We start from the raw sequence: 72,089 nt of genomic DNA, 5'->3' as shown, positions 1-72,089 counted from the left end.
AGCTGAAGAGTAGGTTTGCTATCAGTGCATATCACCCATTTTCGTGGCTCAAGATTCTCGCAGATAAGCTTAACTGCTTCAAAGATAGCCACCGATTCTGCTGTCGTCGATGAAGATGTGCTATAATTTGTACATCTTCTTTTTCTTAATTTCGGGTATAAAGACCGCACAGTCTGACGCTTCTTCAGTGCATGATCCGTCTGTATATATCTTCATTTTTTCATTATGCATTACATGAAGCTGATGAAGTACCAACTGTGCCGCTACTAGAGGTGCCATGTCTGCTTTCTTCTCTATGCCGTCTATTTCACGGATAACGTTTAGAAGTGGCAGCGTCCAAGGTGGTTTTGAAGGTTTCCATTGTTTAAATTCTAGTACAACTGCTTGAAATGGTGATATAGTATCGTGTAGTCTCGTTGCCGTGCTTTGTGGTAGTGCACCAGATAAAAAATGACTCTCATGTTGCGGGAAAACTCTAAATAAGTTTCTAGATGTTTCTTTTGTTCGAAGTAATGCCAAAGGTGGCTCTCGAACCTCAGCATACACTAAAGCACTGAAAGTTGACCTTGGTAAACCCAGACATACCCTCAAGCTCCTTGCCAATAACAAGTGAAGTCTCTTTTTGGTGGAGGCTAGATGTCCGTGCAGCATAGGCAGTGAGTAAGTTACGATGGGGCGTATGCAGGCAACTTGTAGGGCTAATAACGACTCTGTAGTACAACCCCATCTGGCCCCGCAGAGAGGCCGGAGGATTCGAATAGCCTGATTCACTTTTTGTTCAAGGGACTGGACATGAGGCGACTAGGTTAGTCTTCGGTCTAAAATTACTCCCAAGAATTTATGAGTTTTAACCATTTGAGTAGGCTGATTTTAAAAAATCTTGAAATTTTCAGGTATTTTTAATGTAAATGGAAGTATGGCTGTTTTAGCCAGACTCAGTGCCATAACTCTTTTTTTATAAAACGGTTTACATAATCCAATCGTTCTTGTAGAGTTTGTTGTACATCCAAAAACGATGGACCATACGTCCATATACTTATATCATCAGCATATACTGAACATCTGATGTTAGGTGGAAGATTATACGGGTGCTGCGCCATGACTGCTTTAAAGAGAGTAGAGCTTAGCACGTTGCCTTTGGCACTCCTTGGTTAACGACATGTTCTGACGTTGGGCACTCCTGCGTAACTACAAAAATTTTCCGGTGATTCAGGAAGTCAGCAATCCAACGCACTATCTTGCCCTTGAATCCCTGTAACTCCAGGCCTTCCAGAACGTGAGCGTGACTCACTGTGTCGTATGCTCGGTGGACATCAAGGAATACAGCGACAGTCATGTTTCCTTGCGTTTGTTGGTTTTCAACATATGTGATCAAATCCAGAATGCAGTCCATTGTGCATATACCTCTTCTAAAGTCGGCTATGCTTTCTGGTAGTAGTTTTTTCATGTCTTGCTACCATAAATTCGTTCATTGATCATTTTTTCCATCACTTTTGAAAAACAACTTGTCAAACTAACCGGCCTAAACGGGTCCAACTGCATAGGGCTCTTCCCTGGCTTTAGCAATGGTGCTACTTTTGATATCTTCCAACTTTCCGTAACTTTTTCTTCTTGCCAACTTTTATTATAGATGTCCAACAGGCGTAATTTTACTTTTCTGCACAAATTAGCAAGAGCAGCGTATGTAACTCCATCTGTTTCTGGTTAACTTGTTCGTTTTACTGAAGACAGCACATATTCGAGCTCCTATGGTGTGAAGCTGTCATCCAGATCTTATGAACTGATCGTAGAGAACTTTGTTACAAACGCTGAAGCTGATCCTGCTAAGGAGATGGTGTATTCACCACATGACCTCAGCGAACGCTTCGTAGCAGTGTTTTGAAAACATCGCATTCAAGAGAAACGAGAACTGCGAAATAAAATATCTGTTTGCCACATATATTATCACTGAGGAGGACTGAAAGTGACATCCTATACAGGATACTTGCATTCCGAAAAAAGAAACACTAAAAATATACAGGATGCATTCAACTTTTCTAGCATCTTTAAATATATCAAAGCGTCGTAAGTACAGCACTGGGTATAAGGCGTGTGGTATCGCGCCAAAAACAAGGTGCAGCGGAAAAGTCTTGGTGTCGCTTCCATTTAACTGAACCTAATTTAGCTGCCTTGTAGAGTAAAAATTTATGGCACGCTCACGGTTTTTCATGCGTTGTGATGCTTTAAGTGTTCACAAAATATGACGTCCGAATTTTCTTTTCGTAGAAGATGTCAAGTGCCCATGCGTAAATGACAGTTCGTGGTCGATGTTTTTTGAGAACAGTTCTGCTGAAGACAAATGTTTTGTCATGTATTTATTGGCCGTTAGGTTTACGGTGCACAACGAAGATTACCTGAGCAACGAAGTGCAAAGACTGGTCAGTAAGGTACTAGTGCTTGCTTGTTCTTATTTCTCCAATCAAGAACAACCTGACAACAAACAGTCCATGCGAGATGCGTCGTCTTGCATACCGTGTATTTCAGTCTGCAGTACACACAAAATATGGTAAGGTCCAAGTGCAGTTGATTGAGTTTACAACTGACATTTGAATGAATGAAGAAGGCAGATATATCAAGCAACATTAACGAAATCACCTATTACATCACACAATGAATTGTTGCTGAGTACGAATAAGTAAAAAACGAATGCCTCTTCACTGGGACTTCCACCGACTATTCAAGGTTTTGTAATGGAACACTAGGGCAGCAATGAAACATCACCATTGAAATGCGTACAAGTTTGAGTTGTTTTGGATATGTCCGTGGGCAAAAGAGTCCACTGCTCAGAGACTAAGTGCTTCAGAGGTGCGAAAATGAATTAATAAATTATACGTTTATTATTTCGAAACAGTCTTCCGAGCTCCTGAGTTCTGGGTCACCCTGGCTGGGAGGGTCCCTCATTGCACGAATCCTATTGATGGGGTCACTTTTCTGGCGACGAGTGGTAATTCAATGCCTGTAGAGGGCTCCACCAGAAATCTTTGCCCCTGACATTTTTTTAGACGAGGCATTGTGTGTGGGCGTCACGGGATAGTGATTGCCATCTTCGTGGCGTCGTGAGCCCTCGTGTTCCAGTGCGTATCGCACGTCGTACGTCGGGCTGTTGTATGCGCGAAGAGTCGGGTAGGCTCTATGTGGCTAGATACCGTGCGTGTACGTCTTACATTAGAGTCACCGGAATGCTGAGGTTTCATCTTTAATCAGCTTGGTGTGATGTAGCGGGAATACTCTCATAGCTGGGTGATGCCTATCAGTGGAAGACAAGGGTATTACATGGTAGATGGTTGATATTTCCTGCAGCGCCACTGATTTCACACGCCGCATAGTATGCCCTAGCCGCACACACACACACACACACACACACACACACACACACACACACACACGCACACATACGAACGCACACACGCACACACATACATCATCATCATCAGCCTGACTACGTCCACTGCAGGACAAAGGCCTCTCCCATGTTCCGCCAGCTAACCCGGTCCTGTGCTTGCTGCTGCCAATTTATACCCGTAAACTTCTTAATCTCATCTGCCCACCTAACCTTCTGTCTCCCCCTAACCAGCTTCCCTTCTCTAGGAATCCAGTTAGTGACCCTTAATGACCAGCGGTTATCCTGTCTACGCGCTACATGCCCGGCCCATGTCCATTTCCTCTTCTTTATTTCAACTATGATATCCTTAACACCTGTTTGTCCCCTAATCCACTCTGCTCTCTTCTTTTCTCTTAAGGTTACACCTACCATTTTTCTTTCCATTGCTCGCTGCGTCGTCCTCAATTTAAGCTGAACCCTCTTTGTGAGTCTCCAGGTTTCTGCTCCGTAGCTAAGTACCGGCAAGATACAGCTGTTATATACCTTCCTCTTGAGGGATAGTGGCAGTCTACCTGTCATAATTTGAGAGTGCTTGCCGAATGTGCTCAACCCCATTCTTATTCTTCTAGTTACTTCAATCTCGTGGTTAGCCTCTGCGGTTATTACCTGCCCTAAGTAGACATAGTCTTTTACAACTTCAAGTGCACTATTACCTATCTCGAAGCGCTGCTCCTTTTCGAGGTTGTTGTACATTACTTTCGTTTTCTGCAGAATAATTTTAAGACCCATCTTTATGCTCTCCTTGTCTTACTACGTAATCATGAGTTGCAATTCATCCCCTGAGTTACTCATCAATGCAATGTCATCGGCGAAGCGCAGGTTACTAAATTATTCTCCATTAACTCTTATTCTTAACTGTTCTCATTCTAGGCTTCTGAAAACCTCCTGTAAGCACGCGGTAAATAGCATTGGGGAGATTGTGTCCCCCTGCCTTACACCCTTCTTGATTGGTATTCTGTTGCTTTCTTTATGAAGCACTATGGTAGCAGTTGATCCCCTGTAGATTTCTTCCAGAATGTTTTTATATACTTCATCTACTCCCTGATTCCGCAGTGTCTGCATAACGGCTGATATTTCTACTGAATCAAACGCCCTCTCGTAATCTATGAAGGCTATGTATAGTGGTTGGTTATACTCTGAGCATTTCTCTATTACCTGATTGATAGTATGAATGTGGTCAATTGTTAAGTAGCCTGTTCGAAATCCTGCTTGTTTCTTTGGTTGTTTGAATTCTAATGTTTTCTTTACTCTGTTAGCAATTACCTCTGTAAATAGCTTGTATACTACAGAGAGCAAGCTGATCGGCCTGTTATTCTTCAAGTGCTTGTCATCTCCTTTCTTATGTATTAAGATGATGTTAGCGTTCTTCCAAGACTCTGGTACCCTTCCCGTCAGGAGACACCTCGTAAACAGGGTGGCTAGTTTTTATAACACAATCTGTCCTCCATCTTTCAGCAGATGTGATGTTACCTGATCCCCACGAGCAGCTTTGCCTCTTTGCATGCTCTCCAAAGCTTTTTTGACTTCTATCATTACTGGTGGGGTGTCATCTGGGTTACTGCTACTTCTTATAGTATGAAGGTCGTGGTTGTCTCGGCTACTGTACAGACCTCTGTAAAACTCCTCCGCTATTTTAACTATCCTATCCATATTGGTAGTTATTTTGCCTTCTTTGTCCCTTAGTGCATACATCCGACTTTTGCCTATCCCAAGTTTCCTCTTCACTGCTTTGACGCTTCCTCCGTTTTTCAGAGCGTGTTTAATTCTCTCCATGTTATACCTTCTTACATCGCATACTTTACGTCTATTAATCAACTTCGAAAGCTCTGCCAGTCTATTTTGTCTGTTGTACTTGACACTTTCATTTTTTGACGCTTCTTAATTAGGTTCTTCGTTTCCTGGGAAAGCTTGCCAGTGTCCTGTCTAACTACCCTGCCTCCAACTTCCACTGCACACTCCGTAATGATACTCGTCAGACTATCATTCATTGTTTCTACGCTAAGGTTGGTTTCCTCACCAAGAGCCGAGTACCTGTTCTGCAGCGACACTCTGAATTCCTGTACTTTCCCTCTCAGTGCTAGCTCATCGATTGGCTTCTTGCGTATCAGTTTCTGTCGTTCCTTCTTCAAGCCTAGCGAATTCGAGACCGTACCATTCTATGGTCACTGCATCATACCTTACATAAACATACATACACATACATACATACATACATACATACATACATACATACATACATACATACATACATACATACATACATACATACATACATTCATACATACATACATACCTACATACATACATACATACATACATACATACATACATACATACATACTGTGTCTTCTCTCGGAATGTCGTCAGAACAAGAATATTTGCTTGGGATTGAAACAGAACACAGTATATCTATGGTGTCCTTCTGTACAACTTTTTTATTAGGATAACACGAAGACTTGTAACAACATCCCACACGCACAAAGACGCCATCATGCATCTTGCAACCCATACGGCTATGCGCCGAAGTCTCAGGTGTTTCCTGATTTAGGCACAGCAAATTCTTCAGTTTTCCGTTAAAAGTGAAGTTTAACGCTGCTTTGCTCTTACTGAGGTAGAAAACCCTAAAGCATCGATTATAACAGCTCTCCGTTTGCTTTTTTTATGCTTATGAGGTTGAAGGGTTTGTGCCTGTGAAACTGCAACACTCACAAATCTTTTGCTCAGCCCATAAATTGAACATTGTCATCACAGGTCATTATTATTCAGCTGTGAAAATCAAGCATGCAACTGCTTGCCTAATAAAAACAAATAGGCGTTGATCTTAAGCTGGCATCACTGATACGTCGCTTAAGCCTGCTTAATGAGGGATTACGCCAATATTTGGGAAAGTCGAAGCGTTCATTTGCATATACTCGTAAACCTGTGCGTTTTCTGCAGGCCTGGCTGTTTTTATAGCCAATGCCAATATTTTGTACTTTCTTCACTCTATTTCTTGTGCCTTAACGACAACATAGCTAATGAGAAGCGCCACACCTAGGCAAAGGAAAGAGGAGGGTGGGAGATGATCAACGATACCGCCACTTTATTTCATGCCGGCGTCCATGGACAACGAATGCAGAATCAATAGCATGGTCTCTTTTATATTTCCATTTTTTGCCTCAGAGTGGCTAGTAGAACACCAATCTAATATCAATGCAGCCATTACATTTTGAATCCCCATTTCGTTGCTGCCGCTCGCGAGGATATATGCTTCTTTTGCTTTTAATTGCGTGTAGCTTACCTTGAACTGGGTTGTATTGCTGTCTTTATATTTATGACATTTTTTTATTTATTTTCTCTAAGAACTGGGTTGTATTGCTGTCTTTATATTTATGACATTTTTTTATTTATTTTCTCTAAAATATGGTACTTTTTATCTCTTTTAGTTACGTAGCATTGGTATTTTGTTGAAAGGTGCTTGACGAATGTTAACATCATTACGAATTTTTGTGCAACAAAACGTCCACGTTTTTATATCTTTGCTAACTACTAAAAACACGCTACAGAAAACTTAAAACTGTTTTATAATTCGAAAGTTCGTATACACTCAAATTGTGGTTGCACTGAGGGGAGTGGGGTGGGAGGCAGGGCTAATGAAGCTGCAAGATCATGGTATAAACAAGACCCATAACAATATTATGTAGTATAATCACCTCCCAGAAACATGATATCATTGTGAAAGTTCCGTAGTGGAGGGATATGAAAATTTAGACCATCCGGTGTACTCTACTTTGCACTTCACCGCATAGTAGGTGGGCCTCTACCATTTCACCTCCATGAAAATGCGACCCTTGTGGCCAACATAGAACTCACGGCGTTCGTGTCAGCAGCCGAGCGCCGACTATTTACTATGAAGAATATTGCTGCAAAATATTTTATTGGGGCATATTTCACAATTGTACTACCACTGATATTGGTGCTTGTACGCAGCATTACATCTTTAACCAAATGAAAGAGAGCAGTTTGACTACTTTTTAATATTTGTTTTGACTATTGTCTATTTGTCATGACTGTATTGACTAGTCTATTCCTAATAAAATATAAGCAATAGAGAAAGTTTGCGCTCAAGTGTTCGCTAACACAGAAACGTTTAGCATGCCATAATGTCAGTACAACGAGATAATGGAAAGAATGATTTTGTTTTAGGTGCTTGGACACTTTTTCTGTAGTGTCTAACAACAAAGTGGGGTTTCGAGCGTGTCGGTACCCAATGATCAACTATTTGCAGCAAACATTCTTGAAAACTGACGAAAGAGTCTCGGAAGGCACCTGTTCCTGTCTGTTTCGTTAATTGTATAATAAATTTGGCGAAAGAAGTAGACTAATTGGTTTATATAGAGGGCCACACTAAAAGGAGAGACAGTAACGTATTAGATGCGAAATGTAGAGAAATGTCAAATAAAAAATAGAAAGGTTTTTAAAAAACTATATAACCTGCTTCAGGCAGGAAGAATAATACTGACGAAATTCCAACAAATGGATGAAGAGAAAGACTGTTGTTGGACCTATAGAAGCATCCTGGTGTTCTATTTTTGCACTGCTTTCTGTGCTTTAAAAGGGAAACTCAATTTTTTTATCGATGAATACTTCGGCGTCGTTTTCCAATATTTGTTTTTCGGTTCAAAGTGCTAACTACTGCGTAGGCTATCCTTGCAAAAAACGAATGATTCTCCAAATACTTACCCAGCCATAATATTTAGCCGGCTATCGTAAACACAATTTCTATAAGAAAATTTTATTCGATGAATGCTTCTTTTAAGGAGAAAAACAAAAAAATCTTCCTTTATTCGCATATAGAGCCACAAAATCGATCATGCTGCATTTATAGCTTAAATCTGGAATAAAGAAGGACATGCTTCAAATATGATATGACTAACGTTGACCAACTATAGATACTAATAATCAATATGTGCACCTCAACTCTTTCGACTGACTGTGTTTTCATAAAAAAAGATGCGATGTTGAAACATAAGCATGTACAATTGACTATATGCTTTCGAGTATACGTGTAGGCAGCTGGTAGTGATATGCTGTATTTAGAAGAAGTGTGCTCGAAATTTGTCGAACGCTTCCTCAGTTATACTGAAAAGAAAAATATACTGGATAAAGTACCGTATTGTAAATCATAATACGCACGCCTTAACAAACCAATGGCAGTCTGAAATCCAAGCGGATGGGTTCACTTTTTTTTGCAACTCCTTTGAAGCGAAGCACATGAGGCTCGATGATGGCTGTCATACTTCAACATTACCCTGTGGGCTTTGCTAGAACTAATTGAGACGGGGCGGCGTATTTGCTCTATCAAGCTGTTTGCAGCATCTGTTGCCGTTAGGCTGAGTGTCCGGAAGCTAAAGCGAGGACTGGGCAGCCGGCAGGCGTCCTTTATTCACTCCTCGTTCCCAGTGCTGAAATATAGCTGAGGAACGGGTAAACAAACGTATTTACTACCCATGCCTCGATGCTCTCTGAGACATGTAGACATTCAAGCCGACGGAGAAATTCTTATATTGGCACGTAGAAGGAATAAATCGTCACTACATTTGCCGGTTCACAGCCTGGAGAAGTCTATTTTCAACATTTTTTCGGGAGATCCCGTTTATTCTTACACTAGATTGTAGTGTTGCCATAAATTTAGATGGGGGAAAAATGCGGAACTGTATGAGGGGCCATTCTACCACTGCTTGGCCAATGTGGGCAGCGCAGTAGGGACAAAACATATTTCGAAAAGTCTGGCCATGTGATGTGTACATAGGGTAAACTGTACAGTGAGTAAAACAAGCGTAAAGTAGGCATAAAAGTATTGCCGGTTAGCAAGCCACTCGAAGAAACAGCACATAAATAAAGCCTACTAAAAACACTGTATTGAAAAGCGTACGAACTGATCCATGATTGACCTTTAATTAGAGCTTCTGGCATGAATAAACAGGAAGAAAACCTTATAGCGTGAAACAAGAAAGGTAATGTTTGAATACGCCATAATCTCTAAACGTCTACATCAATTAAAATGTCATTGAAAGAACATATTCTTGTGCATTCTTGATATGTGGGGTTTAACGTCCCGAAACCACTATATGATTTTGAGAGACGCCGTAGTGGAGGGCTCCGTAAATTTCGACCACCTGGGGTTCTTTAACGTGCACCCAAATCTGAGCACACGGGCCTACAACATTTCCGCCTCCATCGGAAATGCAGCCGCCGCAGCCGGGATTTGAACCCGCGACTTGCGGGTCAGCAGCCGAGTGCCTTAGCCATTAGACCACCGCGGCGGGGCTTGTGCATTCTTTAATAAAAATATTTTCATATTTCAGGCCTTTTGAGACGTGAAAAAAGCAGCCGTAACGTGTTGTTCTTAGTCACCTATAACATTTTGACTTGCAGCTCCTTATTTCGGTAGTTAAATGCACATTTTTTAGTTAAGGATTTGACGTTGGAGTTGTTAAGGCGTAAATTGTTCTCGCTTTTGCATCGCGTCATTTTTTTTACTTTGAGGCGTGAACAACAGTTTCTTGCTATGAATATTTAGCTAAATTTGCACCGATGGAATACAACGTCCTGGTATGTTTATTCATGTGTCGTATGTTCTATAGGCTTTCATATCCTCATTTTGCGCCGAAAATTTGAGGGATATGTTGTCATTTGTTTTCTCAAGTAAGGTTGGGGAATTTCGGCCGTGACCCTCTGAAGCTCTTTGATTGAAATTCTATGCGAGTGCGTGCAATACTAGTAGCTGTTTATGTAGTCTGCCACGTTTCGCCCTTATATGTAGGATGATAGTTGAAAAATTCATAAACAGGGTTTGTGTGTTCCTGTAGACATTTCGGCGAGTTGCCCTTTTTCTTCAAGGCTCGAGGAACATTGAGGAACACAAGCCCACTTGTCGAAACGACGGAATGAACACACAGCTTCCTGTTTAGAGATTTGCTTTATCCACTACATCAGGACATGCACGAGAAATCAGCGTGGCCTGCCTTGAGCTTTGTACATTGCAGTTAAATGCACGGCGGTCGTTGAGCTAATACAATTAACAGCTTTTTCAAGGCCGTTAGGTGAATTACCACAATATCGACATATACACATACGGCATAATTTACTTCAATTCGAACGTATATACAACAAAACCAGAACCTTGATGATGCGCTCGTGGCTGTTTTGCTAGCTCTACGTATGCCAAATTGGGTGTTACGTGACGTCAATGGTGACGAAATATATGACTTCTGCAAACATGATAATCATGACACGCATGTGATGTAAGAACATGGCATCATACTACGCTCTTTGCGTGCTCGCAGCCGTCTTGCTTGTTTGACACATACTAAACTTGCTATCACGTTACGTGAATAGATGACGAAGGTAACTGACACATCCAAACATGATATGCATGACACGGAAGTCATGTACGCCATCATTTACTTTCACCTCGTAACGTTGTGCTGATTTTATTGACATATGAACATTTCTCATTCATGCTTCGCATATCATCGATTCCCACTGCACGTGGGGTCTACCGATTTCTTTCATTGCAATAACTTTTCTGCTCTCATTAAAATGAATAGAGCCCGGGAGAATGCATAACGCAAGTAAAACACCCAAAAATTGTCTCCTTTTTTTAGTTTTCCATTGCACTGTCACTATATAGGATGCGATGGCCTTTATTGAGCAGCTTACGCAGTCGAGGTTTTGTTACAAGCAAACCATGTGCATTGTTTCCTGTTAAACCAACTATTTGCGGCCTCCTTCCTTCTCTTTTCTGGTCAAAAGAACTTCAATGTTATTTGGTTCATATCCACCTCGGTGGTCTTGTAGTTATGGTGTTCGAGAGCTGACGCGAAGGTTGCGAGATGGAAGGCCAGCAATGGCGACCACGTTTAGGTGAGAGCGGAGTGGTAGAGTTTTTTGTACTTCAATATATATGCATGGTAAAACATTCAAGATGGAGAAAATTCATGGAGTTCCTTCACTACGGTGTTTTTGATAATGACGATGTGATCATTGACTGTGAAGCTCCAACAATTATTATGGTTGTTTTGTGCACAGGAGTCGTGTACGATCACGTCGGCTCGTCTGAAGAAGAGAAACTCCTGTGGCAAATGCTCGACCGAGCCAACCTGAACGCCAGCGACGATGGAGAGAAGCTAACGTCAATGGCTGGTAACCCAGGCACCCACGAGTTAGCCGACTCTTCTAGCAGAGCACTGCACCTCAGCCTGGCCATTGAGAGACTCGATCTGGAAGACACCTTCCAATCGGCAAAGAAAGGTGACAGCCCGTAGCATCACTACGTTTACAGCATTATTAGGCTGAATAGCCTGCCACTACTTTTAACATACATTGGTGTCTAAATTTCAAAAGAGGCGTGTCGAATTAACCAAGAGCAATGAAGGAAGTGAAAGCACAGCCGCATATACTTTGTCGTCGTGCAGATACATTTCACTAAGACAGAGTAAATATTAGCTTTGCAAGCAGAGTTCATGTCTGCACGTCGATACTTGCTCGCCACGTGATGAATCGATTGTGCGCGTCCGTTTATGCACTTCTAACTGCACTCTTATGGTATGTCTTATGCAAGGAGCACCGTAAGGCTTACCATTTGAACATACAATTCATTGTGTTACTATTACTGGCATACATGTTGCTTTTAGTTAAAATTTAGACAAGAGAAGTGTATATGTTTGTTTATAATAAATCTGCGTAGTGAAAGAAAATTATACTGCAATTACCCTAAAATTCCGCATAGATAAGCACTTTTGCGAGCTTCTCGGCTGTGCTTGAAATATCATTAAAAACCCATGTTTTTAGAACTGTAGTTATGGTTATAGTGCGTAAAAGGAAGACCTGATGCAAATGATACTTCATTTGTTCTTCTAAAATTATTTAGGCAGAAATACTTTGAGTTTGATATCTCCACATACTCGCATAGAACACTCGGAACTGCGTGGCACATAATTAGTACTTTTTTATTTTATTTAGCTGGCGTCATTAGCAGTGTTGCGGGCAAATATTATTTCAATGCAATGATGAGCAAAGTTAGCATGACTAAGTCAGAAAAAAAGCGAAAAATTTAAGTGCACTTGGGAGCCGTGGGACATAGGGCGATGCATGATCAATGAAAGTAAAGAAATTTTGAAATTTATTCTTACTTCATCGCTATATACGTCCATAAAATGACGTAATATTTGGAGGGGTGTTGGTTGAAGTTGCAGGATATAAGAATTTCCATTTTAAGCAAATTAAAATATATTTAGAGTTCATGGTTGAAGGTCTCCTTAACCATCGCAAGTTCAAGGGCGAATTAGTTGTGCCTTTCTTGCCTTTACTTTTCTTCCTACAACCACTACCTTTTCTCACCACGTATTTCTTATAAAACAGGAGAAATGTATCAGCACTAATGTGTAAGGAGTTCTGATTTCACGCACTTCAACCACACGCTGCTACCTGTGCTTGCGCAGTCGCAAACGCAGAACACGAAGTGAAATCAGTTCATTGCGTGCTATGTTCATGCAATACAAGGAAGAACTAGCATGTGACTTCTTTGTAAAGCATTGGATTTGCGGGGTTTAACGTCCCAAAACCACCATGTGATTATGAGGGACGCCGTAGTGGAGGGCTCCGGAAATTTCCACCGCCTGGGGTTATTTTAACGTGCACCCAAATCTGAGTTCACGGGTCTACAACATTTCCGCCTCCACCGAAAATGCAGCCGCCACAGCCGGGATATGATCCCGCACCCTGCGGGTCAGCATGAGTACCTTAGCCACTAGACCACCGTGGCGGGGCTCTTTGTAAAGTATTGCATGCAACAATTCACAACGGATACATCTCCAATTTTGAACAATCGAGAGCTTATTTCGCCCTAACATCACGTGATCAAACTGCAAAGGTCGCGAACCGTGCCGCGAAAAAGGGCTACTTTGGAATATAATAAAAATATGGTTTATTATTTCGTCAGAGGCTGTTTAGAGGTCCTCCTAATATTCTCAGTACAAAAATAGGGGTATATCTCACTGCATATTCAAAATGTTCTCTATATTGACGCGTAAAGTTTTTTGCGTATTTATAATGGCTATATAAATGAAACAAGCGTAAGCGTTTACATTGTAGTTCACAAACTTTCCTTAGGCTTACTAACATTTGTAATCACCATCATCGTTTTCTCTTTCGCATGTGTTCGGTTTTCGGCTCACTCGCCTTTGCTGTAATTACAACAATCATTTTGTCATAGTTGACGTCGTCTCACAAGTGGTGGGGATGCTGGGATGGCAAATAGGGGCCGTAAATTCTAAATGGCGAAAAATGTCTCTGACATGAGGCGTCGCTTCAGGTTCTAGAAAGCAGCTTCACAAATGAATTATTCCTACGGTGTACGCAAATAGTTTTCTATACTAATGAAAAGGAAGCTGTTAGCCAGTCAAATCGACCTAAACATGCGTCTTGTATATAGCCATCCACTCTTTCGGGGAGCTTAAACTAAAGGGACACTAAAGGCAATGAAGTCAACGCTGATTGTTGAAATGGTGGTTCGGAAACCTCGTAGTTTTACTTTTCTGCCAAGAAAAGGCTTATCTTGAAATAAAATCTGATTTTGGAGCTCCGCATCGAGTTGGCTCATTTCAAATCACCCGCCTCAAGAAACGAAAGGCCAGACCTTCTCACGTCACTGTTGCCGTGCACAACGTCGCTTGGTTTGACTACGCTAGTAGCAGCAGATCGAAAGCAGTGGGAGCCACAGCAGCAAAATCTGCCATTCATCAATTTCCCGCCATGGACTTCAAGATTGCAGACGCTTTTTTTTTAACTGCGAACCGCTAGATGGCACCACGTGTCTCGTGTAACCACGCGAAAATTCAATTTTTGAACCACTCGCACAATTTTCCATAGTAACGTCCGGTGCTTCTTTTTTTTTCATGAATCAAACAGAAATGAAAAGCAGCATTTTATTGCGCTCTTGAATGCACAGAAAGTTCTTCATTTAGTTCAGTTAAATCGATTACTAGTGATTAATTGTAGGCGGGCCGTTTGATGTGATAAGGATAATTTTGAAAATGTCCTGCAGCGGCACTTGTGTTCTTGTGCATTTACCTAATTTCTTGGTAAGTAGGGCACTGTTGTTGATAATATTGTCGTTTGTGCTTTCACTCTGACATAAATTGTTATTTTGACTTTATTGTCCCTTTAAGCAACACCGTACTATCAGGGCCTATAGGTCGACCATGACGCAATGGGTCTTTTGTTTACACTTCTCAGGGCAGCAAAAGAACACTTCCCTGGGGTACTGTTTGGTGAGCGTTCTATGTAGAACGTGAGAGAGATCAAACAATATGACGCGAGAGAGCAAACAGCCAATAGTAGAGCTGAGAGAATGCAGAAATGCTTTCGATGCATGAAGACATATACAAATTATTCAGCTCAACATAAATATTGACAGGCATTTCTTTCAAAGTTCAAGATTAGAGAGCAGGATGGCCTTAAGAATTTATTTATTGTGTTGTTTTGAGTGCACGTTGCTGTCACAGTTTGGTGAGCCGTTCGGTGTTTTTCGACATGGGTAGCACGAGATTGGAGGAAGCCATGCGCAAAACAGGACTAAATTGATTATCTGCGTTGAAGCATTCAAGTTTCAATAGAATTTGGGTAATCCAAGAGACCGTTTATTATCCGTACTAGGGATAGAACGGGGCCTCGACCCGTTCTATGCACATTCTGTGGCTATTCGCAAGCCTTGACCGTGAGAATGGCTTCGACTAATTCCGTGTGTCTCCCTTCATCCCTCTGTTTCATACCACCCCCGGCAGCACGCTTACAAAATATCGCCCCTGCTTTGTCGACACACTTCCCCTTTCATAGGGATTACTGAGCACCGGGCTGATTCTCCGACTTCCTTTTTAGAGACTCAATTGGGTCCTCATGAAAACCGATTCAATGTTTGTAAACAGCTGTGGGCACCGTCGACATATTGAGGCATTTGTATTGACGCCTGGACGCGTAGGCTCCGCCCAGCTCGATGCTCGCCATGATCACTAGACTACTGCATGGCACAGCAGCTTCAAAGCCGCCTCTGAACTCGAATTCAGCTTTGCAGCTTTGCGACATTCTGAGGCGTTTGTAGCTTGACATTACAAGCTGCTCAGTATGTCGCCGGTGCCAAGCGCTGTTTACAAACATTATTAGGTCTCTGGAAAGAAAGGAAACAGCACAGTGAAGGACGTACACCCGAGACTGTGCGAGTGCGTATGGGCTGTTTCCGGCAGGAGTTACACGGAAGGAAAAAGATTACACCATCTGCCGCTAAATAGAACCATGTGTAGATGCGAACCAGCCGAATTACACTAGCGGCGACGTTGACGCGGGCTCTCATTGCGGCGTAGCGCCGGAGAGCAACCTATAGAGGTGCAAAACACGCAGGGATGGACCAATGTTTCCCACTGAAACATTTCAATCGCTGACAATGTGCAATGAGAGACAGAAGACTCGGATTGGACACAGAGACCCGCTGCCCGCTATTTTAAACTCGCATGCTGTGCATTTTTATTGTTCAGCAAAGCACAGGAGGAATTCATCAACATACATTGCTGGTCAAGCTGAAGTGTCTATATATACGGGGGATGCTGGAACTGCTGTGGACCACGAACATTCAGTTTTTTCAATCAAGAAACGCTAGCAGACGCTGCCTGCGTCGGCATTGCGTTGCGAGAGAGGGGTGAGCGTAGGAGAGGACATAGAGGGACAGCAAGGGGTCGTACAGGCGCAATGACGTGTAATCGCCGCGGCGAGGCATGCCAAGAAGGGAAGACAAGGCAGTGTGTCTTGGTTAGCAGAAGATCCCATGCATCGGCAATGTGAGGCGGAACATAAAGAGCAAAAACAATGGAGATGGACACACCTGCGCAAGTGGGGTGGTCACGCAGCACACCGGATTGAGCTCGACCCTAAGCTACTTCCTATCTATCCTATCTATAGTGTGTAGTGATGAAATGAAGAATATAACTCATTTCCGCTGTATCAGTGTTTATCGCTGGTGTCTTTTTGCATCGGTTTGTGAAATTATGAACACCTCTGCATCAGGATCATCGGAACAATGAGGGAAAAAAGATGTTGTCGTGGGCCGACTTGTGAAAAAAGTTTTGCTCTGGCACTTTGAGCAGAGAAGAACGAAAGACTCGTATAATGATTAAACAGGCTGCGCCACCTGAGAACGTTGTCTTTCAAAGAGTGCGTGAAGCGCAAGGTCGCATGCGGGTCGGTTTAGTCCATGTTAGTAGCGTAGCGTTTGTTCGTTCACTGGGTCTTATTGTTTCCCCTTGAAGCTAACCGACACTCAAATTAGTCTACACGAAAAGCGCAAGCATATTTTTTAATGCAGAGCGTTTTTTACTCCCATGATGTCGCACTTTTGCGTCGGTGGTGCTATCTGCACCACCACTGCGCATGCTCTGATCTCGGAGCACTTAAGAAATTCCGAGAAGAGGAGCACCCTTGAAGTTCCGACCTAGTTGCCATTGTGCGCGTGGCGTTACAGTTTGTTGCAATTATTCTGTCGCCTTTTTGCTGAAAAAATACGTAAAAATGCTCAACCACCTTTGTGAAAACGAGACCAACGATTGCTCTAAGGTCGCCACGTCGTGGTTGCTTAGCGAATTGAAATATATTGCAGTTCCCCGATCGGAAAAGTGCCGTACGGAAACGATGCATTGATTCGCCGCGTTGCATGAGCTAGGAAGCTCCAGCCATGATGAACTAGTTCACGTTATCGCTTCTAGAGGTCGACAACACCTTTTGACTAAGAGTGGTGATGATTGATGGATTGATATGCGAGGTTAACGTCCCAAAGCCACCATATGATTATGGCAAACAGCATAGCGAATGGCTTCGGAAATTTCGACCACCTTGGGTTATTTAACACGCACCCAAATCTGAACACACGGGTCTACAGCAATTTTGCCTCCACAGAAATTGCAGCCGCCGCAGCTGGGATTTAATCCCGCAAACTGCAGGTCAGCATAGGGCCTTAGCCACTACTAGACCATCACGGTGAGCCCGCAACCAAGAGCAATCCGAGAGAAAGCAGTGAAACACAAAATACAGGTTTGCGACCACGGTCCAGTGTATAGCGTGCCTACGACTTTTAGCCTACGACTTTTAGCATTTCTTGCCGTTTGGATAATAAGATCTTAACCAAAATTGGTATACCATAACATGACGAAACTAAGTGCATAAGTGACTAGTCATGACATGGAAGTCAGTACATGTTTCTCGGGAATGCCATGATTCACATGTCATGGTCTTGCTGCTCCTGAGGTGCTTCCATTCGCAAGACATATTGCAAAGTGGTATAGCATGACATGACTGCATGGCCAACACAAGTGGCAGGCCTTCAAACTAAAATCATGACATGCGGATCATGTGAGAACAAGACTACATGCCACGCTGACGATGGGCTCGTGGTCCTTTCGCTGACTTCAAATACACCAAGTTTGGTATGGCGGGAAGTGAATGAATGGCGAAGGTAGAAAACTGGTGCAAGCATGATAATCATGACTTGTGTGTCAATAAAGTACATGACCAGATATCAAGCTCATGATGCGAAAGTGGCCGTTTTCATAGCTTCACATACAATAACTTTGGTATTACGTGACAGGAATGATTGATGAAGAAATATGACTGGGGCAAAAATGATATACATCACATGCATGTCATGTAAGAACATGACTACAGGCCACGCTCATGATGCGCTCGCGGTAGTTTCGCTGTCTTAACATGCACCAAATTTGATATTACGTCCCGTAAATGAATGATAAAGTAATATCACTGATGCTAACATGATAATCCTGACATGCGTGTAATGTAAGAACATGACTACATGCCACGCTCATGATACGCTGGTGGTCCCTTCCCTAGCTCCACGTACGCTAAATTTGGTATTGCGAGAAGTGAATGGATGTGGAAGGCATAAAAATGTTGCAAAGATAGAAATCATGGCATGCGTGTCAATAAAAAGCATGACTACATACCACGCTCATGATGCGCTCGCGGCCGTTTGGCTACCTTCACATGTAGTAAATTTAGTATTACGTGACCTGAATAGACGATGAAAATACATGACATACACAAACAAGATAACCATGACATGCGTATCATGTTTGGCTACATGTTACACTCTTAGCACGCTCGCGGTCATTTCGCTAGCTTCACGTATGCCAAACATGGCATTACGTTACGTGAAATGGATGACGAAAAAAATGCCAGGTGCAAAGATGATAATCATGGCATGCAAGTCATGAATGGCATAATTCACGTCCACCCCGTAACGTTGTGCTGACTTTAAAGTGACATATCAACCTTACCCATTTGTCCTTCGCATATAATTGATTCCCACTGTATGTGGGATCTGCCAATTTTTTTTTCATAGGATAATGTGTCTAGTTTCCTGCCTAGTTTCCATGACAAGAATATGTCACCGGGGTGTTGGTGGACCCTGGCAAAGACTTCAAAATGTGTGGATTGCTGCAACTTGTGAAAATCCTTTACATCAGCTTTAATAAATGTGCTGATCTTGCAGTACCTGTCATATTTGCGCCACCATCGCAATAAAAGCAATCACTGCTTCTCTTGCGTCGCACGTTCTACGGTGTACACAGCTGGTCCCAGGGCTGTGGTGTGCACCAGACATGGTTGAATTGAAGAGAATATAAAAAAAGCAATGCCTAGGGGAAGAAAATTGCACTTTAACGACCAATGCTGACGTCGGCGTTCGCAAATGCAATACGAGTGAGCTAGGCCCAGTAATTGAGACCTGATCCACGACAGCACGTCTGAACTTCAGTTTCTCCCAGTTTCTCCTCGTAAGTTTTGAGAAACAGGAGGCCGTATAATCCTATTATTGGTTTTGCTGTCATTTCCGGTATTTCGCGGTCACCTTCTCAAGATTTACGATATGGTTTACTGCAGCATCATAAAGCAGCTTTATTATGGCCACGCTATTCGTGACGGTGCTGAGATATTTTGTTTAGATGGCTATCGTTACTACAATTGCGCTTCTGCGAAGTTCACCAGAGCGAACGATGGGATGAACGAACAAGTGCATCGAGTCGCATTGCTCTTGTGTTTTCGTACCGTCTATCGAGCAGATGAAATTTCCAAATCTTGCAGCAACTTATCGAGGCAAAAATATTTTTAAGCAACTACAAGTTGCACACCTTGCAGCCACTTGCGCCCCTATTAAAGTACATTTACACTTCGAAAGAATATTTTTTGGCTTCATGAAAGACGGTCAAAATGTGGTCATAATTTCAGTGGTGAAAAACAGTTTTTTTTTCTGAAAATTTGGTTCCCTCATAGTTCGCCACTTGAATTAGTGATTCCAGAAATACACACATGGACACATACAATGTGGTGATCTGTTCTTTCTTGCGTTCGAATGAATTTCGAACATTGTCATGTTCAAACTTTTGACACTGCAATACACAGCAAAATAGAAGGTAAATGTTACTGGTGGAGTAGCTTCCAAAGAAGACCATACAAATGGCGGCTCATGAGCTGCTGATGTAGCTTAGCATCGTATGTTTGAGGAGCGAACCCTTTCGGTGCGTGAAGAAATACAGTGGATGTGACGCTATATCTGGTAAAGAATTAACGTAGTTTTGTTGGCACTAGCGCGAAGTTTGATGTAGAATAGTTTTGGTGGGTCCCCTAATGGCGAACAACTCACAATGAGGCAATTTCTTCAAGACTGCGCTTTAGGTGTACGCAAGCTAAACTGGAATTCCTTTGAAGCTTGATCACATTGAGCCGTCTTATTCCAGCTCAGTGTGGTTAGGGGAACGATCTCGTAAGACTACTCTCGTCAACTTCTCTATAGTCCAGTGTACGACATGTTAACCTGAGTTTAGGAATGTCTGATACAACAATTGCATGCTGCCAGTTATGTTTATTTCGTTGTCTCGGGGCAGTGTGCAGGCTCCTGGAGAAAGGCGTTGTAGCAGTGCTGGGAACACGGAAGCCAGAAGCGGCGTCGCTGGTCGGCAGCGCTTGCGCTGGACAGCATGTGCCACACATCTTCTTGTCTCAGGAGTTTCAGCCCAATTCCGGCGTCGACGTGGCGTCGGTGTCTGTTAGCATGGCACCTCCTCAGAGTGAGTTGGACAAGGCACTACAAGATTTGGTGAAAGCTCAACGTTGGAAGAGTTTCACGATTGTCTACGAAAAGCCAGAGGGTGAGTGCAGAGTCGCATAGTTCTTAGAGGTGAAGCGCCTTATAGCGGCACTCGTTCGTCCCTCATAGCCGTTGTAGTGTGTAACAAGCATAACATTTTGACTTCCAAGATGGTGCCACTGAGAGATTTCTTCTGTGCGTTGTTGAGCAATAAAAGATAGTGCTCAATGTACATGTCAATGGCTGCTAAGGGAAAATGAGTGACCGGAGCGTTCAGCTTTTAGTTAACGCGCACGCTGCGATCCCCGTTAGCAGCCATTGGCATGTACATTGAGCACTATCTGACAAGAAAGGGTTGCTACGTTATACTCGCTGGGTGTAACCTCCTTAGTTTTAGAAAGGTTTAGCGAGCGTTGAGCTGCAGTGCCATGAATACAATGAACTAGTATATACCATAAACTTGAGGTGGTTAAAAGTGGAAAGTAGACCGGAAGCGCAGGCCGTAAGAAAGTGTGGGTGCCACCTCTCGTTCAGTCCTTGAAATGTGCGCTGGATGGCGGTGCTTCTACATGGGGAATATATGATGAAAAGATGCGAGATTGTGTTACTTGGAGTGTTGAATAGATGGACGAACGGACACAAAGACAGATGCATGAACGGACGCATGAACGGATGCACCGACGAACGCAGGGACGGACGCACGAACAGACGCACGCACAGACGGGCGGATGGACTCATAGATGGTCACACACACGGACGCATGAACGGACGGAAGCAATACGAATGGACGAACGAATGCTTCGCCACACTCTCCACCATTCACTCTGTGGATACGCTGTCATGTTTTCGTTTTCTTTTTGTTGGCTAATACTCATTGGCAGCCTGCCCACGTTCTCTAGTGAAATCTCAGTTTTTCACAACACTTCCACATCACCGTGAGCAAATATGCTAACATATATGCATACCAATACAATGCCCACAATAAAGGGCGTCATTCTTTTAAATGAAAGAAGCTAATATATACTTGCAATCTGGGTACTCGATTTTCTTGGTTATAGTTCGCCGGTCTTTCATCGGGAAAACGCAGTTCTGTATTTCACTATATTTATCTGCTCGCTCGTGCATTCGCCTCATATTGCCCTTATGTAACCGGTTAATGACTGTCAACATGTGCGACGAGACACTGCCGGTCACAAAAGTAGGTATTACACTCCGTCTGAGCAACTGAATTGCTTATCTATGAAGGCTCACTTTCAGTCACTGTTGCTAATGAATACAACGAAGGGTTCAAACATGTCGCTTTCACACCGACTTCCGAAAGAAGAAAAACGTTTCTTGCGCAGAACGTTTCAGAAGTCAGGTACACTTTTAGTCGAATTCTGGTAAGATAATAATTGTTGTGGTTTAACATCCCCAAGCCATCATATCCTTATGAGAGACGCCGTATAGTGGAGAACGCCAAAAATTTAGACCACCAGGGGTTCCTTACGTGTGCTTAAAACCAAGCACATGGGCCTAGAGCATTTTTGCCTCGATCGGAAATGCGGCTATGGTGGCTGGGATTCGATCCCGTGAAGATCGGCAGCCGATTCCCTTAGCCCATGAATCACCGTAGCGGGTCGATATACTGGCTTGAATACACGCCAGCAAGCAATAAAGCCAGTCAAATTATGGCCGTTTCAAGTCATTTTGTTGTCCAGAGGAAGCAGACCTAATCTAAATGGCCTTCGAAATAGACGTGACGGCACTTGGTCGGGATTTTAAGTCAAATAACAAACAAATATAGGTTAAGGATACCATATATAGAATTAAAACCAATAAGCAGAAATGGGCATGAGGCGGGCGCGTATAGCACGTAGACAGGATAACCACTGGTAACTTGTTCAACTCCACGGTCCCCCAGTGCAGACTTCTCAGTGCAGACCATCCACCCGTTACAAGCGCCATGAGCTTGCATTTGCTGTGCTTTTTATACGTGTGATTTCTTTTGAGCAGCAGCAGCGAATTGAAACTTGAAAGCTGCGTAAGCCGTCACACGCAATGGTTCATTGTCGGAATAAGTATACAACGAACGGAGTGTGTGTGCGCGATAACGTAACCACGAGTACATTATATTCTATGCACTGTAGTGCACGTAATTTAGTTGATGTTCTTCACCAAGTCCTAACGCGGGGTAAAACAACAATTTGTGATGACTAGCGTACACTTTTCATCATTCTCTTATGAAAGGTGATTTTATGATACAAATATTTGTTTCATACAAACAATTGTGTGGCGGAACAAAGACTTCCAGGATAGTTCACTTCGGTATCAACTGCAAGCGCTGGGAAACGTGGGCTCATGGTCATGCAACTCGGTATTATCGAGCACAAGTCAACACAGGATGAACACAAGCAACTTAAGTATGGTGACTGAGTGAAATGAAAAGAAAAATCGGCGTAGAGGCCGTGTGACCGAAGGACGGCGCAACAAAGCAGGCATTTCACTTGAGTACTTCTGCAAACAACTTCGCTTCAGTTGTGGTTTCTTGAAAGGAATCATATTGCACAAAATGTCTTTGACAAAGCGCGCATGCGTGTCAAATAAGTGGCCGTATGAAGCATAAAGTACTGCCCTCGCAGTAGTCTTCACACGTGCATTAGGCCCCGCCCAGTGCTGCTTTGTGCGCGTGATGTCCTTTTCTTTCTTTTTGCTTTTTTAATCTTCCTTTCCTGCAACACACATTGCAGAACAATACCTGCAAGCACCCGAGTTACAATACGGACGAGGACACGGAAAACAGGAGCATTACTTACCATTTGGGTTCCGAGCACTTCTGCGCAGGCAGCGTGCGCATAATCTTGCATTGTATAGTCGCGGTGACAGGTTCGCTCAATACCTGACAAAGATCATGAAAGGAACGTGGTTCTGTTGCCGTCACCAAGCACCGTTCACGTACTGCAGCGTGGTGAACACAGTCTAGCTGCCAACACAACACACACACGACACCGCTGAGCTATTCAGAAACGCTGGTCACAAGGCAACGGAACGAAATAACTACGCCATGCAAGCTACGAAGTATCCGTGAGCGCATTGTCGCTGGCGTTATGTATCACTGCAGTTGTGCCGCGCCGGCGCCGGCCCATGCCACGCCAGGCCCCCACTGCGGCTCTTTCCTTTTTTTCTTTTTCGCCGTTACGCCCGCTGCGCCCACCAGGCACACATTATAAAGCTTTCATTGCAGGCGACGTAGCTCTTCAGACGCCTGTAGGCAAGACTACCACTTAGGGCCGGAATTCGAGAAGTTACACGGATATTGTTTTATGACAAGGTCCACCACGGCTCCGAAGACGTATTTCCGTCACAGGTATGACGAGGTAAAAATAAACGAGTACTGACATATGGAAAAAAATGGCAGCACATGCACGGAGTGAATGATGGAGAGTGGGGCGAAGCATTCGTCCATCCATTCGTTCTTGCTTCCGTCCGTCCATGCGTCCGCCTGTGTGACCATCCATGCGTCCATCCGCCCGTCCGTGCGTGCGTCTGTTTGTGCGTCCGTCCCTGTGTTCGTCCATGCATCCGCCCCTGCGTCCATTCATGCATCCATCTATGCATCTGTCCTATGAAGCACGATCTTATCCATGCATCTGTCTTTGTGTCCGTTCGTCCATCTATTGAACCCTCCAAGTACCACCATCTCGCATCTTTTCATCATATATTCCCATATAGAAGCACCGCCATCCAGCGGACATTGCAAGGACTAAACGAGAAGAGGCACACGCACACTTTCTTACGGCGTGCGCTTCGTGTCTACTTCCCACCTTTAACCACCTCGAGTTCATGGTATATACTAGTTCACTCTATTCATGGCACTGCAGCCCAACGCTCGCTAAACCTTTCTAAAACGAAGGAGGTTACGCCCAGCGAGTATAACGTAGCAACCCTTTCTTGTCAGATAGTGCTCTATGTACATGCCAATAGCTGCTAATAGGGATTTGATTGATTGATTTGTGGGGTTTAACGTCCCAAAACCACCATTTGATTATGAGAGACGCCGTAGTGTATGGCTCCGGAAATTTTGACCACCTGGGGTTCTTTAACGTGCACCCACTAATAGGGAATGAGAGACAGAAGAATGGGGCTTTTAGTTAACGCGCACGCTGCGAATTTTTATTGTTCAACAACGTACAGGAGAAATCTCCCACTGGCGCCGCCTTGCAGGTCAAAAGGTAAGACTGGTTTCACACTACGACTAGGACTGCCGCTATAAAGAGCTTCGCCCCCCCCCCAAAAAAAACGTTCCTTTAATGACACAGTGGGGCTTGAACCTGGGTCCGTTGGGTGCCACCCCAACATTCTACCACCGAGCTACACCGGTGCCTGCGACTTATCAAACTTGCCTTAGGCAGGCATGATGTAGGGAAAGCAATCGCGTTAATAAGATTTTTGAAGCGTTTTACAAAAGCGAAAAAGTAACCAGTCGTCACAAAATGCAAATAGCGTAACGAGTGGGCCGTTCAATGCTCTAAACCACCGCAAAAACTTGTTTTTGTTCCGCTATTAACTGTGGCGCAAACCCACTTTCGCCATAATTCCTCATGGTCATCAGCCACTGCATGGACATTTGGCACAAAATTCCTTGCAAGTGTTATCGGATGCCACGCTTCTCAGAAGAATGACAAAACAGATTTGGGTGCACGTTAAAGAACCCCAGGTGGTCTAAATTTCCGGAGCCCTCCACTACGGCGTCTCTCATAATCATATAGTGGTTTTGGGACGTTAAACCCCACATATCAATCAATCAATCAATCAATCAGAAGAATGACAAAAATAGCATAGCGGATGCCAGCCTACTACACAAAAGTTTATTATTATTGCCCTACTGGGTACCAAGCAAGTGTGCTTGCAGTAGTTACCCAATAAATATTTTGAAAAAGGCTCTGAAAGGCCCCTCTTCTAACTTTTGCTGCTGCTATGTTACGCCTAAGGCGCAGGCCTGGATTTATTTTTTTTTTATTGCGAAGAATTTCTTAGCGAGCTTAAGCGACTTTGAGCGTATATATCTATCAATCTATCTAGCCGCTTACGACGTTTAACTCTCCTTTCCGTTTATATCATGGTATCGACACCAAACTTGGTATGCCATAACAAGATTGTGTGAATAGCATAATTGATTAGTCATAACATAAAAATCATCACATGTTTGTCATGAATGTCGTGATTTACCTTTCATTGTCTTGCTGCTCTTGCGGTGGTTTTGTTCACATGGTATCTTGCAAAACTGGCATGGTATGACATGACTGCATAACAAACATAAGTGACAGACCCTAACGAGGAAATCATGACATACATGTTATGATTTTTATCTGATGACTTGTCATGACTACACGCCACGCTCAAGGTGTGCTCGCGGCCGTTTCACTAACACCGCATCTACCAACTTTGGTATTACGGGACGTGATGAATGACAAAGGTATGTGACTGGTGCAAACATGATAATCCTCAGTCCAGGTGCGTGTCATGTGACAACATGACTGCATGTCACACTCACGATGCGCTCGCGGCCGTTTCGCTAGCTTCACATGTACCGAATTTCGTATTACATGACGCCAACGAACGACATGGGTAAAGGACAAGTCCAAACATTATAATACTGACATGCGTGCCATGTAACAACATCACTACATGCCACACTCACGATGCACTTCAGCTGTTTCGCTAGTTTCACACATGCCAAATTGGGTATTACGTCATGTGAATGGATGACGAAGGTATGTGACTGGTGCAGACATAATAATCATAAGATGCGTGTCATGTAACAACATGACTACATGCCACGCTCACGGCGCCGATACAGTTCGAGGTGACCCCGCGCGCGTGCTTGCCGGCGTTCGTTTTTTCGCGTCATGCCGGTGATGCCACGCTAGGCACCGATCTACCTGCCGTTTACTTGCAGGCGTGCACCACGTTGCGTTGCTTTGACGCATGTGCGTTTGAGCGAAGCCCGGCATTCCTCCATCACGAAGAGAGGCAGACGTAGTGCTGTCTGGAGAGAGCTGGGTAACGTCATGGGCGTGAAATGCAGCATGTTGCGTATCACGCCGGTCGCCGCCGGGCCGCGCCGACGGACGCTGGTCGCACCAGTCGCGCCTGGTACTTGTTTTGCTAGCGCAGCGTCGCTAAGCCCAGCATGCGCACTCTCAACGTTAGGTAGGAGTATCTTGGACCCTTCTTGATGCACTCGCGGCCGTTTCGCTAGCTCCGCATATACCAAACTTGGTGTTACCAGACGTCATGGGATGACGAAGGTAAATAACTTGTGCAAGCACGACAATCATGACACGCGTGCAATATAGGAACATGACAACATACCACGCTCATGATGTGCTTGCGGTCGTTTCACTTGCTCCAAATATACGAAATTTGATATCACGAGACGTGAATAGAAGACGAAGGTAAATGGCACGTCTAAACATGATAATCATTATACGCGTGTCATGTAAAGCATGATTACATGCTACGCACATAGCGTGCTCACGACCGTTTTACTAGCTCCACATACAGCAAATTTGGTGTTTAGTGACGTGAATGGACGAAAAATGTAAATGACAGGTCGAAGCATGATAATCATGACATGCGTGTCATATAAAACACGACTACATTCTACGACCATAGGGCACTCGCGGCTGTTTGGCTAGCTATTAATATGCCAAATTTATATATAAAATGATGTGAATAGATGACAAAGGCAGGTGACGCGTGCAAACATAATAATTATGACATGGAAGTCATGTACGGCGTAATTCACCCCCGCCTCGTAACCTCGTGCTGATTTTAAAGTGGCATATCAACCTTTCTCATTCGTGCTTCGCATATCATCGGTTCCCACTGTACGTGGGATGTGCCGTTTTTTTTTTCACTGCGCTCCATCTAGGCAGTATTTTATTGAGTAAGTGGGTGCACACCGCTTCTATGGAGTTTGTTTTCCAGTAGCTGGCTGAGAGAGTGCACAGACTTATCAGCTTTTCTGAAAAGTTCTGCACACACAAACATGCGCACGCACCCATGCACGCACGCTCGCACTATGTAGTCCAAGTTGTCAAATTCTTGTTTAACCACTTTGCACCTTGATAACTCAAGAATTTTTAGTTTCACTTTGTACGATGCACACATGCTCTAGTCAGTTAGTGTTTATGCCTGCAGCAATAACGAAAAATGTCGCTATCTACGCGAAGGAAATGATGATGAGGGAGGCTTATCGTCTACACCACCCACATTCGCCCATATATAATATGAAGACTCGACTCGTTGTTAAAGAGATGTTTCTACATACAGTTTTACACGTGGTGATAATTGTTTACATATGAATACAAATACATACACTTACAAACACGCAAGAGGTAATCATTTACGCATCAATGAAGTTATAAAGAAGGATTACGTTACTGATTCCAAAGATGCGGAATAGCGTTTTCATTTTTTGAAGATCAGAATTTTGTAGTTGGTAAAGTACGTGGGGAGAGGATGTAGGATGAAAGGTGGTAGTTCAAAGTTGGAGAAGGCCATTTCGATACAGGTCCCCCTGATGATGGTGGGACACTTGTGGTCGTACGAGTTGCACCAGAGACCGTAACCGGACATCATGCGCGAAACTATCCTGCAACCGTTAACCGCCTCGATGTCCACGTTGAAGTCTCCGATTAACACGAATGTACTGTGTTTGAATTCCTGCTTATCTTCGGCTACTGGAGCTGTCACCACTCCCACCGCATGCGGCGCAGTAATGGTGCTTACTCGAGAGTACTGCCGACGCTGGCGTCTATCTTCGCTCTGGCGAGTTCTCACCGCGGAACATTGGCGACGGACGCGCATTGCAGCCGCATTGCGAGCTCCCGCGCCACTGTCGTCTCTTTCAAGGTGTGCGTACATACTGAGTAGCTGCGAGATATGAGAACTCATTGGGCTACGGTTTATTTGAAAAAACGAAGCATGCCAAAAACGCTCAAGCCGAGAACTAGTGAACACGGCGTGACAAGTGACTTGCGCCGAGCAAGAAAAGCTTCGCCCCTGAAAAAAAAAGCACAAATATATTTCGCAATAAGTCTACAAATCCTACGTTTCATTCGAAGGTACCCCATGAGTTTCTTGAACGCGCTACGAATTGTTGTAGCGAGTATGTGCTACTTTGTTGGCGAGCCGTGTAATAATAACAACTGTTGGCGCTTCTATCAGCAAAACATGATGTGATCTACAAAACACGATAGTATACACGACGTGGAGGGCTCCTGAAATACTGACCACCCGAAGCTTTTCAACATGCACTTTAAGACGGGCCTGTGAGTACGCGGGCCTGTGGCGTGTCGTCGCCATCGAAAAACAGGAGCCTTACGGACAACGCGGCTCGAATTAGATCCTCTAACACTGTGTCAGACACCGGGCGCCGTACCCTCAAGACCTCTTCAAGTGACAATTCTACATTGAACCAGACATTCAACTGAAAAACAGTAATAATGCTTGAATATTTATTCCATTTAGAATTATTGCTCCCTCGTGGAGTCTTGAATTCAAACTTTAGGTGGCACGTTCGCCTCGATAGATCAGTGGCTACGGTGGTCGGCTGCTGACCCGAAGGTCACGTGTTTGATCGCGCCCATGGTGGCCACATTTCGATGGTGGCGAAACGGTTGAGGCTTCCGTACTATGCGACGTCAATGGACGTTTAAAAACACCGGGTGGTGTTTTTAATTTCCGGAGCCCTTCCTTAAAGAGTACCTCATAAACATATCTTGGTTATGGGGCGTAAGAGCTCCCTTGCTTTCTATAGCTCTAAGTGGCACGTCTTCGCTAGACTTAATAACGTGTAGCTTTGCATACTCACAATGAATGTATAGTGATGCTATATATAAGATATCGCACAAAAAAATGATCTGTTGTTTCACTTGAAGGTTCCTTGCTTGGCTGTTGAAAAGCCTGTGCCTTAATTTTCGGTATCTATGCTTAACAGGGCAGCTATGCAAGGGACATTGTATATCTAGCATGTCTGTATAAGGAGCAATGTTTGCAAAAACATAGATGCAAATATGCGACAGGGTGACAAAAGACTTTTTTTCCCGTTTTTTAATGTTTTTTTATTTTGCCTAAGTATCTGGATCAGAAAAGCTTCAACTTGTCTAAGACAGTTCTCTGCTAAGTCACCGGAGGGAACACAGCGTAAAGAAAACGTGGACGAACAAGGATAACACATAGCGCTGATGGTGTTACCTTTCTTTGTCCTGATCTTATGTTGCATCGCGTTCCTTCCAATGTTTTAGGAACACATCCATGCTTCTATCCACTGACCCTCATAGTGCTTGCGATCACGTATGGCTAGGAGTTAAGGTGTTGCTTGCGTCGGACACGACTGCTATGAGATGCATCGGTGCAATGCTTTCAGACATAAAGCATGACCGGAACTCAAGAAACATATTTACAGAGGTCACTATGAAAATCAGGAGGTGCTGTTTTCTTAATTTTTGAAAACAAAAATATGTTAGCCTTCGGTCTAGCGCAAACTGCTTGGAGCAGCATTGTCTTAGCCATGAATGAACTACATTTTCTGCGACGCACATAATTTCTTGTTTGTATTTCTGTGAAATGACCGTTGCACGTTATCTAATAATGTACAGGGAACCATAACAAACGGGCACTGGCTCTACGCTAAAATAGAAGTTGTGGAAATGTCCTGCATGAACCAACAGCATCATTTTGCCACACCTAAAGGCCCGTATACCTTAGTGTTTTAAGTGGACCTCGCTGCCCTGAAGCATGCAAGCAATATGAGAAATGTACATTTTGTGAATCACCTGTGCATATAGCGTTTAAGCCCAAGCGATGTTGTAAGTAGTTAACGTAAGCTTAGCTCCGTCGCGCATTCACTAGAAAGAGACTTGGTCCACCTTTATTTATCATGTAAGATGACAGACACACGGTTACACTCTAAAAAAAGAGCGAGTAAAAAGGGTGTATTTTCGTTCCACAACAATAATCGTCATCTATATTGCGTTCCATCCTTGCACTATCGCCCTGCGCCCGGTACATTCCGATCACGATCGACATGCCCATTATCAGGGTTAAATTGCATTCTCGATAGGAAAGTGGCCAGCGCCGAGTTTTCGAGAAAGTAAGCGCACGCAAGCCTGATGACGAATATTGTTGTGGGACAAAAAGACGCCCTTTTTACTCGATATTTTTTAGAGTGTAGATTATAGCTGAGCCTTATTAAAGCAGAAAGTTGACCTTTTCGTTAAAGATTAATCACTAAAGGAAGTGTGCACGCAAACACAGACAGACAAAGGGCATTGAACAGATGCTAACAGCGTTTCTTGTCACCTGACTCTCTGCTCTTGTGCCCGTGTTCGAAACCTCACCTATTGCTTTCAGGGATTTAGTGTGCTTTCTCTGACGGTGGAGTGAAGTCGCACGATGTAAGGATAAAGCTGGACTAAATAGAGAAATATCTAAAGAAAAATCACAACGCACATTCTTTGTTGCATGATATTGTAGGACACGTTGTTGTTTGGGTTCTGATTACACACTAGCACAGCCACGACGAAAACAGTGCGTGCAAGCAAGCTTTGAAGATTGCGCACCTCCGGAAAATTCTTGTGACCTGGCTTGAAGTTCTTGGCGCCATTTAGTGAGCCTGTGCGGGAGCCAAATACTCATAATTGTTTTCAGCACTTTATGAACTTCGGTCGAGATTAGCGAATAAGTTTGTTTGTTTTTGTTTTCAAGAATTTAGCCACGTCATAACGTTATTGCTCAGTAAATGTTTAGCGCTCTTCCACGGTAGTACTTGGTCATAAGATAATATTTGTCCTCTCAAAAGAGAAACGTCGTTTTTTATTTTGTATAAACGCGAGGAGAACGCTTTTGAAAAAGCAGTCTGAACTCTACAGCGAAATACCTAAATGAGGCTACTCCCATCAACTCCCTACGAGAAAAAAAAGAAAATATATCACGAACGAACTTTTCAGTATGTTCGTATATTAATAATTCCGCATGAACCAAGAGCATAAATTTTGTGGAAGCATATTGCACAATACTGTCAACCGGAATCCTGTTTACGCTTGCTGTTCGCCCTAGCACTCGCAACACTATTTCACACTTCACGATGTTCACCTTATTAGTGCATCACATGACCTGGTGTGAATTAGTGATGCAAAGGAAAATGATGCACCCAGACTACGCTTTTTTTTACCTGTACCGTGGGTATCATTTTGTACTCAAGCGGTGTTCATTGATTTTTTGCTCAGCTCATTGCTTCGAGCACGTCGGAAATATTTCAAACCTTAAATCAACGTTTCTAGGGCTCTGTAGTAATACAACTGGATGTACCGAAAGTACAAGTTTTGAATGCACTGGTGAACTATCTTGCTTGGAAAGCGGGCTTGATCATTTTTTTTGTGACATTTATCAAAGGCTCGCGCAATCGCTGAAGGGACCGCCATTTTTTTACTTTGTTTATCGAATTCCTTGCGTTGGTGCGGCTGCGTGGCCTCTTACACTTGACTCAGCCTGGCAGTCTCCCGATTCCGGTGTCGCTTCGGTTACTTCCGGAGAAGATGAACCCTGGGATCGTTCTGCGGGAGATCGCCAAGAACGGTGAAAGCAACATCGTGCTCGACGTGGTGACTCACAAGCTGGGTGATTTGTTGAGACATGTACGGGAACATTTATATTTTGATAGGATTATAGTGTGCGAGTCTGGTTACGTTTTCTTTACTGTCATTTTCTAGGCCATCGGGTCTTTGACTGCAATATTTTAGCCTTGCGTCAATCTGCTGAACTACTTTTCAGTCACTATATTTAAACCGTCCTCACGAGAAAAGTAACCAAATCTTTGAACACCGACCTTCGTCAGTATATCACCCTTAATTAAGCCAAAAGTAAATTGACACGTACTTAATTACGTTGCGTTGTTGGCTTTGTGTTAGGTGTTCAAAATAGACAAAAGAATCATAAGTTTTCGTCGCTTAATCCTATCGGCATTTGAGAACTTTTCGAGAGCATCTTGCGTGTTTGACTTGAGATATCTCAAGTCAAACACGCACACTGCGCACACGAATATTCGTGTGCGCAGTTTTGAACAATGATTTTGTTGGAAATTCTAGATGTGCTGATACATACCCGTGTGTTCTTTTAAAATGCCCTTATTCTATGAAACACACATCGCGTCTCACATGATGTGAAAATATTTTTACAGGCACAAAGAGTTGGAATCGTGAATGAGTATCACAACTTCATCGTCACCACACTGGTAAGCGTCATTGAGGAGTTTCTGCAATGACAATGTTGTCCTCTTTGCCGTGCTTTTTTGGATGTTCTGTTCAAAATAAAATAATACAGCAGAGGCAATAGAATTCTTGAGTACAAAGTTTAGGTCTTTGGACTTGCTCGTTCATCACCCAGCCCTGGTCTTAAAGAACGGACCTTTTCCGCGTGATGTCTAAAATAATTGTTCTTTAGAGTATGCGTCTACATACGTTACTGAAGAAATGCCGCACATCCAACTAGTAGATTCTATCCAAGGGTCATTTTAGTGTACACTTTCATTCATACTTAAAGGCTGCAATGTGTTCCTACAATAAATATAGAAAACGACAAAGATGCGTGTTCGCAAAAAACAACCTCCCCGTGGCTCCGTCTCACTTTTTATCTTTCGAGATGTAATTTTTGGTTCATTTAGCTTGTCTTCCTACAAACGTGGATCACCAAATGGCCTTACTAATTATTAAGCTGTCGTGCTGTTGTGCCAAAATATAGATTTATTAAACCACAGTTTCTCGCTTGGTTTTTTTTCGATATGCGACATTTCTCGTACAACACTGCATTTTAAATTAGAAGGTCAGAATGAGCATTCATATTACACAACACGACACGGCGTGACAGTGATAACTGCCTGATGGATACATTCGAACTTTTGTGGAAAAATATAAGAGAGATACATTGTCGCTCGTTGTCAGTGATATAGGAAAAAATGTTTTGAAGTTAGCGCGCAGCGAGAAATCCAATGTTAATGAGCTCTAAGAGTAAACCTAAGTAAGAAGATACAAATTATAGAAGTTTCAACTGCAGAAAACTGTTATGATTTTTATGAAGCTAGGTTCCAAAATTTTGTTATTTGAACCAAGTATTGGGATGGTGCAGGACCTCCACACTGTCGACCTGACAGCCTTGCAGAACTCAGGAACGAATTTGACTGGCTTCATGCTCCTGAAGAGAGAGGTTTGGGAACAAGACATTGGAGCTGTACGTGAGAAGTACACAAAAACTGGCTTATACCCACTCTTCTTGACTCATCGGGTCTCCGGGAAGCAAATAAGGGTGAGTTCTTAAAGCAGTCTATTTCTATTACCACTGTGTTCGGACTTAGCCGTCACAGTTAAAGGATTCAAGCTGCTTTGCAAGCAGGCTTGAAAATATTGGACATAAATTTTTTGCGTCGTTTTACGTGCCTCAACTACTCTCGATATATTGTGACTGTATTCAAGGAAAAACAGCGCATCAGTCAAGCGGCTTGCATTATGTAGTTACTTCGGTAAGGGTTCTATTTATCTGTTGAAGTTTCATAACAGTCACTGAAAAGACTACATAATACTCAAACCACAATACGTCGCAAGACAGTGTATTGTAAAATTTATATATTTAACAGGCATACCATCATCGTTAAAATTACTCGTATAAACTAGGAGCATCAACCACCATCTCTTATAGCGAGGACACTGTGTCTCCATCAGTAAAAAATAACATGGTGTTCACTACTCGCATAAGAATAGATTTCCCTTTGCACAATGAGGTAGTTATTGGCGCCAAAGAAACTGCACCCTTTCAGCAGATCTTGCTAAGCGATGCTCTGAATCTTAGTCGGAAACTGTGTCATGAAGGAGAGGTGAAATTCACGTGTCTTAAATTAAGCATAGCTCGCATAGAAAAGTACTTATTTGCATTCAATACGCAAGTTTATCAGAGCACAACAGTCGCACTGTAATGTGATGCTGTAGAAAACGTAGAGTTCTCGAAACCAGTGTACTAATCGTGAAAAGCCATGCACTGAAAACTCATATCTGCGGCTGCTACCACGTTTACCATGACGCAAATAGCTCCATAGTTTTGTGATACTCTTCTCACATCTATTGTCCTAGCACAACTACACGAAGAAACAGAGATGATAATTGTTTTTTCTTGAATACTTGCTTAAGGCTAACCAAAAATTTGAGGAGCATAAAACTTCGCTTTTAGAAGTTGAGCGTAATAGCAACATCTTGTTACTAGTGCGTATTTCAAACATTTACTGCATGAAACCTTTTCAAATTTGCTATGTACCTACTGTACCTTACCTTAAGAGAATACGTGCAGTACCGTGTGTGCCTTTTTAAAGAGGGTTACCAGCCTTTAACCACGGAGCCATAATGATAATCGCATATTCGTACGCGCTTTGGCAACGAAGGCTTGTGCCACGCATTATTTCTGCAAAATTTCATGTTGCATTGTGAAGCATGTATACAGGACGCGTGTGTTGGGAAAACATGGAAGCTACTTTCAGTGCATTTTCAAGCTGATCAAGTTCTTTTCACTGTTTTCACAAGCAGAGGTGTGGTCGTGTGGTACAACATCCGCTTGCTACGCAAACGACTCGTATTCAATCGCCACTCGGACACAAACAACTCTGGTGCAGTCCTTACTCTTCTTCAGGATTGTTCATCATTTACTTATTTTATTTGCATCATTCTCCATTTTTGAGTAACGCAAAAGATGATGATTTTTCGCTGACTGATAATTTTTCGCACACCAACGACGGAAACACCTATGCCGACACCAGAATTTCAGCGAAACAATCTTTCTAATGCTATCGCGTTAAAATATCATCTTGTGTTCGGTAGAGCAGAAGTGGTTTGGAAGAAAGTTCACGAGACAGAAAAGACGTCCACTTGCGAATAAGCCTGTATCCTGTCTTGTGTATTTTCTTCCAAACTCTTTCCCCCACCCCAAGTGTAGGGTTGCCAACCAAGTCAAGCTTGGTTTACCTTCTTGCCTTTACTCTCTATCTCTCTCTTTCTTCCGAACCGACTTGTGCCCTCCTACGCAAGGTTTTCCGCCAAAGGAGTCAACAATACAATGTTTTGCAATATTACAATATGTATGTGGTGTAAAGTGAGAACTGCCTTAGTTGCTAAAAACTTGGGGGACTAAGCATCAAAACAAGGACAAGAACGTTGGGTAGAGAAACACGCAGGACGCAGGACTCAGGCCTTTCCAAATTATTGATGTACATCTATTGGCTCTGCTTTTTTAGAACAAATCATAATCGCTTTCAGGCAGTATGCTTTCAGCCAGGCAACTTCATGTCATCTTGTTTCTGCAAATGTGCTCGGGCTCATGACGTACCGGTGTTAGTTGGATTTGTTTACCCGCTCTCGGTGAAGAAAAAACTTGTAATTGCAAGGGAAAGGCATGGAGGTTAAGCAGTTTAGAAGAACTAGTCTGCTACCCCATATATTGTAAAAGGATGTGGAACCTTGCAATTTGCAAAATATTGAGCATAAGAAACACGTGGTATGCCATGCGTGTACAATTGGATCATTCTTTATAATTCTCTCCTGACGCAGGAATTGGTCTTTATCATGAGTAATGCGAATAAGCCTATATATTGCTATATAGGCTTATTATATTGTTATCAATTTGCTGCGAATTATTTCATTTCTTCCACTGAAGAAAATGGCAATAGACGACTGGGATATAATTTTATTATTATTGTTATTATAAAATGATCTCTCTATAAACATTTACCATTATAGAGCTTCTCTAAAGTTTGAAATATGGTTGGTCAAGTCACGCATGTGAGAAATTCGGAAATCAGTACTTTGAATGAGCGTTATGCACAGCACTGAAATGAACTATCGCAAAAAGTCCTGATGTTTCCGTCCAGACAGACACGGCTCTCACTCAAGATGCTCTGATCGTTTTGGTGCGAGCCATCCAGAACCTAGCCAAGGCGCGTGCATTGGAGGTACCACCACGATTCATCTGCCGTACAAGTCCTGCGGAAAGGAACCTCACTCAGTCGAACATGCTTAAAGAGGCCGTGAGAAAGGTAAGCCAGCTATCTTAAACTTACTTCCATACAAACAGTGGCGACACTTGTTATAGCTTCAGTTTAATACGACGGTTACCGTGGGTGCAAAACCTACAAAAATATGTTTGTTTTGAATAGGACTTCCGATAGCGATTTTGATTGAAACAACGCGTCGTGAAGTTGCGTCATCAAGGCTTCTCAATCACTGCCCTCAGGTTTTCAATCTTGCCGAGGTAGGATTGAAATGTGCCGTGTCATGGTTGCGATAGAGAGCAAACGCAAGCATAATGTGCTTTTCAAATGGCTCTTCATAGGAAACTGCGCACAATACAGCAGCGAGATTGTTAATATTCATGAGGCATCCTGTGTATTCATTGCAGAATAAAGTATTGTTTTGAACTTTGAATCAGAGCCATAATGGGCGGCGGACGCCATGCTGTTTTTTATTTTCAGAAGTAATCACATCACGAATTCGTCTATTCCAAAAGGCAATTTTTCTTACTTCGTACCATATCTAGTAGCACAAGCAGATCATCTGGCATATGTGACAGGTACGGTCACACAAACTAAATTTTTACATAGTGATCTTACTAGTGGTAAGATTGATCTGGCTTTCTGAAAATGCACTGTTTGGTCCCGTAATTCATCAGCTATTAGTGTAGATAAGATTGTTTTAGGTGCCGATAATATATTATAAAGTTTGTCGAAAAACATCTGTTTCATGTTTAGAGGCAAGGAGGAGAAAACAATTTACCCATGCTCCATGATTTTATCGTTCGTGGTCAACGCTGTTGGACAATTATTAAGGCTTTCAGACCACGCCCATTATTTAGTGTAAATCACGCAAGAACCATAGGGTCTTGTAGATGACATTATGTCAAATATACGTAATACCTCAAGCTGCTAAGGAGGTGTTCTAAATGTGTAATTTTCTTGTCCACAACGGTAAATTTGCCGACTGTGGACATGTTCAAGGTTCCGTCACAAATCACTAGCAGTAGAACACTATTGACGTAAGAGAGAGAGACAAGCAAATAAAGGTAGGGGTGTTTTATTTTGTGGTTCGAAGAAACCAAATGGTACTTAAATTTTGTGATTTTGATAACGAGGTCTATTTCTTCATAAATGAAGGGTTATTAGTCAAACTAACAGGAAATGTCAGGCACTGAACCATGTTGGGAAGGTGGGCAGATGTCTTTAATTTTATTATTTTGAAAAAACCAAAGATAACAAAAGTTTTGTGATTCTGATAACGAGGTCTACATCTTCACAAACGAGCGTTTTACTTAAAGTAGAAGTAGTGAAACGGATAGAAAATAACTGATACCAAATCGTGTTAGGAAGCGTTACAGAATATGGCGCAGACTGTACGTGAGATATACAATGCCAACTTCCTGAGCGTAAATCAGCAAAGTAAGTGTGTTGTCCTCATTCGTATACATTAGCCTTGATTATTCCTCGCGAGAATTCATATGCCTATTTCAGAGCAAGGTGTGCTTCTGAGTGCTGGCATGACACGCTGTGTTGTTGCTACAAGTGATACCGTTGAGTCGCCTAACACCGCGAGGAGGACTAGGAATGGTACTTTGTCGTTTGCATGAGCCGTTCCATGAGCAGTACCAACTTATACACCTTTGCAGATTAAACCTCGCTGACTCGTCCTCGCGTCACCCGCACTTTTTACGGTACCTTCAATACGTGCATGTAAGAAGGTTACTTACGGCAAGCCTCATTCTCTGTTATTTTATTTACAGAATACTGTCAATCCCCCCATAGGGATTATTACAGGGGTGAGCATCACTGTCACAACTTTTGACGTTTGAATCAAGAAAAAGCAGAATTATAAAGAACACATAATTACTGAACACAGCAGTAGGTCATAGAACAATCTTACATAGTTATTTGAACGATAACCAAGTACGAAGTACACCAATGGTACACCAACAAAAAACAGGAGTCGAGAAGAAATGAAGCACAGAAAGAAGAAAACACAGATCGAGTATTGTTATCAAGGAAACGTATTAAACAATAAATATATGCAGACAAGTGTTTTAGTATGACAATTGGAGGAAAGACTGCGGGAAGAAAAACAGATGATCACTGTACATGCTAACTAGATTAAAATAGATCAGTGCCTTCAATTAGTTTCATAAAGTTCTCTTTTGTTGGTTGCTGTGTAATGACTGGATTCATTGTGTTCCATTCTTGAATTACGCGCGGGAAGAACGAATAGGAAAAAGTATTAATACTAAATGAGTATTCTTCGAGTTCCCATGCGTGGCTTCGCCTCGTCAGTCTGGTATCTCGAAAGCTCAAGTAAAGATCTGGGTTTATGCGGAATGATCGTTGTATTTAGTTACTTTGTCCAAATATTATTGCTACGGAGAGCAAACATATTTATCGTTTTCGCCTTTTAAGATGCAGTTGGCATGAAATAAGGAAAGCAGCAGTCTTTATTCTCATTACTTTTCATGAGTCAACGGTAAATTTTTTTTCATCCCAAACGTGAGGCTATCACTGGGCTTAGCACTGCTTGGTGTTATTTACACACGGCTGATGGCTGCCAATAAAGGGGGGGAGGGGAGTGTAATCATGCTGTTCATTTATCTCTACTGACTCTCTTGTGTATTGACTGCTTTTCTTGTAACAGTGTGTATACGGAGAAAACTAGAAACGCTCGCAAGAGCTCTCTTAAGTCTGTCATATTTGTAAAGCAGTCCTGGCTAATGGAATCTTTTTCTCTAGCAGCGGCACCCATTCATTGCTCTAGTAGATGTGGGCATGTTTATTTGTACTGGCTATACTTAGTGAACGTTCTCATTGGTATAGAGAACGTGCTTATTGGTATCGTGGTGCGGTAATGCAAAGGTTGCTGGGCTCATGTGGCTGGGCTTATGACGGCAAAAAAAGCTATCGTTTTTGCCATGAAAAAAATAACTCAGGGGAAGCCACGGCATCTTCAATGTGAAGTGCCAGTACATGAAATCAGCGTAATGGCACTTAAAGAACTTACGCAGCGATTTAGCCGCGCGCACAAATACTACAAACAGAATAAGCAACAGTCGTAACACCAGGAACAGCACACGCAACATGCAACGTAACTCACATGATGGAAGTACTATAACAGAGCATAACAAGGATAGCCGAGAAATGAGAGTTACATTATGAATGACAGCAACTTATGGGATACTAGATGGTTTGCCCACATCAGAAACAACAAACTCATAGTATTCGTAAGGAGGGGGGAGCAAGCATTTCAACAGCACAGGCAACAGGAAGTGGAAAGGATAGATGTGGGCAGCACAAATAAAAAAAGACATTCAGTCCTCATCCACAACAGGTGATCAATCTCAGTTTGGCGAGTTCGCTCGGCGCTTTCTGAATGTTCCGCAGGTGGTAACCTTACTTCCGCTGCATGAGCTACCAGGCTTGGAGCGACTCTGCGAGTTTGTGGTTCATGACGATTTCTCGGGTGAACACACATTTTTGGGCGACAGAGATGTCGATTGTGTGGCTTGCGAAAAGGTATTCCTCCCTAATTTTTGTCATAGTTACCGGCTCCAACAATGTCTAGATGCCTTGCCGCTCACTTCTTAGGTGTTCACAGCATGTGTGCGCGACTTTATTCATTTCCTTGACTCAGTGGTTTTTCTTCGCTTCGTTGACACTGTCTTCACGCACTATTCTAAGCCCACCGGTGACCGTTCATTGAGCTCGTCTTTTGCACTCGTTGTTTCGGGAGGTTGGATAGTGGTGAGTGAGTTTTCCTTGTCCCAGCGCCTGAAATGCTTGGGATGCTTCCTTCAAAAGTGTTGCGTTCGAAGATTGTTCGTTTTCTGTGGCATTGAATTTCTCTGATGAAGTTGCAGACGCACTTTGACGTCTCCGCAGCGTTGCTGGGCTCCTCTGGCGACGTTGTGGAAGGTGTTAACGCTCTGGTGTCGCCAGTCAACGTAGCCGGAAACAATCTTTAGTCGCGTGTTCCACGATACACCGCTCACACTTGGACACACTATCCTCAGAGGTATGGCCGAAGGTGCCCATAGTGAGAGATGGTGTTGGCCGGACGCAACCTGCCCTTTTCTGCTGCATCGCGCGCACAGCCTGCGCACACCACGTAGCTCAAGCATTACGCGATTACCTTTAAATCAGAATAGTTTTGGGCTGGCTTGCTTACCTCAATATGACTATGCGGGGACAGCCAGTAGCGACCCCGCCAGAGCGCTGGTCTCGTTGCTGACGAAATATGCCAGCAAAACGCAATGCAAAAAATGTATTCCTGAATGGAGCGCAACACAGTGATCAAGAGAAAGTTAGTAATTTACAGTATTTGTACTCTATTACGAGAGAGCAGCGAGCCGTGCTGGTAAATATAATCCCGTACACCCACCGCCAATGTGTTTAGAAAAGTGGTTAACGATTTAGAGTCTCAGAACTCTAAACTATGAGAGAGCCCAAAGTCGTCAATTGGGCCTCTCCCTTAATCAGGCCACATCTACTTCTTACACGCACGATTAACAGCAAATGGACCCACTTAATGACGCGTTTCCCACGTACGATGTTATAAACGTTATCAGGTGACAAAGTGCTCGAGCAATGTCTTAGTGTTACTACTTTACCTTATTAAGCCTCTAATTGGAAGGCAAAGACTATTAGAGATTCAGTCACCCATAGTAGATCTCACCGACTGGTTCGCCCTGCACGACCCCTTGATGTTCTGACGTTGTGGAATGCACAGACAAGGCACCACATCTGTGGACTTCTTCTACCGGCTCCCAACTTTCTTATATCCTTTTTAAATGCGAAGCATTTCTTAGCAAACTTCGGCTAATTTCCGCGTATCTATCTATCTATCTATCTATCTATCTATCTATCTATCTATCTATCTATCTATCTATCTATCAATCAATCTATCTAACTATATATCTATCTATCTATCTATCTATATATATATCTATCTATATATCTATCTACATATCTATCTATCTATCATGCTGTCATGCTATCTATCTATCTATCTATCTATTAATCTATCTATCTATCTGTCTATCTATCTATATGTCTATCTATCTATCTGTCTATTTGTCTATCTATCTATCTCTCTATCTATCTATCTATCTATTTATCTATCTATCTATCTATCTAGCCGCCTGCGACATTTAGCTCCCTTAGCCATTTCGATAATGGTATCAAAACCAAACTTGGTATGGCATAACATGACTGTATGAAGAACATATATGACAAGTCACACAATGAAAATCATCACATAGATGTCATGAATGTCATGAATTACATTTCATGGTCCTGCAGCTCTTCCGGTGCTTCGTTCACATGGCAAGGTGTAAAACTGGTATGGTATGACGTGATTGCATGGCGAACACAAGCGACAGACCCTAACATGAAAATCATCACATGCGTGTCATGTAACAACATGACTACATGCCACGCTTATGATGCACAGGCAGCCGTTTCGCTAGCTTCACTTATATACTAAATTTGGTATTACGGGACGTGAATGGAACACAAAGCTATGATAGTGGTGCAAACATGATAAATTGGAGATGCGTGTCATTTCACAACCAGACCACATGCCACATTGATGATGAGCTCGCGGACGTTTCACTAGCTTAACATATTTAAAATTTGGTATTACGTTACGCCAATGAATGACGAAGGTATGCGACTGGTGAAGAATGATAATATGAGATGCGTGTCATGTGAGAACATGACTACATGCCACAGTCAAGGCGCCAATACATTTCGACATGAAGCAGTGCGCGTGCTCGCGGGCGTTCATTTCGTCGCGTCACGCCGGCTTTGCCACACCGGGCGCCGGACCTGCCATATACTCGCACGCGCGCGCCGCGCTGCGTTGCTTTGACGCATGTGCGTTTCAGGGCGTCCGGCGCCCCTCCGTCACGAAAAGAGGGAGACGCTGTGTTGTCTGGGTAACGCATCGGTGTGAAATTCAGCACCGATTGCCGTCGGGCCGCGCCGATGGACGCTGGTCGCGCCTGCCGTCAGTATATAGAGTGTTCGCGTTTTGCGGCCGTAGCGTCACTGCGCCCAGCGTGCGCGCGCGTCAATGCTACATTGAAGTGTATTGAGCCCTTCATGATGCTCTCGCGGCCGTTTTGCTAGCTCCACATATAGCAAATTTGGGGTTACGTGACATCAATGAATGACGAACTATATTACTGGGGCAAACATGATAATCCTGACAGACGTGTCATGTAAGAACATGACAACATACAACGCTCAGAGTGTGCTCGCGGTCTTGTCGCTAGCTCCACATATACTAGATTTGGTATCAAGTGACGTGAATTGATGACGAAGGTGAACAACACATCCAAAAATGATAATCATGACACGGAAGTCATGTACGGCATCATTTACCACCACCTCTTAACGTTGTGCTTACTTTTAAGTGACATATCAACATTTCTCTTTCCTGCTTTCATTTATCATTTTTTTTCCACATCGTAACGTTGTGCTGAGTTTGAAGTGACATATCAACAGTTGTCATTCGTACTTCTCATATAATCGATTTCTTCTGTACGCGGGTTCTGCCATTTTTTTGTATCTGACACCGGAGCGTTTCTCTGTCAGAGAAACAAAAGTGCCGTCACAGCGTTTCAATGTTCAGGCTACCAGTTATCAATTATGTTTATTTACAATACCAGCTAGCAGCTGCATTATAGGAGCGGAAGTAAATATACTAGAACGACCAATGACGATCGAGGTAGTGTTTCCAGCCCCGCCGCGGTGGTCTAGTGGCTAAGGTACTCGGCTGCTGACCCGCAGGGCGCGGGTTCCAATTCCGGCTGCAGCGGCTGCATTCCCGATGGAGGCGGAAATGTTGTAGGCCCGTGTGCTCAGACTCGGTGCACGTTAAAGAACCCCAGGTGGTCGAAATTTCCGGAGCCCTCCACTACGGCGTCTCTCATAATCATATAGTGGTTTTGGGACGTTAAACCCCAGATATCAATCAATATCAATCAGGTAGTGTTTCCAATCCTGTGCGCTTCGAGGGCCTGCGGGTTTGCTTCGTTAACGATATTCTCGTGCAGATCTTCGGCAGTGTTCTCTACTGCGATGCCACGGATTACTCCTATCACTGTGCCGTGAGGCGCGGAACAGTAGGCATGCGTTTCGTAGCTACGGCCCCCAATGTACAGGGAGCATACGCTTGCGTAGTAACGTGCTCGTTCTTCATCGGGCGTGCTGATCACGATGATGTTCTGCGTGGGATTAGTACAGATCGTATCTGCTTTCGCTGCGGTCTTGGGAACGTTGGCTGTCGTTATGACTGCGGACATTACGATGTCAGTTTTCAGTTTTGCTAGGAATAGCCCTCCTCTCGGTCGTATTACAATCTTCTGCTCTTCCCGCGGCAAATTCAGCGGCATGCGGAACGCTTTAGTGATTCTCGCTACCATGCGTTTTCCTTGAGCTTCGCTAAATTGCGGAGTTGGCTTGCTGCTTTGGGTAACTTCGTTAAGCTGGGGCTTATTAAGTCGTTGGCTTACTTGTTTTCCGGAGATTTTCCATCCCGCGATGTCGCTTGGGTGTAAGTCGTTGCCGCGCACCGCGACTGCGGTGTGGCCGGTGCTGCGTAGCACCTCTTGGTCGTTGATCGTGTCGGTGGTCGTAGTGTCGTTGCCGCCAGCACAAAAGTCCATGTCTTCCGTAGCATGGGCCGCGAAACGGTTGTGAAAAACGGCATTGAGCTGCGATGAGACCGAGGCCATCTTCGGCGATGAGGAGTCGAGCGTCGAGCCGGGCCGGGCGGCGGACGCAGCTGCGCGCCCCGGCCGTACTCGTGCTAAGCCTAGGCGTGGTCCGCTAGGCCTAGCGTCGCACAAGTAAAGAAAATGTCGAAAATTGACAAAAAGTCCGGTTGGCTGGACCAAAAATAGTATCAATCGAGTCCAGGGATGTTCATGGACACTGCAGTGATGATTTACAATCGATTGGAAGCAAATAAGGCGGCACAGCAATCCGAAGCACTTCCAGCGAAAATTCCGCACCCTTGTGCACAAAGCGCAGCAGCTCGCCGGCTCCAACGTAACCCTACTGTGTGGAAACTTCAACGCTCAACATACGGCATGGGGGTATCCATACACGACGGCGAAGGGCCACAGTCTCTACGACGAAACAATGGACGCAGGCTACCAATTGCTAAACGACCCCAACGCACCTACAAGAAACGGAACGTCGTCGCAGCGAGACACAAACCCGGACCTCGCTTTCATAAGCACGGCCTCGGCACTGCGTGGAGTCACGTGGCGGAACACCGGGGAGACGTTGGGAAGTGACCACTGCATACTCGAAATTACAATACCCATCGCAGAGAGCACGCAAAGAGCACAGCAACAGCAAATCGTCGACTGGCACGAGTACAGAAAGAAATTAGAAGACAACGTTACGGCAACCATTGAAAACATAGAAGCATGGACAAGCATGTTGAACGCCACGACCAAAGACGCCACTCAGACGGTAGAAGTGGAGCCGGAGGCTACGATGCTGGACAGCAGACTAGCGCACCTCATGGAAGCCCGCAACTCGCTTAGACGGCGCTGGAAACGTCAACGGCACAACAGAAAGCTACGCAAACGTATAGCACAACTCAACAGAGACATCGAGCATCACAGCGCAGTCCTCTGCAGACAGCAGTGCCACGCGGTGTGTCAAAAAGCCGACAGTCCACTACACAAAGGCAAGACGTGGCGCCTGCTACGCCACTTGCTCAACGATCAGACAACCAAGGGAGCTCAGCATTATATGCTGAACAAGACAATTCACAAAGCCGTCAAAGAAATGGGAGAGGCTGAGGTGCAACGACGCCTGGATGCCAAGTATCTCCCCGTAACGCCAACGGACCCACTCCCCAGCTACGTAGGGGCAACCAACGAGAGACTAGATGCCGACGTCGAAGAATGGGAAGTGCGAGCGGTTCTACAAACAATCAACTGTAAATCGGCATCCGGACCAGACCACATCACCAACAAGGCATTGATGAACTTGAACAACACGGCAATCGAAGCCCTCACCAAGTACTACAACCAGTGTTGGCGAACGGGCAAGCTACCGCAACAATGGAAGACCGCGAAAACGGTCCTGATCCCCAAACCGAGAAACCACCCAGCATAGACAACCTGAGACCCATCTCTCTAACGTCGTGCGTGGGCAAGGTGCTTGAACACGTCCTACTCAACAGATGGCAACGTTATTTGGAAGAATCCAACATATATCCATATACAATGCTGGGGTTCCGGGCCAAACTGTGTACCCAGGACGCCATGCTGTTGCTAAAGGACGAAATCGTGGACAGACACTTTCCCGCGTTGGATAACAGAGCGGTGCTCGGACTGGATCTCCAGGGAGCATTCGACAACGTACACCACTCTGCCGTCCTTCGGCAGGTGTCCCACCTCAACATGGGGGAGAGGACGAACGCTTACAAAGATTTCCTGACCAACCGCACCACGCGGCTTGTGGCAGGACAACTACTGTTCTGTTCTGTTCTGTTTTAACTGTTTTGCTGTGGAGAGGTTGAGGAGCCTATTGCCTCGGCTACTCCATATCACAAAGTTCTGCAGCGAAAAATAAAATAATAATACAGAACGGTACCCAAAAATTAACAATACGAAAAAAAAAACACATAATAGCACACTGAAACCAGTTCAAATAACATGCCAATAAACAGTGTTCTTCAAGCAGTTCACACAGTCATAAACTACTTACACGCACACCTTACTGCTCTAATGCTAGTATATACCTGGCCACATTTTACATAATACCCATCTCTGGCTGTAAGTCATAGGCGCTTGTCCAGTCCAGTCTCCACTAAAAAGTCTGTCAGGAATACTATTGCCTTTTTCTGAAGATGCATCTCAGGCCATGGTTCAAGTAGTTTCTTTATTGTGAGGGGCCGTCTGTCCAAACTTGCTGATTTGTTCTTTAATTTTTCTCTTTCGCGTATTTAACGCACTCCAAAAGAATATGGCGCACATTTTCTTCTGCATGACCACAATGGCATTCCGAAGAGTTGAATCGATGTATCTTGTGCAGGAAGCTGTTTGTGTATGCTACTTCCAATCTAAGTCAGTGGATTAATGTCTCTAGGTGTCGTGGGAGGTCTGTCGCTATGGAAAATTTTCTGTGTGGATCATCTTCATAAAGTACCGTTTCCTTTGATTTAGGGCTCTCAAACCACTTCTCCATCGAACAATGGTTAGCTCCTTGCGATATAAAATGTCGAATATCCGTCCCAGATATAGGAATTGTGCAATCCCGTCCTTTCTTCAATGCTTTCTTCGCGAGACTATCAGCATCTTCATTTCCCTTCATTCCAATGTGGCTGGGTATCCATTGGAATACGATGCTGTGTCCCTGCGATGAGGCATATTCCACAATTTCTGCGATACATTGTGCTATTTCACTATTTCTGTAAGGTGATCTCACAATTCTGATTAGCTGAAGAGCAGGTTTGCTATAAGTGCATATCACTCATTTTCGTGGCTCGGGATTCTCACAGATAAACTTAACTGCTTCAAAGATAGCCACCGATTCTGCTGTCGTCGATGAAGATTTGTGCGATAATTTGTACATCTTTTTTTCTGAATTTCGGGTATAAAGACCGCTCAGGCTGACGCTTCTTCTGTGCATGATCCATCTGTATATATCTTTGTTTTTTCATTATGCATTACATGAAGTTGATGAAGTACCAACTGTGCCGCTACTAGAGGTGCCATGTCTGCTTTCTTCTCTATGCCGTCTATTTCACGGATAACGTTGAGAAGTGGCAGCGTCCAAGGTGGTTTTGAAGGTTTCCATTGTTTAAACTCTGGTACTACTGCTTGAAATGATGATATAGTATCCTGTAGTCTCGTTGCCGTTCTTTGTGCTTGTGCACCAGATAAAAAATGACTTTCATGTTGCGTGAAAATTCTAAATAGATTTCGAGATGTTCCTTTAGTTCGGAGTACTGCCAAAGGTGGCTCTCGAGCCTCCGCATACACTAAAGCACTGGAAGTTGACCGTGGTAAACCCAGACATACCCTCAAGCTCCTTGCCAATAACAAGTCTTCTTTCGGTGGAGGCTGGGAGTCCGTGCAGCAGGGGCAGTGAGTAAGTTACGATGGGGCGTATCCAGGCAACATGTAGGGCTAATAACGACTCTGTAGTACCACCCCATTTGGCCCCGCAGAGATGCCGGAGGATTCGAATGGCCTGATTCACTTTTTGTTCCAGGGACTGGACATGAGGCGACCATGTTAGTCTCCGGTATAAAATAACTCCCAAGAATTTATGAGTTTTAACCATTTAAATAGGCTGATTTTGCAGAATAATCTGGAAATTGCCAGGTCTTTTTAATGTAAACGGAAGTATGGCTGTTTTGGCCAGACTCAGTGCCATACCTCTTTTTTTTAGAAAATGGTCTACATAATCCAATCCTTCTTGTAGAGCTTGTTGTATATCCAAAAACGATGGACCAGACGTCCATATACTTATATCATCAGCATATACTGAACATCTGATGTTGGGTGGAAGATTATACGGGAGCTGCGCCATGACTGCACTAAAGAGAGTAGGGCTTAGTACGCTGCCCTGTGGCACTCCTTGGTTGACGACATGTTTTGACGTTGGGCCCTCCTGCGTAAATACAAAAACTTTCCGCAGGAAGTCAGCGATCCAACGCAGTATCTTGCCCTTGAATCCCTGTAACGTCAGGCCTTCCAGAACGTGAACGTGACTCACTGTGTCGTATGCTCGGTGGACATCAAGAATACAGCAACAGTGATGTTTCCTTGCGTTCGTTGGTTTTCCACATCTGTGACCAAGAATGCAGTCTATTGTGCATCTACCTCTTCTGAAGCCGGCTATGCTTTCTGGTAGTAGTTTTTTCATGTCTTGCCACCATAAAATTCGTTCATTGATCATTTTTTCCATCACTTTTGAAAAACAACTTGTCAAACTAACCGACCTAAACGAGTCCAACTGCATAGGGCTCTTCCCTGGCGTTAGCAACGGTACTACTTTTGATATCTTCCAACTTTACGGAACTTTTTCTTCTTGCCAACTTTTATTATAGATGTCCAACAGGTTTAATTTTCCTTTTTTGCACAAATTAGCAAGAGCAGCGCATGTAACTCCATCTGTTGCTGGTGAACTTGTTCGTTTTACTGAAGAAAACACATATTGGAGCTCCTGTGGTAGGAAGCTGTCATCCAGATCTGATGAACTGATCGCAGAGGACTTTGTTACAACCACCGAAGCTGATTCTGCTGAGGATTTATATTCGCTAGTTTGGGCGGTCTCTCCATTTCTCAGTATGAGATCGCAAAATTTTTCCGCAATCACACGTTCGCTAACTCCTCGAGACAGCTCTAGAGCCTGTAGTGGTCTCGAGTGGACTACTGGCTGTCAGAGGGCGCGTACCATGTTCTACAGTTGAGGTGCCGAGGTAAATGGAGAAAGTAAGGCACATAAATTTTGCCACCTTTTGGTTGAAAGCTTCTGCAGTTGGTTACGCATTGCAGTGTGTACTTTCTGTGCAACCTTGAAATCTTCTAAATTACCCGACCTGTGATATCTTCTTTCAGATCGGCGTCGTATTGCCCGAAGCCTTTTATACTCAGCGTCAACACCCGAATACCACTCTAGAATGGGTACTGCACGAGTTGCTTTTGTTAGAAAAATTTTTATCTTCGATGCACACGTTTCTGCGTCAGAACAGGGTTCAAGATTTTGTCTCTGTAGTTCTCGAAAGATTGCCCAGTTTGTAATTCTTGTTGTGCGGTTATTTCTCGTTTCTTCAACTTTGGTGGTATATGAATACTGGCAAGTGGTCACTTCCTCTTGTGTCAGCGTCTGCAGTCCAGTCTGCTCCAGCCGCTAATTCAGAGGAGCACACAGTAATGTCTAGTACGCTGCAGTAGTTATGCCCCCGTAGAAACGTTGAAGAACCATTATTTTGTATAGTGTAACCATAATCTTCGCATATTTTTACTATAGCAGATCCCCTTACACGACAACGCTCACTACCCCACAATTCATGGTGCGCGTTAAAATCACCACATATAATTATGGGATCATGGTCAGATCTACACACTGCAGCCAACTCTGCGTATGAAACGTTTGCTTGAGGGTGCACGTAAACACTAACTACAGTTACAGTAACGTTACCAAACTTCACTTTGCATCTAACAAATTCCGGCGCATCTGTTTTTGAAGTAGTCACAAGTGTCGACAGAATATCGCGTCTCACACGCAACATCACTCTGCTGTTTGCAGCAGGACGGTCTGCTTGGTACACCACATAATTGGACAAGCGAAAGTTAGTAGATACTCTTGTTTCGGAAATACACAAAATCGAAACCCCGTGCTGAGCGACGAATTTTCGAAAATCTCCACTCTTATTCTGCAAACCGTTGCAGTTTCACTGGAATATTGCACTTCTTTTGTACCAGTTAGATAGTCCGGTAGCTTTGATTACGACAAGAGAAGATGCTCAACATCTAGCAGCAATTTCACTTCTGGTAAAGAACCTGCTTGTGGCAGGGATCGTAGAATTGCTTTGAGAACCGCAAAGATTATTGGCAGAATGACTTGCTCGTTTCCGGCTGTCTCCGCCGAGATCGCATTTCTTGAAGAAGTTTTCCTCAGCAAGCTGCTGTGACCCTTCCCTTTGGTAGTCAGTGGCTCCTTGGCTGTGTCTGGCCCGGCAGAACGTTCCACTTCAGCATGTTCCTGGGCCCAGACTTTTTTGCCAACGCGATGTTTTGGTGCTGAGCGCTTCAATACTTCCGAGTAAGATTCGTGGCGCCACTGTTTTGCACTTCTTTGTGCCGCAGGAACATCTTCGACTATATCCGCATTGGGTGCTGGACCTTTTTGTATCTTATGGTACCCTTTTACAATTCTCTCTCTTTGTGCCGCTGATGCCAAATGGTTTCGAGAGCAGCCTGAGAACGACGCCGGATGTGGTCCAGCACAGTTGGCACACTTAGGTTGACGCTTCGAGGTGCATTCTTTGTAATCAAGTGCGCCCGCACATACCTTGCATCTCTTGGTTCCCCTGCAAGTCTTAGCCTTATGCCCATATCTCTGGCAGTTGAAACGCCTTACCGCCGGCTCAATGTATTCCTCAACAGTGTGAACCGTAAAGCCGAGAGCAACTCTTTTTGGCAATGGCATGTCATGTCTAAACTGGAGTATTACATTACGTATGGGCTGCATTGTGGCACTTCCATCTTCATTTCTTACCCATCTCTTTTGTCGTGTGACCGACATTACTCCAGCATCTTTAAGATAATCCAGTAGGTCATAATCACTGTATTCGAGTGGAACATCTCTTATCTTTGCTAGGGTCTTCATGTAAGACTAAGGTATCATCACATGTACAGGCAATCCAGCCAGACTCTTGATCAGTAACTTGTTTGCCGAGTACAAAGACCGTACTCCAACAGAAAAACTTCCGTCTCTGTTGATTCTTGATGATGTCACTTTCTTATTGATAGCAGAGATTATCTCAGATGCTATGCGATTAATTTCACCTTCCAGAAGGAGTCCTCGGCAGCGAGCGATTGGTCTGAATACCACCGGTATCCCCGTAGCTCGGTTCTTGTGATGGGTGACCACCGTGTAAGCTCCCTCGCCTTCCTTGGGTGCTTCTGTATCCATCTGTGTCATGTCATTAAAGGAGTACGTCGATGTAGCGTCATCGTGGTCAACCTCTTCCTCCTCTGTACGCCTCTTCTTGCACTGAGAGGCCTCACTGCTCTCTGTATGGGACGTCAATATTGTTGCTGAGCCTGCAGCTACTTGAAATCGAGCGGGATGGATAAATGGTGCTCCGCTTGGCGCTAGCGGCATCTCGTTGTCCCCCATACCCGGGCTTTGCCAGGTATGAGGCACAGGCCCGCTAAGGGGCAACTCTGATCGCGATGCGTAGTGAAACTCCGACTCACCAATGTTTAGCTGCCACTCTGGAGACAGTCCACCCACCGTACACACTATAAAAAGATCCTGAACAAAATATATTAACTCAATTAGGAGAGCGAAATGAAGCTACGGGCTTCTTCTATTCCTACAACTCCCGCTCAAGCAGCTGGGGAGCACGGGACACCGCAGGGCTCGGTGATCTCCCCTCTGTTGTTCAACCTTGTCATGATAGGCGTTGCAAGAAGATTGGAACGCGTTAGAAACATCAAGTACACGATCTACGCGGACGAAATAACGCTGTGGTCAACGGGAGGAAGCGACAGCCAGATCGAGGCAGCCCTCGAAGAAGCCGTCGCCGCCGTAGAAGAACACCTACGACCCACCGGACTCAAATGTACACCAACCAAGTCGGAAATGCTAGTGATCTCACAGTGAAGTGCGCGATGCCCGACAACGCAGAACATCAACGTGATAACCCAAGACAGAACGCCGATACCGCACGTGCAGACGCTCAGAGTTTTGGGGCCGCACCTCCAGGACTTTAACCGCAACAACGTGACGGTACAGAAGCTCCACGCAAAGCTCTCGCTGGCCACCCGCCTACTCAAGAAGGTGGCCACGCGGTACCAGGGCATGCGAGAAGACAGTCTACTACGACTCACCCAGCCGTTTGCAGTCAGCCACATCTCTTACGTAGCGTCGTTCCACAGTTGGAAAGCGGCGGAGAAGATCAAGATAGCTGCGATGATCAGAAAGGCGTACAAGACGGCCTTGGGCTTATACCCCCACACCAACACGGAACGCATGCTCGCGTTGGGCATTCACAACACGCTGGAAGAAATCGCAGAAGCCCAGCGAACGGCGCAGTATCACTGCCTGTCCCAGACCAGGACGGGAAGAACGATACTACAACGCATCGGAATCGACGCGCCAGCGACGACTCCGGAGGTAGCAAAGCAGCTACCCCGGGACGTTCTCCAAAGACTGAGGGTTCCACCCTTACCGAAGCACATGCATCCGCAAGTACACCAAGAAAGAAGAACGGTGAGAGCCACGGCCCTCACAAAAGGTCAGGCCAACGATCTGCGCGCGTACTATGTGGACGTGGCGAAGTATCCCCATCGGCCAAACACGTACGCAGCAGCAGTCATCGCAGCAGACACTGGAGTACTCACAACGTCGGGAAGCATGCGGTGCAAGTCGCCCACGCAAGCCGAGGAGTTTGCAATCGCACTGGCACTAGCGATCCTGGATTGCCGCACGGTCCTCAGCGACTCGAAGACGGCAATAGCCAACTTTGCTACAAACAACGTCCATGGAACCACTGCAAGAGTATGTTCAACTATAGCAAGACCGGAAACCAACATTACCATCAAGTGGTTCCCTGCGCACGCCGGGAAGCTGGACGTGGGCCCGAACCGCAACGAGGAGGCAGATACGGAGGCACACGCGCTAACTAGCCGCGGGTCTCTGTCAATGCATTCCTCGGAGCCGCAACGACCCGATGCCGAAGACGGAGAGTATTTTATCACAACCTACGCCGACGTTCTGCAGTGGTACAGAACGAGCAGACGCCTCTACCCACCACCTCACCGAGACCTATTACGCAGAGAAGCAGCCACACTACGGCAGCTGCAAGTACAAGCAATATGGACCCCCGTCTGGGCAAAGCACGATTTCCCGGAGGTTTACACCACTGATGTATACCAACACTGCAAGAAGGCGCGAGCCACCCAAAGACACCTCTTTTGGGACTGTGCACCACCGCCGGGTAACCAAGAAGTAATGCCAACTGCCATAAGCAGCAAAATCATCAGCCGAGAGCCAGGCAATCAAAGAGACGTGGTCCAGCACGTGCTTAGCATCCTGGAACGCCAGCGGCCGAAAGCGGCGCCCCCACGGGTTTGACGCAAGTAGGTTGCTGCTCCGGGACGTCCGAGCACGCTAGTGTCTCGCTTTAATCCCCCTACCCCTTCCCCCTTTATGCCGGATCGTCAATAAAGTTGTTTCACTCACTCACTAGAACGACAAATAACGGGAGCAGTGACCAACGTTTGTAAAGTTATCTTCCGCTTCTACTAATAATGAACAGGAAAAGTATATGCGGCTGAAAGCGCGCTAGGCAAGCTTTTTCACGATAAGGACACTGAGATACACGTGGTTCACTGTACTTAGTCTAACGATTGGGCACCAGAAAAGTCATCCCCTGAGGGGCTGTTCTGGATAATACCTAATGACGGTTTGATTTGATGAGGCACCTTACCAGACTCTCCACTGCGAAAGCGTTTACAACGCTGAATAAGCATAGCCAGTCGCAATGGAATCATATTCACCAGAAACTGACTAATGGGGAGCTCCTAGCTGTACACCAGTCGCGAACAAGCACAGCCAGTTACCGCCGCTATGTATGTATACAGAAGTTGGGAGGATTGCTTTCTGGAACAAAGGCTTGCTGTTATTTCGGCAACAACACATGATGTTTTTCGCGTTTGTTCAAAGTACATCCATAATACGTGCTCATACTTACTATTCGCAGGTGTACCGTTTTTTATTTGCATTTAGCAGAATATCGAAGTTCTTAGGAACCCAAATATTTCTTGCAAATGTGAAGGCATTAAGGCGAAATGATCTGTTTACGGTATCCCACATAAAAAAATCAGGAAGACGTCGATGAGGCGGCCCGTTTTTCGCGACGACGACGACGTTCATGCACGCAAGTCATCTTGTTTAAGACAGGTGTTTTTGAACAACAACAGATGAGCAGATATTTTGTGGGTACTGTTGCTTTAAGCATTGTTTATGATAGGAGGTTTCGAAAATTTATCTATTGGCGAAGAACAAAGAAAGAGAGGCACTCAATGAGAAACATTCCTCTTTGTTTTGTCTTCGCAATATCACTATATTTACTAAAGGAAGTAGCGCATTCTCATAATTCAAGCGTCGACTTTATTAAAAAAGCTGCCTTGGCTAAGCGCGTTTTGCCACTAGCCAGTTGGCTACGAAAAGCGACACGCGTGGAAGTGTTATTTGTGAAAATGTTCGCTGGAGGACATTGTGAGTGTGATACGTTTTGGTAAACAATAGCAAGGTGCTGTCAGCCCAAGCAAAGCACAACCTTGAATATTGTTTTGGTTTCAAAGTTGCTAATCTCAGATAAACGTTAATCATTTTAGACAAGGCAAACATAACTTCATTGATCGTCCTATATGGTGTCCATAGTGGGCAAGGTTGCGACTTCCTTGCCTCTCCTCTCGTACATTATCCGGTGGCCCATTTTCACACTGAGGAACTAGTTAAAAGTTAAGCTCAGAGAAACGTTAACCATTTTAGACAAGCGAATATAACTTTATTGATGGTCCTAATTGGTGTCTATAGTGGGCGCAAGGCTGCGACTTCCTTGCCTCTCCTCTCATACATCACCCGGTGGCCCATCTTCACAGTGAGGAACAAGTAAAAGTTGTTTGAATTTTTATTTCACTAAATCTTGTTTCTGGCAGATACGTTTCTCGGGCTTGAGTGGACCATTGTGGCTGGATGCATCGGGCCAACGGAGAAACGTGTCCCTGTACGTGGCAAAACTCAAGCGTATGTGACTGACTTCGGTAAGTGATGTCGAAGTCCAATAGCAGACACGGGTGCTGTCCCAGACAGCATATAAGGCGCGCAGATCTAAACCGGGTATCGCACAAATCTGCGATTGGAACGTACGCATCTCGACTGAAGCAGTTTGTGAGCGGAAATCAAGCAAACGAGTATGTGAGGGCGTGAGGGAGCGCGAAGCGTTTTACGGACATTCATTGTTGATTGGATGAAAGGTGGGCGCACAGAATACGTCACGTGAACTTCCGGCCGAATCCACCAGTTTTGGCGGAGCCAGAGTTCTTGCTCTAAAGAGCAATCCCTGATCTGCGGTCACTCTCAATCTCTCATTTGAACACACAACGCACGCTCCCGATCCGCCATTGGAATGTGATTGCTCCGCTTAGAGCAGAAAACCTCCATCTAGCTCAGCCATTAGAATTCAACATTGAATACTTGGTTTTTAGCATTGACGTGGTTTACAAGCGACATTTAGTTCACATGTCCACATACGATATTACCTTGAAAATATGCTTTTACTATAGTGTTGGAGAACACGTGCGCTTAATTTTCTCTAGGGAGGGACGTCGCGGATAGTAAAAAGTTACATGCGGTCGGGCTTTCTTTTAGATGGCTGCACTTATGTTTTGTAGAGTAACAATTTTATACGCATCTCTCGAGGACTTAAATTATAAGGTATTGAACAGGTTCAACACGAGCTTACATCAGTCAACACATGTTCACTTGTCACCAACCAGGTATAGTCACGCCACTCCGGCGGTATTGCGGTGAATCGTAGGACAGTGGGGTGAGATATATGTAACATGTGACAACAAAGACTGCACAACCTACGTCACAACCCTTATTAGTATTCAGGAGAGCACTTTATTTAGCCGTTATCAGCAGATTTACCTGCCGCCTTAGTTTGATTTATGCCACTTGTTTACCATTCCACATTATGAACTTTGTTAAGTATAACTTCAGCATGAATGGTGAATGAACAAATAATGCGTTGCCTAAAAGTAAGTATGACGTTGCGTTGTCATGCAGTACATAGATGACTTTAATTTTAACGTGGTGGTTGAATTTGGTAGATAACGAATGTTGTTTGCTCAGGTAAGTAATATATATATTTGCTGTGCAACTGTAGCACAGCGCACTTGTGTGCCTTCGTTAACATCTGATAATTTTATAGCTCGATTTTATAGCTCGATTTTAAAGCTCGATTTTATAGCACAAAAAATATTGTAATGTGATAGCATTAAACGATTAGTTTAGCTAAAACTTTAGCATCGGTGTTGGCAGTGGCATCGGTGTTGGCAGTCGGTGTTCCACCAGAGAGCCACTGCCGCCCTTCAGGCTGCTAAGAAAAACGATGTAATATTATCATCTACCTAGGGGCCATCTAGACGGAAGAAGTATTACGTTGAACAATATTACCATTGCACCAGACGTCAAAACGTGCGAACTGCGCAGAGTCAGCTGCCTGCTCATTACAAAGTGGGTTGCTTCGCAGATGCGCGTGACACCTTGCGGGCGGGTACTTCACCAATTTTCGAATCGAATATGTATGGCGTAGTGGGAATTTCGCAACTGCCCTTGCAGTAGGCATGCTATAGTAGTTAAAACGCATGCTATAATAGCTCTAATGGCCAATGCCACGTGCACAAACACTCCTTGCCAATAGCATGCTTGATCATGACGAACTGAAGGACACAATGCGCCATCCCGTCCTACTTCAGAAGGTGAAAGTTAAGCGTGCTCGAAGTATCTTCTTTTACGTTTTCGTATCGTGTGAACAAACTTACTTTAAAATAAAGTGCCACCCTAAGAAGACTGCGGAAAATTGTATTTTTGCAATGGCTTTTCTTGCCTAATCTTCGTACTTTTCATGTTTGAATATTTATTTTCAGGTTGGAACATGGAGTACGTCATCGGGGCTAAACATTACCCAAGCAGAAAAGTTATTTGAAGACGAAATACTCAGCGTATTGAAAAACAAGACTTTGAGGATAACGACGATATTGGAGAGACCATTGTTCACTCTTATAACATGGGGGAAGTTGCGGTGCCCGACAAAGTTTTGTGTTTTGTGGGTGGTCGGACTGGTAAAGCAGAAATTCATGAAATATCAGTTATATACATATACTTTTGTCTTGTTGGATGTGAAAGGTTAAATTAGCTGAAAGATGGAAGCGTGAAAATCTGCGGAAATAATATCACCATATCAAGAGTAGAAAATGAGAGATTTCAGCCGATTGGACAAAATGTGTATCTGGATGCATGTTAGATACTGTCAAAAGCCAGCAAAATGTATTACATAAAGAGCGTTATTAGGCTGCTAGAGAGAGAAAGAGATTAATAAGGGGAAAGATGGTAAGATCATTGCACATCAAACATCTGGTTTGCTGCGCTCTAGATTTTGCTCTGCATGATCATTAATGGTCACATGCTACATTATTTGAAGACGAAATTATGTAGTATGCTAAACAGTCATGGGGGCTCTTTGCGTATAGGTATATTTTTTACGTTAACGTTTTACTGGATACCGCATTGAATTAGCGCTTGCGCATGCATTTATGAAACTTATACCTGCTCTCAAAGAACACAAACTACTCGCCAGGTATGTTTCACGTCCACTACCATACTTAGATCCCGGATTCGCCTTCGTTCACGGCTACTTCCTATATCCACTATTCGCAGACTCAAGCCACCGAATCGATTGAAGCCGATGTCCGAGCGCCACTCACGAACACGCTGTTTGATCTAAATAAGCGAATGTGAGTTACCTATTTACCTGGATGATCCTATGATTAAGGCACTCAGCCTCTGACCCGTAGGCCGCAATATCAAATCCCGGCAGCGGTGGTCTCATTTTCGATGAAGGTGAAAATGCTTGAGATGGGTGTGCTCAGATTCACGTGCACGTTAAGAAAACCCATGAGGTCGAAGTTACCGCATCCCGCCTCTACGGGGTTGTTTATAATTAATAACGTTAAACCGCATTATTATTGTTGCTTTGAGTGATCTACAAAATGGAAGCCCTAAACGTGAGTGACATAAAGCCCCTTAAAGAGCGGATAGGTTGTGTCACCTATAGCGGGGAAGAGAAGAACCAGGCAAGCACCAAATTATTCTTGTAGAAACGTGTTGCAGCAGCGTAGTTATGAATGAGTGTCCTTCGCAATCAAGGAGTAAAAATGTGTCCATGACTATGGTTTCACAAGTGTCGCAAGATTTCGGCACCACCGGTTGGTAACACGATATTTTATTGCACCTATGAGTAGCCTGGGATACCGTACACGCTAAAAACCTCTAATGTTATATCAGCGCCTCCTCTTGAAAGATGCCTAAGGAATGGCTCACGCTCCCAGCGGAGTTGGCCTGCCTTCAGTTTTAAACAAGCTCCGTGCGGTGGCGCTCGCGACCAACACTATTATCATGGCGACGGGCTGTACCAGCTAACCGTTTTTCATATGCGGCCCATAGGGGCGCGTCAGTAGAGAGTTCTTCGAAACCTGCAACTGTGCATCACTGTCCCGGAGGCTATGCAAAGTGTTGCATTGTTGCACCGTCCGCCACAGGTGACGCTAGTGACCGAGAACATTTTCAAAATGAAAGAGGGAAAGGGTGTGACAGCTGTTTTGTTTCTCATGCGGCAGGCATCTTTCTAGAGGAGGCGTTGGTTATAGTTACGCAATGGTGACTGCGTGTTATCAAAGGAAACATAGTTTGAATGCACTTATGAAGAGCTTTTAGCTTCTACGCATATTTCTACAATTTACCGCGTTATCGGACACCCGAATCAATATGCGCATGCACGAGCTACTACGAAACGTGGAACTTTTGCGGACTATGTACTACTCTCCCGAAAGGTTTTACGTTTCCGACCCTATCTCACAAATTCACGTTCGTTCATGACTAAGTGATTCTTAAAAGAGAGAAACGAAGATAAAAATAATCCCCGTAACTGTCTGCATCATAGTGCGACACCTCTACAGTGGCTCACCAGGGATGGGGGTAAGGAGGGAATAAAGGAATAGGAATAGAGATAGGGGCAGGGACAGACAGACCCACATACAGAAGTAAGAAAATAGGAAAGATTGACATGATCGCAGGAGTCCGAGGACAGGGCACCACTCAGCAAGAGCTTTACGGCGTCAGGAAGTGGCAGAGGACGAGCCGGTCGGCCATAGCTGCGCTGTCGTCGGAGATCGCGGGGGCACAACTGGTCGCCACAGAATCTAACGAGCGAGTCCAAGCACGGTTTTGGCCTTGTGGAGACTCAAGCCGCAAATTCGAGTGCGAATTGTTATCTGCTTGTAGTACCCGACTTACTGAATCCGGAGGACCTGGAATGCCGCAAGCGCAAACGTAAGAGACCTAAAGCCCCCCGATATGCTGGATAGGTGGCGCTGTCTAGGGCGGTCAAGCAAACCCAGGAGAGCACAGAATTGTTCTTGCAGAAATCTCATGCATTCCACTTCTTGATTGAATGCTTTGCAACCTGAAAATGATGACAAAGTTCCTTTTTTTACTATTATTTCTTTCATAACATTTTGAACAACAATGTATTTTACCACGCTTTGTGAATGTGTTTACTTTGTATTTTTTTTAATGTAACCTCCTGCTTTAATGCCCAATGAGGCAATGCAGGTATACAATAAATAAATAAATAAATTAATAAATAAATAAATAAATAAATAAAAGATTGAATAAATAAATAAATGAGTAAATGATCACTAGGCACTAACAAACGTACCATGTCATCACGAGGTGTCAACACTATCGTCTGGTAATCCAGTGATCATTTTATCATATACAACAGTATATGATAAAAGCATGAAAACATCTACTACTATTTTGCCTCAGTTACGATTCAAATATCGTTTCAAAGCAATCTTCATCACCATTTAGTGGTTTTCACAAATGATAAGGTATACGTTTGCGTACGTACACAAAACTTTACGCATGGGAAGCTAAAACTTTGCAAAACATGCATTGTTGTCTGCCGGTAGAACGGTTACGTAAAAATGCATAGATACATTCTAAAAGCCTCTTGAAGCCGAAAACATGCAGGCGATATTGTCTGCTTTTTAGAGTGAAGATCTCGCGTATGCGATCTCGATTTCAAAATACCTCTCGCGTATGCCTGACACGATGCTTACTGCAGAATGCACCATACGTCATGCTCAAGAAATCCGCGCACAAGCTCGAGGGAAACGACCGCTTCGAGGGTTTCTGCGTGGATTTGCTCCAAGAAATATCCGCAACGCTGGGCTTCCGCTACCGGCTCAAGCTCGTCAGAGATGGCGCCTACGGAATCCGTGACTCCCAGGGCAGGTGGAATGGCATAATGCGCGAACTTGTGGACATAGTAAGCTCTGATTGAGAAAATTCTCTGCGTACTCCAACAAGTCCATGTAACGGTAGCCAGCTTTCAGGACAACTGTCGTATTTGCTTGGGCAGATTGTGATTGTAACACTCCGCAAGCTTCATAAGCAGTCCATGCAGTAGTTCAAAAAGTTTGGTTGCGCTCCGGTCCATGATGTACAATCATTCTGAACTATCTTGTGCATTAAAAGCTTTATTGTCTCCAGATTAAATGGTACTTCAAACATAAAAATATCGCCTAGCTTCTGCCGCTTGTAATACAAACAATAAATTATAACAGAATTGCAACCAGCTTAGGGTATCACTATTCTATGTAAAAAAAAACATCACCATACCGTACATTTGGTTCGCATACATATACAGCTTTCACCCGCTTGTGTCATAGGCGTAAAAGCTCAGTATGGCTAATGTGGCATGCACCATGCGTGTTCACCCTCGCTCTTTGTTCACCGCATTTACACGCCAGCATAATGAAAAAGACCATAGCTAGTTGTCTAACTCTGGCTAAGGGTCAAGCAGCCGCAGTGCTTAATGGTTGATATTAATATTAGGAGTCAAGTTATCATTTTTGAACGATAGACACTGAAGTCCTAACCACTTTCATTTCGTAGCAATAAATATTAATGCGCACTGTCATGTTCTTTTAACTGTGAACACAACGCCGTGCTCTAAAGCTTTGTTGTATTTGACTCTATGATTAGGGATGACCTTGCCGAGGATAAGTGGGTAATAAATGAAATGCTACCATCTCGTACATTGAAAGTGAGGCTTTTAAGCCTCAGGTCGCTTGATTTAGACTCTTTAGCTAAGCTTAGTGAAGTTGTTGAGACAATACAACCATAAATATTTCAGGGCGAGTACTGGCTACTCTTCATTTGCAAATACTCCGCACCATTAACTTTACAGCTTTTATTTGAATGTGCCAACCACCAAAATTATCTGAATTTTTTTTTGAAGTCAAAGGTAGTGTCATACGTTTTTCCGTATACAAGCGTACTTATAACCCCCCTCATCTCTAGCAAATGCTCTTTATTTCAATCGGCTCAACTGTAAGACGATTCCTACATCTTCGCTGCAGGAGGCAGACCTGGCAATTGGTGACCTGACCATCACATCAGAGCGCGAGCAATCTGTCGACTTCACTATGCCCTTCATGACGCTGGGAGTCAGCATACTCTACAAGAAGACCGAGCAGAGGCGTTCCCTCCTATTCTTCCTGTCTCCGCTTTCGGGGGATGTGTGGCTTTGTGTCGCTGGGGCGTGCGTCGCAGTGAGTGTAATTCTGTGCTGCGTCGCTCGTGCTCAGAGCACAGTGTGCCGCAGAAATAGGGCCGTTTCGCGACGTTATGGATGCTGCTGCTGCGGAAACAGTTTATCGCGCAGTGATGAAGATTGGTACACTGAAACGGACAGTGGCGGTGCCATGCTCGACATCATCAAGGGTCAGGAAGCAGTCGGTTCCTCCGAGCTCCAACGAGAGATGTTATATTCTGACAGCCGGAGAAATAGTACTCTGCCAACGATGCAAAGTGACTTCACTCTCCCTAACAGTTGTTGGTTCATAGTTAGCGCCATCATGAGGCAGGAATGTGGTATATTTCCTAGGTAAGTTGAAAATACTTCCTGCCTCTACCTTTCATGTTTTGCATATTAAAGAGAAAACTTCAACTAAGCAAATGTCGCGTTTTCGGCATTATGCTGATAAAATAGATTGTTCAAAAGGCCAGAGTTAGCGCTTAAGAGATTGCTTCATTCTGTTGTGTGAGATCTGACTACGCTGAATAACTAAAATAACACCAATTTTTTAAAGTGCGTATAGCTTTCCAGAATGATTAATAACGAAGTCGTATGTTATACCTTAAGCCTAAAAAAGTAACGTTACGTTGCGCAGATATCGAAACTCGGCTGACAGATTGAGGAGATATGTGGCTATTAGCCTTAGTGAATTGTTCTCGCTCGGAAAGACGTCCTCCAGTCCCATTTGTAAGAACTGGTAATTCTTGTGACACACCTTAGACTTTGGCAATCTGCCCCGCCGCGGTGGTCTAGTGGCTAAGGTACTCGGCTGCTGACCAGCAGGTCGCGGGTTCGATTCCCGGCTGCGGCGGCTGCATTTCGGATGGAGGCGGAAATGTTATAGGCCCGTGTACTCAGATTTTGGTGCACGTTAAAGAACCCCAGGTGGTCAAAATTTCCGGAGTCCTCCACTACGGCGTCTCTCATAATCAAATGGTGGTTTTGGGACGTTAAACCCCACAAATCAATCAATCAGACTTTGGCAATCTGTGTTGAAATAATTCATGTCACGTGTTCGAAGTAGTATCGACGAGATGACGCTGCCCCATGATAGACAGCAAGAAAGTATTTAACGGTGGCGTGACTCAAACATAAATATTCAAGAGAAAACAGGAAGAACATACTTTTCAATTACGATGTTTCGCAGTAGTTTGTTATGGCCTGGTGAATATTTTATAGCAAAAAATACAGAAGAGTACTTATTTGGTGTTTCCGTTGTTTAGAGAGTAACAATTTTTTGTGCATATCCCGACTGTTGGTTGCATATTTCTTACATGTTTTTAACGCAACTTTACAGATAGTTAGCAATGTTCGCAATACTTACCTTTGGCTCGTTTTGCATAGCTTCCTTTGTTATTTATTTCGATTACCCTCAGGGTACATAAAGGCAATACAGAGGGGCTGAGTAATACAACAAAAATGCAGTAAAAGTAGAACATAAAAATATAAGTCAGTGAGATTACATGTTTAACAACAAAAAGTTATTTAGGGCGCATAACGTAATCTGACAGTGCTACTTTGAATGAATACCTATTTCTGTCAGAAATCGGAAATCATGCATCTACATACCATATACAAAACATATAGGGTAGCACATTCACTATAGGATGGCATTGTGTCGACAAAGTTCCACCCTGTGGCCAGCTTTAGCATCGTCCTTTCTTAAAGATAATTTTACATAACACGTCTTATTGTGCAGGGCAGCTTCAGCGCACATCATTGCTGCAACTTGGTGGATTTTCTCCTTCGTGCTGGTTTCCTCTTACACGGCTAACCTGGCAGCTTTCCTGACTAAAGAGAGGCTGCTGTCACCCATCGAGAGTGCCGAAGACTTGGCGAAGCAGTCAGCCGTGCGCTACGGATGCGTTCGCTCAGGATCGACTCACGCCTTGTTCAAGGTATGGCACCGTCTATAAGTGACAAGTATTATGATCGGCTCCTGATAAATGCGTGCCGTATTGCTTCTAAAGGCACTACGCACCAAACATAAAGCAAGTAGTTTCATTAAAATAATATATTTTGTATTGAACAGCATTGTTATTACAATAGCAATAATTATCCAATTGTCGTGCTGTTAGTGAAGTCATAATTCTCCGAAAACTGAATTCACTATTTTGCTTGGGTTACGTCCCGAAACTACAATACGATTAGCAGAGACGCCGTAGTAGAATGCTCCGAAAATTTTGACCACACGGGCACATGATATTCTTTACCGTGCGCCCAACTCCAAGTACACGAGGTGCAAGCGTTTTTGAGTCTATCGAAAATCAAGCCACCGCAGCCGGTATCGAACCCTTTGAAACTGGGCCACATTTTATATAAAAGCTGATGTCTGATTCGTTGATGGCCTTGCATGGTACTACGTATGTCCTGTAAAACAATGGATGTGTTTGGAAAACGCAAAGGTGTGAGTACTACGTACGTTCAGAAAAAGGCAGATGAAGTCGCCTGGTCACGTAGCCCTGAAGAAAGTTTCAAAAAAAGAAGCTTTTGTGCTGATATATTTGTGAGCTAATTATTTTAAACAGCTAAATTCTGCCCAGACACTAGTTTTAAGCAAAAGCTTAGAAACATGTGTGGCAGAACTTTATAAACGAGACCTAATTACGTATCAGGTGCTTTGAAATTCATCACTGCATAACAACACTTCGGATGAAGAGCTTTAGTTCTGGCTTTTTGGGCCAAACTATAGCGATACTTTTTAAGTATGGGTACGGCGGTTTAGGTAGGCCGTTGAGCGCCGATGTCAGGGTCACACAGGGATCTCCGACATCGGGGCTCTTCCTAGCGGATAACCAGTTTTTTTCATTCGATTGGTCCGTGCCCCGCAACTCCAGAGCATGTGGTCTAGGCTAGCAAATTTGTTGCAGTACCTGCAAAAGATTTTAGGATAAATGTCGGGATAATTTTTTTGCTAATTTTGATGAATTTGTGATGAAGTTTGTGAATAATTTTGTGATGACGTGTGTAGTTGTGCTGTATACATATTGTATTTGTTTTCGTCTTACTGTATGTTACCCACTGGCATTTTTCGTACATTTTTGTCAATCTTCGTTACGTTGTGTATTCAGTGTACTTCCTACTATCTGGATAGGCTATACTGTACTTGCCGCAAATTGAGCTTGTGTTCTGTCTTGTATTCATGATGTATTCCCCCCACTGTAATGCGTTATGGCGCTGTGGGTACCAAATAAACAAAAAAAAACAATAAAGCCGAGCTGTGATACCAACCAGTGTGCAGTAGCCCGAGAGTCAAAGCCTGCGCTCGATTTACCTTATTTCTGGGAAGATGAAAGTCTCTCCTGTCAAGATAAAATTGATAGGTAATTTCATTATAAGGGGTCGGTTCATCTCTGTTCTCCACAACTGCGGGCCGGCAGAGGAGTTCTCCGAGGTCGCGGAAAGCGAGACCTCGCGCCTTGGAGTGGACTAGCTCGTTCGGGTTTGTGGGGACTCCCCTGATGGATCCTATAAAAGCGGGGAACCAGCTGTGCTTCTTTCTGCGTTGCCTTCGATATTGACTCTGCCAGCGTCTTGTAGCACTGCATACGCGTATCTCATAGACCACATAGAGCAAAACGTGTCGTTGAGGTGAGGCTATGATTCCAGTGGTTGATAAGAAAAGTCTGCACTTCCAAGTAATGGAATAAATCAAATTTCAGTAAGTATTATTGCAGTTGGCGGGTTCTTCTTTGATCCAAACCTATGCTCGGATATCATATGTATTGTGTAATCCTCAGCTTCGACCATTGCCTCACTGTATATTTGTTTATTTATTGGAATATCGCAACATTCGAGCCGGATGAACCATTTCGACTTGGCTGGGGACCGATTCCGTTGTGCCCTTCGAAAAACCTAATGTCACAAAGAGCTAGCGCCATGAAAAGACACACACTTCTTGTATTTTCATTTATTACTATTTCTTGTCGTGAGTCTCACTTCTTTGTGTAATCTCTACTTGTCACAATATTCAGAAGGGTGAACATATCGGCATTCATAAACACAAGGACAACGAAACAAGCTCACCCTTTAAAGTGAAACTTCACTTGTGGTGCGCTTTGAGACTGTCCAAGTTTATTTGAAAAAGTGAGAAAGCAATCACACCCTGCTAATGCATCATTTAAAAATTTTTGTTCATATTACTGGAATCACTGGCTCACAGAAGCGGAGGCACGAGACGTACGAGATGATGTGGCACGCCATGAAAGAGGACCTAGTGTCTTCCATCGCCGAGGGCATTGAGCGTGTGGAACGCGGTGGCTACGCCTTCGTCATGGAGTCTACGAGCATTGAGTACGTGGTACGAAGACGGTGCCAGTTCAAGCAGATCGGGGGTCTTCTAGACTCCAAGGGTTACGGCATCGCAACGCCGCATGGTGAGCCTTAACTTCTACAACGTGTCTCATTTTCATATTCATCATGACTGTTGTCATTTTTGCTATCATGAGGCTGACTCCACTCATCCCAGGAGGACAAGTGCTTCTTCCGTGCTTCCGTCTTCAACAATCGATCCGACGCCGTCTTTCCTAAGGCCATGCTATTTCTGTAGACTACCGGTAATATCATTTGTCCAACTAACTTGCTGCGTCCTCTTCAAGTGCCTGACCTCACGCTACATGCCTCTCCAATGCTCATTTCGTCATGTTATTGATTTTGATGTTATTATTGAACATTTATTTCCTCGCTTCACTCTGCTCTCGTCTTGTCTCTAAATGTTACACCTATCATATTTCTCGCATTGGCTCGTTGCATCGTCCACAATTGTGTGCTAACCACACTTTATTGAACGACACATTGCTCATAAACAACCATATCATTAGCATGTAATAGCCATGTAATGAAGGTGATGTCAGCGTGTCTTTTTGTCGATAGCTTTTAATCTATGAAACTGCGATTTCATAATCGCACGACGTTGATAAGTAAACACTAAGATCTATGTTTCATGAACGATACTTCCTCTTCTGACAATATAAAGAATTCCAAAGGCATGTTTCTTTCACGCAACCTTAATGAAATTTAGTGCATAAGGAGGCCAAGAATCTTAAAGGTGACATATTTATTAAGTGTTCAGTCAATTCAAGTAATTGTATTATCATTTCATCAAAGTTATGGATGCAGGTAAATATGCTCTGCCTATAGTTTTTAGACACTGCCCGTTCTTTTCTCTAGAATTTCTTATATGCCGCTGAGTGCGTAATAGATAAATCTAAAGCTGCGTTTGCCTTTGACGGCAATTGCTATTTAAGATTGTGTTGTATTGTTATCTATTAGCAGGTCTCTTAGGACTTTAATATACAGTGAGTGATGCAATATCGTTCCATATACCCCACGTTACATGTCACAGGAACACAGTTTGTGCCAAAATGAAGCTAGGTTCGTGTCCATGAAGCGAAAAATGAACGGGTAATTCTGACGTCACAGCAAGTGGCATAACACGAAAGTAAAAGCTGTCGTTCCCGGAGTGGTTAAATGCTTACTGTACATTGATATGAGAGAGCTTGCGTAATATCTGTTGTTTTTTGGTACTTATAGCGCTGTTTAACGTAGATCCACACACGTTGGCACCTGCTCGCACATCTCCATGCCGACTACTAATGACCATGATCAAAGAATAAAGATGTTTTTGTGGTAGCCGTGTTAGTTACAGCTGAGAGCGCAAGCAAATAAAGTGGTGCGAAAGTCAGAAGAGCGTTGCTGACTGGAAACATATCTTAGGCTAATGCCACCATCCCGTGGCATTTTGCAGAGAAATGCAACACGCGTTGATTGCACCCTCTAGCCTGCGGTGATCTTTCACAGAAAGAACGTATGTACGAAGCGCAATGTTACAATAGCGGTGTTGTTGCCAGTATGAATTACAAAGAATGCGAATTGAACATGGGAACACAAGAAGAAACCTTAAAAAGAAGAAAGACTCCAGCGCTTGTCATTGATTTTTCTTGTATACGCGTGTTGAATTCATGCTGTTCGTATTTCGCACTGCTAAACCATCAGGCCAAAGCTTCACTAAATTAAATTATAGCCAGCTGAGTCAGGGGTTCATCGTACCGCTATCATATAGAACGATTGCATGAGGCAAGTCGAGGCTTGGGCTAACGTCGCGAACTTGTGGCAGGCCACGGCGTTGAAGAAATTCCACTTCTATCATTGTAAAGGCATTGAATGAAACGGAAGCATAGGAACAATGCCTTGCAGTAGCTAATAGCGGAAATCGTGGTCATTATGCATTGCTTCGCTTTGCCGCTTGCAGACAGTTACTTCATCCTGCCAGCCCAGATCACTGCGAGATGAAAGGGTAATATAAAAAAAGGTGGTAGCGCCATCAGAGTATGTGACCTCAAAACAATATGTGCGTGTCTCCGCGAATGAAGACTTTCACTTTTAAGATTCATTAGTACACTTGCTGTGAAGACAAGGCAAATGACAAAATTTTTTTTGTCTTGAACGTTAACTGCTTATTGTGCTGAAATCATGAGACTATCGTTAAACGTTTCGTTTGTTTCATTAGGAAGTGCTATTTAGGAATGTTTTGCAGCGAAAACTGAAAAAAACTGAATTTGATTCCATGAACAATAGGCCCCTAGATGCGACCACGAGTAGCAATGTCATTTGATTGCGTTCAATTTTCTATGCCGTTTACTGGACAGAAATACGTCACTGCAGTCTTCGTGGGCCCCGGCAGAAACCTTCAGTCGTAACAAACCATGTGACATGTTGTTTTATTTGTGCAGGATCTCCGTACCGTAACATCCTGTCATCGACGTTACTGCGGCTGCAGGAGCGCGGCACGCTGCAAAAATTAAAGGATCGTTGGTGGAAAGTACGGGATCCGCTCAAACGATGTCCTACTACCGAGGCCGGCAAATCTAGGACTGACGCAGCTAGCGAGCTGGGCTTGCAAACAGTCGGTGGCGTGTTCGTCGTTCTCCTTGCTGGTCTTGGTCTGGCCTGCCTCATCGCTTTCGCCGAGTTGTTCTGTGAAGCGAGATTAGGACGCAGTTGAAGGAGTGCCTGAGCCTTTTACATCTCAGCACATGAACTATTTAGCTTTTGTTCATGTGGAAGACATGGCAGGCGCATTGAAGCGCATGCGGGATACACGAAGAAGTTGCCATTGCTCCCCACGTGGAATTTTGTGTTGCACTTAAGATTGTTTGGAACCTTGCTGGCTGTGAATTGTATGGAGAAAGACACAGGAATAAATTATGCATGGAAATCCTCAGAGCTCCTGTGAGATTGTGTAGTTTTTTTCTGTTTGAGCGCCGATCATTAGCGTAATAAAGTGCATTTTCATTATGACTACACGTATTTCGCCGAATGGCTGCCCATCTTGTTTATGTGGCCTGTAGCGCGTTTTGTGATATTGGGTCTAGCGTGGCTGTTGCAACAATTAAAGGAATACTCAAAACCGCCATCATTACTTTCGTCTTCTTTTGCATTTTGTAATGGCTCTTTGTTTTCAAAATTTAAACATCTATGATAGCTTGAGAACATATTTATGAGGGTTTATTATTTCAGTAACGAAGCAAGTAGTGCTTCAAATTATCAAAAGTTTACAGCTTTAAAAAAGCATGTTTTATCGACAGCCATATAATCAACCAAACGGACTGTGTTTTTGGGACGTTCTTTAAAGGAAAACTTTGTTATTTAAACTTTTTATGCAATGTATGCTTTTGTACAACATTCATGCCACTAAGGCCTTTGTGGTATATTCAAAGAAAAGCGCGGAAAGTTGGCACCTCTTTTCAAGAACACAACGGTGAAGAAGCATGTTAAGTATTCCTTTATCGCAAAACCATCCACAGTATACAAACTTGCTCAGTCGCCGCTGTATAATCACCACTGCTCCACTTTTTCCTCACTCCTTCGGCACAATTCATTCATTTCTACTTGCTTTTTGCACGCGGCATGGTATTGTGTCCCAATAGACAAAACCACGTTGCTTCGAGTACCTGCAAGAGCTGTTCTCCTTCATAAACCATGCGGAACTTCATTACTTTTCGCAAAACCATCTTGCCAGACTTGCCGTCCTGGGATGGTAAATTACGTTCTGTAAGCGGCACGAGCCTCTTCTAGGGTGTGGTCTCTATGCTCTAGACACACATTTATCACTTGGATATCAGAAGAGGCCGATGCCAGATTGATGAAAAAACAAATTAATCCTAACAATTTTTAGAGCCAAGTGACCCCGACAACCATTTTATGAGCATAGCCAAAATGCGCCCCGTTTGTAGTATGGAAGGCTCTTATACTAGTGGTATGTGGTATATGTAGGGTTTAACGTCCCAAAACCGCCATATGATTATGAGAGACAGCGTAGTGGAGGGCTCCGAAAATTTCGACCACCTGAGGTTCTTTACCGTGCACCCAAATCTGGGCACATGGGCCTACAACATTTCCACCTCCATCGGAAATGCAGCCGCCGCCGTCGGAATTAGATGCCGCGACCTACGGGTCAGCAGCCGAGTACCTTAGCTCCTAGACCATCGCGGTGGGGCACTCTCATACAGGTGGTGTAACTAGCCATAAGTATACATCACTCGTATGCTATTGTGCTGCAACACTAACAGCCGGCCTTCCGGGAAAACAACCGTCATGGAACCATAGCCAAATGAGCGGCCGTGTCATAGGCATTGGGTCTACAGCACGTCAGCATTTGTGGCCGATAACGTTAACCTAATGTCACGGCTGTATCGTAAAATACGCAAGTAATAATGTTTATAAAATTGAATAACGAGTACGTCCTTGCAACCTGGACTGTTGTTTCATGAAAATTTCGTCTGCACAGGGTGTGTTTCCAAAGTGGTTCTGAGACTTGGAGTGGTTCTGAGGTATAATACTCGACTGCCATGCAGAATGTTTGGGTTCGATTCTTGCTGAGACCATAACATTTATTCTTTGGATTTGGCGGGTGAACGCAGATGATGTTGGTTTTTCTATGCGCTCTCGCATTTGAATTATAAATGTCTGTTTTCATCGTTCCTCGGTACATATGTGCTGTCAAATAACTTAGGCGCGTACCTACCCGTGGTATGCGGGTATGTGCCACATGTGTCCGGCGGAAAGCGTTCCACGATGTGCGCGATGAAATTTTCGCAATATTTATGTCGTGACGAGCGAGTCATATTTGTGAAACAATATTACTCCCCCATTTATCTTGGTTTACCTCAAACTGATGGAGTGATCACTAGACCACCTAGACGTATGAAGCTATATACACAGGTAACGTTGATATGTGAACTCATGAAAAGTACCAGCTGTAAACAAACAAATTCTTCGGATTTACCTTCACTGACTTCATTGTTGCTGCTTTACACCTATCAGGTGATGTCGTGCTATTAAAATGGTTGTACGATTACGGACAAGCTAATGTTCTGCACTGGTATTTGTGCCGTCTAGCGGAGCCTTTCTATTGATTTTTTTCAATTACTCGGCAACCCACTAGCTGGCCGCCAAGTCAGCAGTGACATCCATAAAAGGCTGAAGCGTTAAGGCAAAACCCCTGATACGACAGATTATAAAGGGCTATCAAGTAAACTAGCGCTTGTTTCGGAATGAAACTAACGTAAGTTAAGTAAGAAAACGTATATATGAATACTCTAACAGATATTCCATTGAAACAAGCAAAATCGGCCGCAATTATGTCAGTTTCATTTAAACACTCCTGTAGATGGGCAGTCGCTGTGCAGTTGTATTCTATAGTAGCAAAGTTACAAATGTATCGGACTATCTTAAGATATAATTGGGAAGTATCATGTCGGAAACATTCATTCCGGAAGTATCTTGTGCCTCTATCTCCAATTTCTTGCCCAGGTATTTTGTAATACCGTGGTATGATTTCAAGTATTATTTGCCCTACACTGAACCGCTAAGATGCGTGGACGACGGAAACGCGATATAGCGTGCAGCTATCATTGCATGAGTTTACTGAAGACTAAAGGACGGAAGTGCACCTCCTCAATATCCTCCGCAGTCTGGCTTCATATAGCAGCCAGTACTGAGCCCTCAGCTTTTCCCCATTTTATAGGCGTCCTTATGAGAGCACTTAGCACAACTTAAGGTAACCGCGTCTGAACCAGACAGTAAAAAAGCAGTACCGCCAGAACCCCTTTCCCTGTTTGTTTCTCCGCAACTCTACACCAGGCTTGAGGCTGCTTGTGAAGTAAAG

The 72,089-nt window shown here is 43.9% G+C and overlaps 1 protein-coding gene across 1 annotated transcript; it reads left to right on the top strand.

Moving 5' to 3' along the window:
* Positions 1 to 32,191: 32,191 nt before the first annotated feature.
* On the top strand, positions 32,192 to 69,143 carry LOC142784609 (uncharacterized). Its single transcript, XM_075883034.1, has 12 exons — positions 32,192 to 32,290; positions 32,833 to 32,886; positions 33,777 to 33,953; positions 36,556 to 36,720; positions 44,752 to 45,819; positions 52,111 to 52,674; positions 55,149 to 55,216; positions 60,286 to 60,607; positions 61,704 to 62,230; positions 63,621 to 63,819; positions 66,084 to 66,297; positions 68,653 to 69,143. The coding sequence occupies exons 1-12, from the start codon at positions 32,192 to 32,194 to the stop codon at positions 68,922 to 68,924; spliced, it is 3,729 nt and encodes a 1,242-aa protein (XP_075739149.1). The 3' UTR covers positions 68,925 to 69,143.
* Positions 69,144 to 72,089: the final 2,946 nt, after the last annotated feature.

Source organism: Rhipicephalus microplus, unplaced genomic scaffold (genome assembly GCF_043290135.1).
Source record: "Rhipicephalus microplus isolate Deutch F79 unplaced genomic scaffold, USDA_Rmic scaffold_15, whole genome shotgun sequence".
NCBI lineage: Eukaryota > Metazoa > Arthropoda > Arachnida > Ixodida > Ixodidae > Rhipicephalus > Rhipicephalus microplus.
Note: the sequence above shows the minus strand (reverse complement) of the source record. Positions and strands in the feature narration are given on the sequence as shown.

Excerpts from the sequence above, each read along its gene's own strand:
- LOC142784609 (XM_075883034.1), top strand. The coding sequence starts at position 32,192 with ATGAACCCTGGGATCGTTCTGCGGGAGATCGCCAAGAACGGTGAAAGC. Across the intron at positions 45,820-52,110 it reads AATGGAAGACCGCGAAAACG|AACATCAACGTGATAACCCA; the intron begins GTCCTGATCCCC and ends CCGACAACGCAG. Across the intron at positions 52,675-55,148 it reads CGAAGCACATGCATCCGCAA|ATACGTTTCTCGGGCTTGAG; the intron begins GTACACCAAGAA and ends TGTTTCTGGCAG.